Genomic DNA, 50676 nt, shown 5'->3' with positions numbered 1-50676 from the left:
GCAAGTTAATTAAATTGGCCGTCGTAAACCAGTAAATCGGTGCAAGTTGTAAACAAGTATATTGGCCATTTAAAAGCAAATTGGACGGTTCCACACACCCAATTGGACTCCCGTAGGGTAGTAAGGATCATGGTAAACATTTTGGCAATTTTTATTTCCGGATAAAAAAAAGTCAAAAAATTCCAAAATTGAAGGCAACGCTTTTTGAGAAATTTTGGAGGTTTCGGGGCCTGGTGTCGAAAATCCTGGAGATTTTATGGAATACATCTCGGGGTCATATAATGACGTTTGGAATGCACCCACCCAATTAGACTCCCGAAATGTATTACGGACCATGGTAAACATTTCGGCAATTTCTAATTCTAGACAAAAAAAAAGTCAAAAAATTCCAAAATTAAGGCTAATATCACGTTTTTTGAAAATTTTTGGAGGTTTCGAGGACAGGAAAAAGTGTTGATATTTTAGGGGATACATCTTGGGGTCATATAATGTCGTTTGAAACATATCATATATGATCATTAAATGTTGTCATAAATGTTTGTAGTATGCTTGAATTAATGAAATCAGTGCAAGTTGTAATCCGGTAAATTGGTCGTTTAAAGGGAAATTGGATAGTTTCACCATCCCAATTGGACTCCCGAAGGATATTAGGGATCATGGTAAATATTTCGGCAATTTTTATTTCCAAGCGAAAAAAAATCATAAAATTCCAAAATTGAAGACTAATATCCACATTTTTTAAGAAATTTAGGAGATTTCGGGGCCCGGTGTCGAAAAGTCTTGAAATTTTAGGGGATACTTCTCAGGGTCATATAATGTCGTTTGGAGCCATTTATGATCATCATATGTTGTCATAAATGTTCGTGGTAGGCTTGATTTAATGAAATCGGTGCAAGTTGTAAATCGGTAAATTGGTCATTTAAAGGCAAATTGGATTGTTCAACCCACCCAATTGGACTCCCGGAGGGTATTAGGGACCATGGTAAAAAATTTGGCAATTTTTATTTTGCGGGCGAAAACACGTCAAAAAAATTCCGAAATTGAAGGCTTATATCTACGTTTTTTGAGAAAATTTGGAGGTTTCGGGGCACAGTATCAAAAAGCCTTGAGATTTTAGGGAATATATCTCAGGGTCATATGAGGCACGCAATATTTTATAAATGGAGGACGTATAAACTAAAGCTATTTAGCATACCACATTACCACGTAATAGACAAATATATGGGACAAGTAGAAGTTACGCCAAAATTTTCAAAATGGGTCCATTGAAGTCCAGCCTTGACAAATCTCCGTACCATTATATTCTAGTCGTATGATATGACTCATATGATGGCTGAATTGGAAATTAATGCAATACTCGTACTATGATTCTTTGAAGACTCTAGTCCACCTCTACCCCAGTAGTAGTCAATTACGATAGAGATAGTTTAGCAAGAATCAAAATCACACACACCACTTTCATTGAAATAGTAATAACACGCTTAAGACTTGACTAACCTGCTCATCACATTCATTGTTTCATACAAGCTATCTAAACTACTCGTATCGTAGGTGGTTTTATTTTTCTACTTAACGATTGGAAAATTATTAGACCATCGACATGGGCTATAAGAATTTGTATCTTGATATAAATATATGATGATAAGGTATAAGTGTATAACATATATTCTAGGTACAATGATTTTAGGCTACAAGTTTTACCAAGAGTAGGTTGCATGGACCCCCACTATTTTTATTTTTCAACATAGTTTAACCACCTAATTAAGCTAGCAACAAATTAATTTTTCATAAATATATTTTAGAGCAGGAAATACGCTTGCTCATCTTGTTGCGAGATGGGACACACGTAATTGTTCGGAACTTGTATGCCTTAACTCTAGTTTTGCCGCAAGGTCTACTAAACTTAGCGGAACTTGATATAAAATAATAATCCTACTAACGTTTCCCCTCAAAAAAAAAAGGTACACCTGTTTGCAAGCAGGTTAAGATATTTCCTCATCAACGATTGAGCTACAGCTATAAAATTAATAGAAATTACAAGTAGATCCTTGAAACTAACCGGAGAATGTAGATACCTCCTAAAATAATAAGGTAGCCCTAATAACATAGACCGAATAACTCTGTTATATTTACCAAATAATTTTTATAATATTGACAAAGTAACCCATGTAACGCTAACGAGGTAAACACTCACCTACTCGTATAAGAATTTGTGGAATCTAGTGTTAGATCAACTTAATTTGCAACATATTAAAAAAAAGTACAGATAGTGAGTAACAATTATTGGTATTAGTGCTTCAAAGGGCATCCTTATGTTTTTCGTTCTGCACCGCTATTTTGAAGATCCAATTTTGGCCAGTAAAGTTGCTGTTTTTGCCAATTCTGATGTACGGAAGTTAATTTGTTCATGCATAGCAGCAGCAGGTCAGGAATTCTAATTTACCCCTTTTATTAATTCGGTTAATTCTCAAAACAAAACAATTTGATTGAATTACAGTGATCAATTTCAAATTTATTTTTTTTTGGCATTTTTCTATCCATTCTTGTTATCAAGATAACTTGATTATACTTGGTGTTTGGGCTAAGTCCATTGTCCTAAGCCCATTGACCTGGAATTACGAAAATACCCCTCCATTATCCAGCCCATCATTAGTCAGCACCAAGTACGGATTTACCCCTAATCAATCCAACTAAGTACAACTTCTGCCACCAGAAAGTACATCTATAAATAGCTCTCCAATCATTAGCAATGGTAACTTTTTCCTAATTCTCTAATTCTCTCTCTACTTTCTCTCTCTACTTTCTCTCTCTAAAGTACGATCGCTGACTTAAGCATCGGAGGGGCTTTCCCGGGTCACACCCCCGGGGCAGTTAACCTTCTCTCTTTTGCAGGCCTAGCTCTCGGACAGCAAGGCATAGCGGAGGGAAATTCGGACATTATTAGGACTTTGCCTTAAGACATCTTGACATTATTACCGTAACCCCGAGGAATACTTTAAGACTCCCAGGAGCAACTCTGTTTTCCAGAAACACTTGGTATAAAATAAAATCAATGGGAATTGGTCGGAAATTTCCAATTACATTTCTGGATTATATATGATGGTTATATATGATGGTTAAATTTGGAAAGTTATGCAAGTTGATGATGAATTATGACCGTGTTAGTTGGTTCAAAGTCTTCTAACTTCCCAGGGTCGTGTTCCCAAATAAATGAATAATATGTCACACTTCTATTTTGAACTTTGTACTGTATTAAGTTTAAATTAATAGTTACAATATTTTAACTCAATTAAGAAATAGAAATGTAATTTAGAGATGGTGTAGTACTCTAATTTATTTTAGTAGTCCATTATGGTACGGAGGGAGTAGTATGAAAAGTGCGATTTGGTAAATGAAAGATAATTTGCGTATTCGTACATAACACGAATATTCCTCAATGTTGTGTTCTCCAAAACTTAAATTTGGTTTGGTGAGATTCTTGTTCTCTGACTTTTTCAATCTCCACAACAAAGTAACCTAGTGAATGATGATGCAGTTTAGAGTTGGACCAGATTTACTAAATTACTAGTGCATTAGTGCTGACACAATGATGGTTTTTATTACAGCATAACCATATTGACTTATTGACAGTGTTTACACAGTTTTTCTGTTTCTATATATATCCAACACAATAGTATAACTGGTTTTCATTTACAAATTGAACCCTTTTGATTTTCATCCTTTATCTGTTGTCATCCATAAACAGAAATGCCTTACCATCGATTTTTGTGTGTTCTTTCTTGGCTTTTGCTACCGTGTTTTGTATTCCCTGCTGCTGCAGGGTTTATTAAGAATGGCAATACTGCTGTCCAATGTTTAGAAAAGGAGAGGAGAGCCCTGCTCCAATTTAAACGCGGTATTCAAGTTGATCGTTGTGGGTTGCTGTCTTCTTGGGGAGACCATGAAGAACTCCACCAAGATTGCTGTCTGTGGAAAGGTGTTCGCTGCAGCAACCAGACAGGCCATGTCGTAGAGCTCAATCTTCGTGGGGTGCATACAAATGCCCTTAGTGATCGTTGTCTGAAAGGTACGGTTGGTGCTTCCTTACTTGACCTTAAGTATCTGAGGTACTTGGACCTTAGTTTCAATAACTTTGTCCGCCAATCCATACCCGGCTTTATTGGTTCCCTTACCAATTTAAAGCATCTTAATCTCTCCAATGCTAATTTTAAGGGAGAGGTTCCTCATCAGCTTGGGAATCTCTCCGGATTAAGATCTCTTGATCTTAATTGTCGTTCTGAACTGAGTCCCCATGATCGACCTTATGTGAAAAGCTTGTCGTGGCTTTCTCATTTAACATTGTTGAATGACATCAATTTGAGTGGTATTGATCTTAGTAATGTCACTGATTGGTTCCATATTGTTAACAACCTTCCTTATCTAAGTGTCCTTAGAATGAGTGAGTGTCAGCTTTCTGTCACATATCCTCCATCACTTTCGTATGTTAATTCCTCTACCACACTTAGCGTTATCAGCCTTTCTAGCAATGATTTTGGTGGTGCTAATATATTCACGTGGTTGTTTAGTTTGAGTGAAATTAATACAACCTTGGTACACCTTGACCTCTCTTATTGCTTAATTTTGGCTGAAATTCCAACTAATTTTGGTGGAATGAGCTCTCTTTCATATCTTGATTTGAGATTAAATATGCTAGTAGGTCAAATTCCAAGCTCGATTTGGGATATGCCTAATCTTTCATATCTCTCGTTAAGTTGGAATGCACTCGATGGCTCTATTTCATTACCTGATAAAATTTCAAGTCATAACCTCACTCATCTTGATCTCTCTGGGAATTATTTTCAAGTCAGCCCTACTCTTTTGAAATCTCTTGGTCACTTATGCAGCATACGAGAACTTGCCTTAAGTAGCCAAAACCTCCCCTTTGAGTTCTCTGCCATCATGCAATCCTTATCTGTATGTGCACTCCACACACTCGAGTCTTTAGATTTGAGTAACAACATGGTTTGGGGTTCCATTCCTGATACGATCAGTTCATTCTCTTCGCTAAGGGAGTTACTTCTGTATGGTAATCAACTTAATGGCACCATTAGTCCAGCTATTGGAAGATTGTCTAAGCTTGAGCAGTTAGATCTTTCTTCGAATACCTTGTCAGACACTCTTTCTCAACACCACTTGTCGAATCTGTCAAGATTACGGACATTGTATCTGTCAGAAAATGCTGAACTTGTGGTGAATGTCAGTGATAACTGGATCCCTCCATTTCAACTCGACTCCCTAACCCTGGGTTCCTGCAAGTTGGGACCTCATTTCCCAAAGTGGCTTCAGACTCAAACCAAATTCTCCTGGCTTGACATATCCAATGCTGGGATTTCAGGCACTATTCCTGCTTCCTTTTGGGAGTCATTGCCATCCAATCTACAACTTTTGGATATGTCACGCAATAGTCTTTATGGGACACTTCCAGAAGTATCGATTACCTTTGATTTCCTCCCTCGAATAAACTTGAGTACAAACCACTTCAGTGGTGCAGTACCATCCTTTCTGGTAAATGCTTCAATGTTGTACCTAGACAACAATATGTTTTCTAAGCTGATACCTTTCTTGTGTCCTAAAGCCAAAACTAATATAACCTTTTTAGACCTTTCAAACAACATGATTTCAGAGAAGCTTCCAGATTGTTGGACATATTTTGACCAATTAACATCTCTTTACTTGGATAACAATAGTCTATCAGGAAACTTGCCTGCATCCATCGGTGAACTGAAAAACCTGCAGGCGTTGCACTTGCGCAACAATAAGCTTTCTGGAGAAATATCTATGCCTTTAGAGAATTGTTCATCTTTGGTTATTCTGGATTTAGCTGTAAATTCATTGAGAGGATACATACCCCGTGGGATTGGGAATAGTTTAAGAAATCTCGGTGTTCTGATCCTAAGAAGCAATAAATTTGTTGGGGGTCTACCTTCTAGTCTTTGTAAACTTTCTCATCTCCAAATCTTGGATCTTTCTAGTAATCGTATTTCTGGAACCATTACAACATGCATACACAACCTTACAGCAATGAGCAACACAACAGATCTCTTGCCAGTTATTGGTAAGGCGGGCATATATGGTTCATCGGATTCTGCAAAGCTTATGTGGAAAAGAGCAGAACAAAGCTTTAGCAACTCTCTGGGTCTTGTCAAATCCATAGATATTTCGAACAATAAGCTGGAAGGCCAAATCCCCTCTGGAATTTCACTTCTAACAGGTCTGTTTTCTTTGGACTTCTCAAGAAACAATTTGAGTGGAATCATTCCTCCCAAAATCGGAGAGTTAACATCTTTAGAGATGCTTGATTTATCAAACAACCGACTGTCTGGCAAAATTCCTGCAAGCCTTGCCCAAGTAAGTTCTTTGGCAATCTTGGATTTGTCAAACAATAAACTAGGCGGAAGAATTCCAATTGGCACTCAGTTACAATCGTTTAATGCTTCAGCATACATGGGGAACCCCGGACTTTGTGGTGATCCACTCCCCAAATGCCCTGGCGATGTTCCACCTAATAGTGCAATGGATGAAGATATCACTCAACATGAGGAGAGCAGTGATATTTTTCCTGGACTGTACATCAGTGTGGTGCTTGGCTTTATCGTAGGGTTTTGGGGAGTTTGTGGGAGCTTGGTGATCAAGACATCGTGGAGGCATGCCTATTTCCGGTTCTTTGATAACATGAAAGATAGGCTCTATGTAGCTGTTGCTCTGATCAAAATCAAAGTTTTGAGGAACTTTAGAAGTTAATTGGTAAGTCTAATCTTTTACAAGTTCAATTTTATATAATCACTAACAAATATTTGGAGCTCATTACTTCATAAGCTCTGTCCTCAGCTTAGCAGGAACTGTTCTATTAATATTGTGTAGCTTACTTTTGTTATAGATAAATCTTTAGTATAAATTTACTTATTTCCACTTACAATCTAATTATATGCTATCTTATATTTGTTTGATCATATCTAATATCGGAGGCATTAACTTATCTTTTGCGATTTCCTTTTCTTTTGCAGCTTATACCGTTATACGGTGTGTGTATATTGCACAAATGACCCGGTACATGAGTAGAGCAGATATTGGCCTTAGCAACCTGGACTGTTGCCTAAATCTGCAAATCAGCATTGTGTAATATTTGATAAAGAGTAGTTAATTTTAGCTTTACTAGCTTCTTAGAAGTATATTACTGCAAGGATAATACTTTATCAAAATTATACATGTCTTCTTCATAAAGGAGGCACACGGAGTAGTGATGTAGATGGTATTCGATATCAAATTTTTGGTGCCATTGTAAAACTTTGATAGTTAAGGTGTCGATCAATCGTACTTGCAGTTGCATACTACTAGTATCTTACTGTTATAAACTTATAATTCTATACACTTTGCCAAATTGATTGTTCTTGAGAGCAGTTAGAATGTTAGATTTGTCAAAAGCAGGAAATTTCAGTAGAATTTTTTTGAAGATTTTCCATCATCAAAGGTGGAAATCTTCTGGCCTTCGGCCCATCTAAGAGGCAGCTTTGAGCTGGGCTGACTGCAGTGTGTGCTGGTATATGTGGGTGTAGGCTGAGTGGCTTGACTCTTGAATCTTGATTTACATTAATCAAATACTCTATAATTTAATTGGATTATTGTAATGGTTAATAAATACGAAGTACATTACAAATAAATTAAGAGAGCATGAGTTTAATGATTAACTAGCATTTTGCTTTGCGTCAATAAAATTAGTGTTTAGCCTGGGTGATATCCCGGGTCATACATTATATATTATTGTATTATACTTTTCATGTATTATATTGATGGAAACGGAATGTCATTAGATTAATGAGGATGACACATGACAGACCAATGTTTAACATTACAAAAATAATTGTTAAAAGTTGACGGAGTATTATAAATTACAAAATGTTGAAAACTATACACTAATACATTTCTATGACTATATTTTTTTCTTATCTGTAAATTATTTATATTGGTTAAATAAATGTTTAAAAAATTACCAAAAAAAAAAAGTCAAAATAAAACGAATAATTTGAAACAAAGCTAGTAGATTCATACAATCAGCTAACTAATAAAATATGGTTGCTAATAAACATCGTTTCAATTGAATTATGATCTTTGCAGTTAACTTAACAATTTAAACACTTTTTACATAGTATTGTCAAACATAGTCTCAATTCAGACAACCAAGGTATTCAACTCTATTAAAATTAAGAAAGTGTACTAATAAAACCTAAGTACTATATGTAATGTTTATTATAATCGTCAGACATCTCTTGATCCAATATACCCCTCTTTTAGTTTGTAGTAGCCATACCATTACACTATTGCGTTGTTTTCGAAACTGAATTATACCTCGAGTAGGAAGTCAGCTTAATTAATTAATCATCTTTTCATCGATCCATTGGACTCGGACATATAAACTTATCCTAAGTTACTATGATCAGTAATCACTAATCCAAGTATTAACAAGATTATCATCATCTTTACTTCGTTAATGTCAAAAGTTGGTTAGGCTACATTTAATGTCAAATTCAATTATAGTAATGTTGTTATCTAGTTAAACAATATATTAAGTGGTAAATGTAGACACAAAATCATCAAAGAAACAGAGCAAATCTATTGATTTATGTTAAAAAATAATGGTTTGTTCACTTGTTGGGTCTTTGATTAATGTGTTGTCTAAATGCATAGCATTATACACTAGAAATTTATTATCAATTGTTTATTTTATGATGAGGTTGTCTACCAAGTTTCTTCAATGTTTGGCTATTTCCTTATAGTTTGGATTAATAATCTAATTAGAATTCTTTTTCTTTCCTCTTTAAGTGAGACACTTGGTTTAATTATCATGTTACTTGCTCAAGCTCTCAATTTTGTGTTCATAATTTTTAATTAGTAACTATGTTTAAGCTTAAGAATGCAAAAGTGATCTCATTATCACTGACACAAAATAGGTGTGTAAACTCCTTGTACTTTTAATATGGAGTAATCCCTATATTTTTATTGGAGCGTTCTACTTTGACTGGATATCTATATTGATAAATAGACCATTCATTGAGACAATTCTAACAACTTAACAAGTATCTACAAATTGTCAAAATCTCATGTACTCTATATTCCGTATTTGTCTAATATTAGTCAAAGGACGTACGGTGAATAGTGCAAAAATCTCAATGGGTGGATCACTTTAAAAATGAGGGAGTGTATGGAGTACATTATTTTGACTTTTGTATTATGCATATACTAACTTTGACTGCATAATACAAAATTACAAAGTATTCGAGGTGACAAAAACTGACTCGAAAACCTAACCCGATCTGACTTGGATAAAACCCAATTCAGAATTCTATGTAATTTTGATTTATATAGATGCAATATTGATTATGTAAAATATTATAGCATTAGTCTTAGGGTCTGTTCTCTTCAGCTTTATTTCAGTTCAGTTAAGTTCAAAACCTAATATTCTTTTCTCATAATCAGTTCAGCTCATCTCAATTTAGTAAATCAGAACAGGCCCTTAACTCATATATTTATAATATCAACTTTTTATATTCTTTTACTATGGAGTAATAGACAACACAAGCTTTTGATATTGAAAGTCGTTTGACATGTCTGCAGAGTGTGCGTGCCAGTGGAGGCAGTGATGCAATTATTGAAAAACAAAAGGAATAATACAAAGTATATTGATTAAGATTTAATGGACACTTAAACAAAAATTAAAGCTTCTACCATTAAATTTTCATAAGATTTTATTTTATCATTGACTTCCTTTAAATCTATAAGTGTGGCTAGGTATGAAAATGTATGATGCAAAGTACTACGACCATTATAAATTTGAGATCCACTATACAACTTCCCCGTTTTGTAATCTTTGACAATTTTGACACACAACTTCTCTCTTTTGGTCATGTTAGATTACTCGTAAATCCTTTTTATTTATTTATTTATTTAAATCTATCTAATGATCCAATTGCTTCCTCTACCCTCACATGCTCCAATTTCTCAATATATAAAATGAATTCACTAACTTTCATGGTCCTTGTATAAATATTCATGCCACTTATTATGATGAAGCCTTAGGAGACAAAGCTAATTTGGCATTAATATTCATGTTCATCAACAATTTAACGTACTCGTAGTAGTTAACAAGTTTGTGTTTCATCGTAATCTTGGAAACAAAGGAAGTATTAATTAAGGTCCTGTTCTCTTTAATTTATTTTCAGTTTAGTTCAGTTTATTTCTTAATTCTCTTCTCTTATAAATTTTTTGGTTCAATCCAGCACAATTCAGCTCTAATAAATTCGCTTAAATTCAGCTCAATTCAATTAATCAGAACAGATCGTAAGTATACAATGAATCTAACCCCTAATAGGGTAACATAAAATGAAACCAAAGTAATTTTAAAAAAAAAATACTAGTAATTGTAAAATGATTGTTATGTTAAAATTAAAAGTTGAAGGATAAAGGGAGAGGTAGTAACCTGGGTTGATTGTGATAAAATTGGAATCAAGGAAGTGATGAAGTTAGCTAAGTAGGCATGCAGGTAGTACGTATAGTAGGCGCAGGAAATTACACAGAGAGATCAAAGGCTATTACGTGCTTTACACGCCATCAGCAATCAGCATGACTCTGTCCTTCAGAACTTCTGACATACTATACAATACACCTTTGACCGCCACTGCTCACCTTCTTTTTACCGTATATGTACCCCTTTTTTTTTTTTTTTTTACCATGCTACTCGTACTCCGTATTAAATAATGTTACCGTTAACAGTTAACTCTTTTTAATCTACAGCTACATACACTACTTTACAAGTAAATTTGTCTTGCCCAATAAAATTCACCAACTTTTTTTTTTTATTCTTTTTTTGTAAATAATATGAATATCTTTTTAATGACATATTTCTCTAGTATAAGTTTTTGTTAATGCACAAATTTTCCGAATAATTACCTACCATAAATATAATGGAGTATAAAAATTACTCTTTTTTTTTTTTTTGTTGCAAATGAGGGGCTAGGCTCCGGAAAACAAAACTTAACAGAAATTAAACGTGATAACGCCACTCCTACAATATCATCATGCAAGATACATAAAAATTACTCTAACTCCGTAGAGTACATAAAAATTACTCCGTAATATTAATAAAATTTACGTTAGACGATAACATGAGTACAAAAACGGTATTAATTGAAATTTGCATAAGTGAGTTGATTCAATTACATCAGAAAGTTCAAGGCTAGCTATGTAGGCAATGTAGCCTATGCATATGAGTGATATGACCATGAAGCATGAACAGGCTACAGGAGTACAGGGTCGTCTTATATGACTTTCAACAAATTCAATTTATTCTTTCTCTTCTTTATGTTTTCTTTTTCGTTGTTTTACCCCAGCTTGACGTTAAAAATAAAATCAATTAAAATATAAGTATGGTGGAGGAAAAGAAAAGGTAAAAGAAAGAGAAAAAGAATAAGAATTTTATCATTTTTTTATAAAAGAAAAAAAAAATATATTACGGGAAAAATTAAGGATTTGATGTTGGTTGGAACGAGTGAGTTTTGAGCTTTAGAAAGTGGGTTTCCAAAAGATTGACCAAGTTTCTTTGTTTTTTTTTCTTTTTCTTTTTCTTTTACCCTTTCTCTTCTTTTGTTTTTCATGCCAAAAAATTTAGAATTTGCTTTTTCCTTAAAGTTATTTTAGGCATATATGCTCAATAAAGAAATTAGGAGTAATATAATTGATACAAGAAGAATTATTTGTTCTATTTTAACAATTGAATGTATTTCAGCAATAGAACTTGGGGAATTTCCTCTTTTTACTTAATCAATACATATATTATTGTACAAAATAAAAGAAAGAAAACCATTATTTAGTACAGAGTACAAACTATTTCAAGAAGAAAATTACACTATGAGTCATAATACTATTCATAAATTGCAGATTGACCTTGATTTACTGATTTATATCAATCAAGTTGTATAATCATATTAAATCTTCTTAGTATAGTACGCAATAAGAAGAATGGAAAAAATTAATATAACTTATACCATATTATGTTAGCGACTTAATGTTATATTTTTCGGAGTACTTAAGAGTATACACATGTACTATATCCTAAAAGGAGTAACTGCACTATTTTTATACGAATTATTCCTTATTAAATAACCTTCGTATATTAAGGGTCTGTTCTCTTACGTTGAAATTCAATTCAATTCAGTTCAGCTCAGCTCAATTCAGTTCAGTTCAGTTCAGTTCAGCTCCTAATTTCCTTCTCTTATAAAATATTCATTTCATTTCAGTTCAGCTCAGTTCAATTTAGCTCAGCTCGATTCAGTTCAGTTCAGCTGAGTTCAATCAATGAGAACAGGCCCTAAAAATACATATTACAAAATCTGTATTCCATAGTATATTTGAAAGTAAAGTTAAAATTCATAAATTGAAGCATCAAATGCATAAAAACAATCATAAGGGAAAGCTTTTGAACGAACTTAGCTTGCCATTCCCAATTCCCATACATAACTTTGCATTCACCCAAAATAAGGCTCATGGAGAAAGGAATATATCACGGAGGACCACGTATTACTATTATACGTTTATAACAAATGCCTTGTTTGCGGTAATTTATTTTTTGCTCCCACTTTTCATCACTTGTGGTCATCAACTCATAACTAATTTATCTATACTTTCTTCAGTTGCTCTTAATTCTTCCTTATTAATTTACTAGAATACATATATCAATTTTTGTAATACATTTTGACTTTAATAGTATTAAAGTTCTGCTTTGATCACATATTACCTCCGTTACATGTTATGTACAACGATTTGACATAGAGTAGAGAGGAAAAATATATAATCGTTGCACATAACTTGTAACAGAGGTAGTATAGTAACTTGTACTCGTGGATTTTGTTTAATGTATCTCGTGATATAATTTCAAAATATTTACACTACATGTATGATGAATATAAAGTACTCCGCAGTGTGAGTTTGTGACTCAAGTCATGTCTCATTAAAATGCAATGCTGTATCACGGACTTGAAAGAATAGTTGACGCTCCATTTCCAAAACAAAAAAAGAGAGAAGTGGTATATACAAAAGCTCATTATGATCATCATTAACAAAACAGAGTTAAAAGCTTTACAAGACGACTCAAGTGACCTAAGCTCACTCGTCACTCATCCACTGGTCATCATCATCATCACTCCTAACAAACTACTCTTCTAATCTCTAATTTCAATTCACCAAACAAAACCTTGTAAATTTCTCCCTCAAATACAGAGATAATTCACCAAACTGTATTTCCTAATTATCATTTTAATTAAACCCTAATTAATTAATTAATTATGTTTTGGGAGAAAAGATTTTCCCGCCTCTTTCTCACTCTCAAACCAAACAAACAAACAAACAAACAAAAGTTTACAGGCATCACCACTAATCTAATCATTTCATCAGCTTTTTTTTTTTTTTTTTGTTCTTCAGATTTTTTCTGACACTTGAATTGACTTCTCATGTGATGGATCACTGCTACATCTCGATAACGACGAATGTCCTGCAATATTAATAACAAATTCCATTAGTTTCAAATTCAAATTACTCACTCTAATTACATTTAATTAATCTTAATATTATCAACAATTGTATTTTCAAAATTACATAAAAACTATCCTACCTTTCGAAGTGGTGAGAGATCGTTTGCAGTGTTGAATAGCGCCTTCAATGCCGTCGCAAGGATGGTCGTTTTTCGCCGGGAAACTCGCCGGCGACGGAACTCCGATCATCGCTGAAGATGATTTACTCTTTCCTAGATGCTTACTCTTTGCTTTGAATCGACTGGTTTGCTTTTCTTCCTTTTTAATCAAAGGAATTGGCGTCGTTGTCGACGGTCTAGTCGGAGAAGCGACGAATTTCTCGGCGTCGCCAACCTTTTTCGAGGTTTTCGGCTTGATGAGATTTAGGTATTTTTGAACGACGTCTTTTGAGAAACGTTTCGACGTTTCTACGAAAGCGTCGGAGCTCTGTTTCTCGATCTTCGGACTGCTGGAAACGCTTGAGTTGTTGCTTCCACTCCGAGTGAACTTCGGAACGATTGAACCGTCTTCAATTCGGAATTTCACAGTTAATAAGCTTGAATTGCTGCGTTTTGGAGACGAAATCGACGAAACACTCTCCGTTTCGAATACATCCTCAACACGTTTCGATTTCTTATTGAATTTTCCGAACATAAACACTCGAAGCTTCGGAGAAGCTGAGCGAAGAATCGAAATCGGAGATTGAGGTTTGGACTTAATTTTCTTCTCAGATTCCTTCTGTTCTTCACAATTATAGAAGTTTTCTGATGAATCTTTGGAGCAAGGAGTGGAGAGAGAAAATTTGGAGTCGGAAGAAGGTAGTGTGAGCTCTAACTCGAAGAAAGAGTCGTCGTCATCGTCGTCGCTTAGCTCGGTGAGATGGTCGGAAATGGTGGAATCGGCGATTGTTTCAGCGCTATCGCCGTCGCTAGCGGTGGTTCCGGCGGCGACTTTAGAAGTGTTTGATTTCCAGAATTTAAGCATTGTTAAAACCTCCATTTTAGGTTTTTGTTGTTGTTGTAGTTGAGTCAAATGGTGTTTGTTTGAAGAAGGAAGGAGACAGGAGAGAGAGTTTTTTTGAATTGCTTTTTGATGGCCGTGTAGGGAAGGGGAGTGTGGAGGGGAGTCTTTATATAGGGGAGAAACAAGGAGTATCTCTACATTTTTTTTTATTTTTTTTTTTTTTTTTTTGGGATACTTTTCCTCGTTCTTTTTCTTTGGTTTGACCCTTTTTTTTAAAAAAAAATAAATATATGTGAGGTTAATTAGACATAACTAAATAATAAATAATACTAGATAAACTCCGTGCGATGCACGGTTTGTTTGAATTTTTTAAAATATATTTTTTATATATATATATTTATGTGCTAAAATTTGTTATATATTTAGATAAAATTTCTAATATCAAAAGATAATATTTTATATTTAATTAATTTAAACTGGAAAATCTCATTCGTCAATTTTGCTTATGTGTCATTTGAATTATTTAATTCTAAAAGAAATTAAAATCTCGTATTTAATTGGCTACCACTAAAATTTATTATCCTACGTAGCGCGCTGAAAAAATTAAATCCTACATGGCTCTCTAAAAACTCGGGAAAAAACTCCCCTTTATATATATATATATATATATATATATAGATTACTATGAAGGATCTTGTTAATGAATGTCCTGGAATGTAAGATAAACATTTAAAATACTCCCTAAAGTGGTAGTAATTTAAAAATGCATGAGACAATCACGTGTTAATCGATGTGATTAATACTCTTAGTTATCTTATCCAACGCCCTATAGACGTTCGCTAACTATTGTCTATGAAAAATTTGCAAATTGCAGCCATTTAAAGTTCGTATTTTGCAAATTGCAGCAATTTTAAAAAAAAATGCAAATTGCAGCCCAAAAGTTCGTATAAATTGTAAATTGCAGTCTGATTCAATTTTTTCATCGGTTTACATGTCGAAAAATTTTCGGTTAAGGTTTTAGGGGTCATTTTAGCTCTTAGGGGCCGAATTGAGCTCGGAATTAGCACAAAAATAACATAACACTAGTGGAAAAAATCTCATTCGTAACAAGCTATTTGTTGTATTTGTAACGGACACTATTTTGCCCGTTACGAATACTATATTACACGTAACAGGCGTATTGTGTCCGATACAAATGCCCAAACTTGGCCCAACTGATGAGAGAGCCCAATACTTGGCTTTTTAGGGTTTAACCTAATAGCCGTCATTCACCTCTTTCTCTCTCATCAGTCCCTCACTCCCTCTCTCTCCTCTCCTCTCCTCTCCTCTCCTCCCCGTCATTCACCTCTTTCTTTCATTTCAAACTCAGGCCCTCTCTCCTCTCCTCCATCAATCTTTCCCTTCCATTGGAGAAAAACAGCGAGATGGAACGACAAGAGGAAAAAATGGTTAAATGTTGTTTGATACAGTATACCACCGTCCACTGGCTCAATTTCTAACAGTTTTTCTTCATTGAAGTCTCATTCTCTCTTTCTTCATCATTTTCATCAATTCACTTCATTTCCTAAGAATTAATTTTGAAAAAATTTCTTCTGAATTTTGTAATTAATTCGAATTTGTTTTATACATATTTGTAGAAATCATCAATGGCGGTTCCTAAACTCGACAAGAAGACAGTGGAGAAGCGGGTGAAGCAATTTAAGAGGCCGCAAAGTGATCGTAAGAATTGCGTCAAGGTATAATTTCAGTATGAATTTTGCAAAATATTATGCGAATTTATTTACTAGATTCTCCATATTTTGCTTGATGTTTAATTATTTACAAAATGTGATAGTAAGCGAAGATTTTGCTTGAATTTGATGTTGTTAGTGGTCAATTTTTATATGAATAGTGTAGTTTTCATGTATAAAGGGCAATTTTTTCGATAAATTTTCATATGAACTGGAAATTCAAGGGTTTATTGATGGAAGTTGCGCCGGATCTCCTTCTATCCGCCCTTCCACCGCCTTCCGCCGCCCTCCTTCGCTGCTTCTCCCTAATCTCGCCGGGTTTGTTTGATCTAATTTGTGTGACTTGATTTGGATGATTGATGGGTTTGTGTTAATTTTGCTGGATATTTTGTTGTATAAATTAATTGAATCGAAATTATGTGTTTTTTTTTTTTTTTTTTTTTGGTGGAATGTGTCAAAGATTAATTCATTTTTTGGTTTAGTATAATTTTTGTGGGGTTATTTGATTAGGATTTTTATTTCATACATTAATTCAATTAAAAAAAGTAATCAAATGTAGGAGCTCTATTTATCTGTAATTCTAGATTTTGAGTTTAACTTTTTTTTTTTTTCTTATTTGTATAGTGATTTAAATGCTTAGAAATAAAAATGGTACTTTTCTCCTTATGTGTGCGGTACCCCTTTTGCTTGATTAAATTGAAGATCTTTACATTTGACATTGTTTCCAATTTATTCATAAATTTCTTATATGTATTGATTGTATATATCTGATTTTGACTTTCATTTTGTTATTTTATGACAATTCTATGATATTAAGTGAAGTTTGATATTAAGTCGAATACAAATTAAGTTTATTTTTTTATGATTCAATGATCTTGTGGATTTTGATATTATTTTTTTTTCAATTATGTTAATTTTGGTTTGTTGAAATTATTGAATGTAGGTGGAGCATATAATATCTACACAAGGGAGCTTAAGACTCAACGTCTCATACCACAAATGTCGGGATAAAACTTGTTTTTATTATAATTATGATTTGTTTTTGCTCTTTTATTAGTCTTAGTCTTATTATATGAGCAAGTTGATGTATTTTGCAGTGATAATGAATATATTTTTGCTTATAGTATATTAAATGTGTATTATACTTGTGTAATAAAAAAATTATTTGTGTTTTATACTTGTGTAATAAATAAATAATCTGTGTATTATACTTGTGTAAAAAAAAAAGAAATTATCTCATTATTTGATAAAATGATCCAGCATGTGCTAGCACGTGCTGGATTTTTTTTAAGTTGCATCAAACACTATTCGTAACGGGCAGATGTAATGCCCGTTACGAATAACCCGTTATTCGTAACGGCAAAATAAAAGCCCGTTACGAATAACGGGTTAATCGTAACGGGCACCTGAAACGCCTGTTACGAATAACCCATTATTCGTAACGGGCACTTTAAACGCCCGTTACGAATAAGTAGTTATTCGTAACGGACGGTGCCCGTTACGAATAATAATGGCCATCCGTAACGGCCGCATACGTAACGGACGGGCCCTTTTTGCCCGTTACGGATGGCCTTTTTTCCACTAGTGTAAGTGTCTCATTTTTACAGTTTTCCACATATCGATACATTTTTGTTACCCTTAAGAACTAAAATGGCCCCTAAAACCTTAAGCGAAGATTTTTCGACTTGTAAACCGATGAAAAAGTTGAATTGGGCTGCACTTTACAATTTATACGAACTTTTGGGCTGCAATTTGCAATTTTGTTTTTAAATGACTGCAATTTGCAAAATACGAACTTTAAATGGCTGCAATTTGCAAATTTTCCATTATTAAAGGACAACAAGCTAAAATTTGTCGTGGTGAAAAGGAGTTATGCCTTGTTATTGTTGTAACTTGAGGATGTTATACCAAGTAAAGGTCTATTTAACCATGTCTTCTCTAAGCATACATACCATAAAAGATGAATCTATGTAAACTGAAATGGTCTACAGCAGTCGCTTTGCTCCAAACCGAAAACCTTTAAGGCGTGCATTCATTCTTGCACGTGAGATCAACTAAGCCAAACCAAGGGTTGCTCCCCCAATATCGCCTTGACTAGGGGTGGCAATTTGGGTCAATAGGTCGGGTTCGAGTCAAATTTCGGATTATACTTAAAAACTATCAAAAATAGTGTAAAACTTAATATTATTATGAAATATGAAATTTGGATCAAATCGAGTCGAATTCGGGTTGGGTTGTCGGGTCGGGTCAAGAATTATCAGCCCTAGCATTGACCTCCAAATTCCGATACTTGTGAAAACCATCCACTTTCAGTTGCTGATTTGGTATAACATTAAGGCTTCGTTGTTCATATGATCGATTTTGTTGGAAATTATATTTGCAAGAACAATTTTTGTTTTTTGCGTTTATTAATGTATAAATGTAGTTGTTAAAGTGTTAATATTTTTGATTATCTACATGTGAAAATTATACAAGTATGTTGATAAAATACACATGTAGGCGAATCTAACAATATTTCTTATGACCATTGCTTTATATAAATCTTTTTTTTTTTTTTTTTTTTGACAGGTGCTTTATATAAATTCTGTGTCATTAACTTTAATTTTATAAAATATGAGAAAATTGATCTAGGTTTCGATTTTTATTTATAATGTAATTGTTTAAATTAACTAAAAAAAATAGATTTAATTATGTTGTTTTGAATTATTTACAATCTAAAGTCCTTTCACATAATGTGTGGATAAAATAGATAGACTACTCTCTTCGTATCTGAAAGAGAATAGAAAAATAATAATAAATTAATAATAATAATACCCGTAAGATTTTTGTATTGTAGGAGGGTAGATGACTCATCTATACAATAATCTAAAAACATTTTTTGAACATTTTGATAATTATTTTTGCTAAAGAGGGGTTAGAGCCCGACAAGCTAAGGTAAAAAATAAAATAATAATCAACAATGAACAATATGTGGTAAGGCCACACTTATTATATCATCCATTTTATTCTTGTGGAGGTATAAGCTTGTAAATTGTTTAACATAAAACTTGTTCCCTTTTACAGGTAGATTATACCTCGTAAGACATTGGGAAAGGAAAATGATTACTGTAATACACATGTGTAGTTTCTTCGTTTAATTAAGGATGTGTTCTATTTATCTAATCTCACCTTATTTATGAATTTTTTAATGTATTATATTCACTAGATTTTACGTAGCACTTATTTGAACATATATGAAATTAACTTATCAAAAACTTATTTTAATTGTAATTATAATATGGGTAACCCTTATTAGAACTTTTTTTGCATGATCTTGTCGTATTTAATCTGAACTTATTAGATTTTAAATAAATGAAAGTAATAAGGTTAGAGAAACAGCCATTAGTTGAAGCACGTAAGCACTTCCATTTCAATCATTGATATATTTAATTAATTATTAGTAGAAATACTGTATTTTGAAAATATAAGTGGAAGCAAATCTAATAACATTGCACTTGATTATGTTTGTATGGCAAAAATATTACTGTACTACGTATATTTATGTTATATTCTTTTAGTTATTTCTTTTTTATTGAACACAAGATTATATGTACGGTTTAGATTGTTATCATCCTTATATGTCAATTATAAAATTTTCGTATTGAAAACATGGGCTAACACAAATCTAGCAAGATCTAGGCATTGACATAACTAAGCACAGAATCAATAACACTTTGTATCTTATATTCGTAACAACAATTGGCAATTATAGATTGCATCATAAATCTCCAACTCAACCTATGCTACTACTATAAGTAATATTAATCTTTAATAGGAGTATTATTAAATAAAATATGATGTAATGAATGATGACATAAGAATTAATATTACAAAACTGAAAAATAAACATATTAAAATAATAAAAAAATGTGAAGTAAGTAGTGAATAAGGAAAATGTTGGTTGCAGGTAAATCTCGAAGGGAGTGTGTCTAAGAGGAAGACAAAGAAAAGGGTGTAAAATGGGAGTTAGATACAAAGTACGTAATGAAAAGGGAACAAGATATTACGAATTTGAGTGAAGACAAAGTTAGGGATACCCGGCTACGTTACTCTCGGACTTTTTGTTCCTTTCTCATTTTACGGCCCATTTTCCTATTCTAATTCCACCTCTTCCATTTTCTTAACCATACAATTACATAAGAGTTGCGGACCTTCCATAATTTTATTTATGTGAGGCCTAGGTTTCAATTGAATATATAACCCTACTTCTTGATCTAAGTTAAAGTTTTCCAATCATTATTATAGCTAAACTTGTTTATGCCTCAAATAAAGACGTTATATATTTAACTGTATAGTAATTCACAGATTGACAGCTTTGTTTATGACACGTCTCTAGCCTACGTATGTGTAAGCTCCGCCCTTACTACAATTGCACAATTATGCTAACTATCGATAGAGTTTTGTCTTAACAATATGTAAAGGTAATTATAAAATTATTAGCTTGATTTCATTTTTGATCGAGTGAAAGGAAAATATGCATTATTGATTTATTGTCGATTGTGCCTTTAATAATTTACAAAGTCTTAAAAATAGAGGTAATACAATTGAAGTGTATATTACTAATGGAATTCTTTACAATAATGTTTCCTAACTAGAACGTGTACAAGTGGGGTGAGGGAGAATTTATAAACTCGTACTACAATTCTACCATCACAAGAGATAATTCAGAATAGGCTATTTTATCACGATTTACTTCACAAGCCAATCATATATGATAAATAAAGTGCAAATTAAATTATTCGATTAAAAAATTACAGCAACCTATTGTATCACTCAGCCAATATATAAATGTGAGTGTTTCTTTTATTAGCTTTAAAAAAAAAAAAAAAATACTAAGTCTAATCTTTTGCCATTGGTTCAAGTAAGAGAAAAATAATAGTGTATCAATCCTAATTAGTGAGTTATGATGTTATATAAGTTAAATTGAGTGACAAGTTACCTCAAATTTTATTATTTATGTGGCCAATTCATCATTATTTACGTAGTAACATGTCAATACAAAACATTCAAGTACTCACAATTGTATTTTAAAGAAGACAACATAATGGAGAGCATAGATGAGCTAGAGGAAGAGTAGAGTGGAGATAAATGAAGATCAACATTTCTTGCGAATCAAATGTGCAATCTGAAAATCCGTTTTGGTCATTAATACGTGAAATGGCATATACGAGTAGCAATAAATGAGTAATTGGACAACATAAGTGATGGGCAAATGGTTGGTCCATTGGAACTTGGTTGTCCCTTCACTTATTGGAAATGAGTCGCAAATGAAGCTGTTACTTGGCCATGCGATTAAGCCTTCTACGTGGATATTTTCATTGCCATGGCAAAAATGGAGTCGAATATCGCATGTCAATTACGTACACATCTAATGATCGAATGGTACTTTGTCTAGAAGATTCAATCTCCCATCGTGCTACAGATCGTATGTGCGTGTTGTGCTGGTCTTAATCTCAATGTGCGTATCGTGTTAGTCTCAATCTCAATATAACTTTTTAAATATATAATTTTTATTCCGACTAGTTATATTAATATGCAATTAAAGATATGTGGACTTTTAGAGTATAGTAATACGTAAACATATATATATTTTTTTAAGTTATGGTCTAATATATATATATATATATATATATATATATATATATATATAATGCACATGGGAAAGTTATGGTCTAATAAGATATGAATAATATTATTTCTAGAATTATTTTCATCAAGAAAAAGTAGTAACATATATGAAATAAGTGGAAAAGACAAATTCAAAGTTAGTATTAACACAACACTAAAAAGCTCATATGTTTATGATAAGTTAAATGAAGCACATTAAGTAAAATCGGTACAATAATAATAACAATTTCCTTATTCAAAGAATCAAAGCATTCCTTAATATGGACTTTGTATAGCGAAATGAAAACCTTATCATTACTAATCCAACAACAAAAAATCAGCATAATGATTCAAAATTAAAGAATTAGATTCCTAATTAACCGTACCAAGTACCAATCCCCTCTATATACAACATCATTTAGAATGGTTTCTTCTTCGAAAAAATAGAAATGCATGTATCAACATTATCAAAGTCCCTTTCTCAATTTTTCTGATGGTATGGTAACCCTGTATGCAAAATTATGAAACAACCAATTAATTGCTCATAAATGCGGTATTTTTTCTATTTGATTAATGACATATATTTCATAAACCTCCAAGAGTCCAAGGCAAATGTACTTGTTAGGATGCCTTTAATTAGGTACATCAAGTGACCTAGTACAAGCAAGTTAAAACCTAGTTGCATGTCATTAAGTACAAAATATGTTTTAGAACTTCTAAAAACCTAATTTAAAGTATATATCCCTATTCTTTTGTTTTCTCTATTGACTTGACAACTTTGCTATTCGCTAGATCATCTTGTTGTTTTATCAGTATTACATTAGTTTTAAGACCTTTGTCATATCGATTCAAAACTTCTCAGTTTCTCACAAAGTCACAAGTCAACCTGTTTTCTCATGTACGAGTATTGGTAAAACAAAAAAACTTTCATCTTTATTTCTTTTTGTACACTTTTTCTTCTTCTACTTAACTTTTCATTACTCCATCCATGTACTAATTTAGCTAGGCCAATTGGTTGATCGTGGTACCCCAACATCAGCACAACATGGGTAAAAGCCATAAATTTATGAAAAATTAAACCCCTTAATTTTCTAGATTAATGGAGAATGATCCTTTGATATCGCCAACATTAACTCGAATTATTTTACCGCAATCTACAAAACAGAATTTGGCACAAGGATATCATCAACATTTGATTTCCACCGTATAAGAACAGTACTACATAACAAACACACCACTCTTGTTATACTAACTGTTCACTAGGTATATTTTAAATTTAAATTATATACCAAACAAGTCTCGGATGTATATCGTAGTTTAAAAACAAATATGATTTACGCTAAAAATGTATGAATGACGTTAAAAAAAACTTAAATTAGGCACATTTGTATGAACTATATGTAAAGAAATTCCGTATAGACACAAAGAATAAATGATGTACATATAAGCAATTTTGGATAGATTGAACATAAATAAAGTACGGATGCATGTTAGAATAACAATGTTTGACGTTTGTAAACAATTTTAAAAAGTAAGGGAAAGTGATTCGATAATTTTATACGAAGTACTCGTAATTAGGTGGATTATTTTATTTCTTCGTTCTCTCTGTATGAACTTCGGTTAGTTCGGTATACCATCAACCTTTTTTCAATATATGGTCACCAAGCGACCAAGCCACTCAGAGTGAAGTGGAATACAAGTTCAATCAATACATTCAAGAATTGAATATAGTGTAGTACATTAATTGGTATACCTAATAGATTTTGACTATAGTACACTAATTTGAAAGTTTGAAACTTGAGTCAATACTGAATATGGGACATTACTTCATGGTGAAACCTAAAGCTCAAGAATAGTCTAGTTGTAAGTACAAACAACCAAGTGAGTAAAAATTAAAAAGGTTAAGAAGAAGAGAAGAGCAGAGCAGAGAATACCCAAAAGAAACCAGGGAAAGTGAGTAACTATGCGTGTGTGTCGAAAGAAAAGGCCAAAAAGAAAGAAAAAGATAGAGCTCCTCAAAATACACCAATTACCTAATGAAGTGTCTCTCCTTTGCTTTTAGACTTTAGAGAGCACCCTTCATATTTATTTGCAGAATAATTTTGTACACTTTCACAAGCCAATTACTTTTACCATCAAAAGAAGTTCCATCATTTTCTTATTTACTCCATCTACCGGTTCATATTATTTGCGACATATATATATATATATACTCCGTCCATAGTTACAATTTATCTTTTTATGAGTACTATACTTCGTAAATTGTATGTGGTACTCCGTGTGTATATATATATACATATATATATATGATGGAGTATTTTTTATTGTTTACCAATACATAAAAGTAAAATGTAATAGTGCGGTGTAATACGTTGTACATTGTTTTATACTTTTACTAGATAAAGTCCATGCGATGCACGATTTGTTTGAATTTTTAAAATATATTTTTTTTTGTATTTATGTGCTAAAATTTCTTACATATTTAGATAAAATTTCTAATATCAAAAGATAATATTTTATATTTAATTAATTTAAACTTAAAAATATCATTCGCCAATTTTACTTGCGTGGCATTTGAATTAATTAATTCTAAAAGAAATTAATAATCTCTTATTTGATTGGCTACAACTAAAATTTATAATATTACATGGCGCGCTAAGAAAATTAAATCCTATGTGGCTCTCTAAAACATTGGGAAAAAACTCCCCTTTGTATATATATACTAGTTTTGTGCCCGTACGATGCCCGGGTTGTTTATTAAATTTTAAGATAATCTATATATCAAATTATAAAATGTATCATTGATACAAAATTAGTTATTAGGAATTGATGTGATTTTGTGACAATTTGCTATCTAGTAGACATGTAATGACTAATAATAATGTTGGTGGAAATGTTCAAAACCCGTTAGATTGACCCGAACCCAAAACTTTGGGCAAGGGTTGAACATTTCTTGACTTGTAACCTAAAGTGACCCAATCCGAGATGACTTATGACCCGACCCTAATTGACAGGTCTACATAGTAATAAAATTTTATTAGGTTGTGAAATATATCATTTTAACCGATTAGCATATACTATAATATAAATGGATGTTTTACGCTTTGAACTACTTCCTTCGCTCCAAACAAAGTATATTATTATATAAAAAATAAATGTATATGATAATTTTTTAAAATTATAATCTAATAATTTTTTTTTGAATAAAATTATGATACATCTAAAATATTGGTATTTTATCGAAAATAAAACTCTAAACTAACAATTTTATCTAAAATTCTATCCAAAAAGAATTCTAAACTAACTTTTTTTATCTTATGAAGTATATTTAAATCTATCCAACGTGACGCGACACTTGGCGAAAAGTTAGAACGCCAGGTGTCGTTGCCTCATGAGCTGGCTAAAAGTTTAGCTTTATATATTAGTTATATGATATTAGATTGGTCTTAATTACGTTTATTAAATATCAATTTTTTTTATAATTTTTATTTATAATTGTACTTCTTAGACATTTGTGATCAAATTTGTATTTTAATAATTATGTTAGCAAATATTCTGAAAAAAGACTTCAAGAGGAGCATCCTATTAAGTTATTGCCCACCCAAAAAAAGGTTTGACCTAATTTAGGCTATTTAGACCCAAAATTAAAACCTCAAAACTTTAAAATTTTGTTCTAAAAATAAAAATAAAAAGAGCTTTACAGTTATTTGTAGTCCTACTAACCTATACTTTGAAATTCCTTTATTCAGCCTTTTTATCCTTTCGAGTTATTTAAAGGTAATTTATCCATTTTGACTCAAAGAAAAGAGGAGGTATCCGAAGTTGTAAAGTCCACCAAGCTATTCTATACAACATGCATTCGTAAATTGCACTTTAATTTTAGTCTCCTAGCTTTAGTACTAAAGATAAAGAAATAAAGAGCATTTGTAAAATGTATATAATTTTTCATACTTGTTAAAAGATAAATTTAAAGGCTCAAAGGAGCCTTAGCAAAGAAAGAGTACTCGTATGTAGTAAAGGTGATGTGACCAATTTCTTTTACTCCTTTATGGTTGGAAATTTATTTTTTTAATTGTATTTATAATTATCAGAAGGTAAATTGAAATGTTTAACTAAAAGAAATCTGTATTTATTTTATAAAAGCTTATGAAAAGTAATTTTCATTCATGTGTAATGCTGTTGAGAGTTTAAACTATTATATTGCCTTAATAGGTGTATACAACACACTATGAATAAAGTGTATTGGCACAAGTGATCTTTATATAGCTTTGTTAGTTAAGACTCTTAAGAGCCTTGAATTGATCATGCTTCAAAATTGCTAAATAATAGCATTGGTAAGAAGCAAATGATTAATAAACTATGCGTTTTGGCATTTCATACGTGTTATTATACTAAGATACTATCTCGTCTATAGTTCACCTTATTTTCATTGATTTCAAATTTAAAGCTACTATTTTAGAATAGTTTATGAAAAAAAAGGTCCATCCATAAAGACTATTCAAAGTACAATTAGCTAAAGTAATTTCTATTAAGTTTATCTACAAGTTCGACCATGTAAAAATTAGATGACTAAAATACAACTTTTGTTAAATAATGTTATAGTTTATTAGTCTATTGGATAAAAGACATACTTCATTTGAAAAGTGTTCTACCTATTCAATTTGTCAATAATACATTGTAATAATCTCACTAATACTTTGTAATTATCTAAATGCAATGATAAGAAAGAATAATTTATCAAAAGAAAACAAGTGAGAAAGAAAAAGCTAAGAATGAAAAAAGAACAAAAAGCCCAACATTATCTCGTGAACAATCGAAGACTTTGCTATGGGTCGGCTAGAGTTGTCTCCTAGCTATCATTTTTTACTCTCACTAATTTTAATACAAATTAATAAACAAAATAAAAAAAAAAAAATTAAATTAAATTAATTAAAAAATAATAAAAATTTAAATTGGTCAATTAGATTCATGGGAAAAATCTATCAATCAAACAACGATTTCACGGACTCATATATACTATGGACATAATAATCATTGCAATCAAAGATTCTATGCCCTCAAATTCATGATGATGAACAAAGCCAAAGCTACAATTTGGATTTAATGGCCCCCACAATTTTAATGGTTAGTAGGAGTAACAAGTTTCTTTACCTTGGATAATTCTCTCTATTTGTTTAATTGTAGGTGAGTTAAGGAACATCAACAAGATAATCGATAGTGGTAGTTGGTAGTTGAATTCATGTTGTTGGATTAAGATTGATGATGCTTATTAACCATACTATTATGATCTAATTATATCACTAGCAAGCAATTTCGTTGATTTCGGGTATGTGTATCGCGTAATAATAGTAGTTACAATGAGCAATGATTTCAAATTAAATTAATTATTAAGGAGTATATGTATACTAAAATTTAATTGATTTTTGGAACTCATTTATTTATCATTTTAATGTATCATCACATAAAGGATTTAATTTAAACTTGTACTATGTACATGTTCGTCTTTTTGAGAGTGATGATGAAATGATGTAGTATTTGAATTAGTACTAGATTTATATAAGCATACATTGTAGCCATTATTAGCATTTTCAACTCCAATCGATTCAGTTCGGTTTAGTTTAGTTCAATTTCGTTCCCAATTTTCTTTTTTCATAAAATATTCATTTTAGTTCAGTTCAATTCAATTTGGTTCATTTCATCTCCAATCAGTTCAATTCAGTAAATCAAAATAGGCTCTTACTACTTATTTCTATGAAGAATAGGCAAATTGGAATGAATTAACTTATTATATTAGTTGTCAACTATTGATTGTTCATTTGTTCTATTAATCTATTAATTAGTTCAGTTCAGTTCAGTAAAACAAAATAGGCTCTTACTACTTATTTCTGTATGAAGAATAGGCAAATTGGAATGAATTAACTTATTATAGTAGTTGTCAACTATTGATTGTTCATTTGTTCTATTAATCTATTAGTAGTTGGTAACTTACTAGTACAAACTTGATTAATTAAGACATTTTCTTAATAAGTCTTGTGTAAAGCAGAACAAACTTACGTTAATTTTATTGCAAGACGGTCAATATAAGGGGAGCTTTAACAATTTTTATCTTAACTTTAACCTTATTAACGGTAACTTTTAATTTGTATAAGTTTGATTGTATTTTAATGTGTAATTTCTGAAAATACATTCTTTAAAGGCTAATATGATTAATTTAATATATTATAGATATTTTTTTAAGGTTAAGTTTTTTGTTATAAAAATGAAAACTTTAAATATTTTCAGGGTAACCTTAACCCATCTTACAATAACTTGATGAAAGTCCGCCTTAATCAGGAATTTGTGTAATAAAATATATCACAAAAACGAATACTAAACCGTACCGACTATTAAGTAAACTAGTGAATGTCTTGAACAATCCTTTAAGTGTAACATTATTTTATTTAGTGACTAGGAAAAGCATGCGTGATAAATAATTAAATGGATATCAATTATTGAAGAAATATGTTCCTAAAAGTGGAAAAGGAAAAAAAGAAAATAATTAAATGGATTTTGTAACATGAATTAAGAAAAGACAACTAAAACAATTTTTCATTACTACCATAAATGCCCCATTTGTTTGATGTAAAATGTTTTTATGGAAAAAAATTATTAAGTACATTTTAACTAAACCGTTGACATAAAAATGAAATATTTGCATTACAAGAGAGTTAGTAGTAAAATTTCTCATGACACTTTTCCATGTATTGGTATGAATACTAGCTAATTATATAATATATATACCTCATAAGCTAAACATTGGTATTCAAATTACTTTGTTGTTGAACATCATTGTATGAATTTTTGACACTAAAAGTTATTCCAAAGGCAATTATTAAAAACCCTTGAAAATTTATAACCTAATTAGTAATTACGCATAGTGTTAGAAAATCTATAGCATTTCTATGACTATCACTTTTCATTGAAATGTAAGCTTTGCTTTCTATTTTCATGAATATGGCATGGTAAAAGTATGTTAGAAAAATGTAACTATGTGAGAGTTTTACTTTTTCTTTTGGTAATTTCTTCACTTGATGACCTATGACTTACACAAGCATGATTGTATTTATAGTCAAATCTATTATCATTAGACAGCAATTTTGACCCTTTTTATTTTAATTTTTAATTGTATTTGAAATGTTTTTATTTATTTATTAAAACACAGTATACCTAAATAAAAGATGCCCAAGAAAAATATGAGTATGAAACTATGAATCATTGCAATGCTTAATTTTTACTCTCTCCGTCCCATAATATTATTTCTGTTGTATTTTTACATAGTATGTAAAGATCATTATACCCTCATTTTTTTAATTTTATTTATTGTAAATCAATTTACCCTTAAATTTTGCACATGTCTTGTACTTTTTTCCATTTTCTCTCTCTAACTTTTGTCTATGATTGTAATTTTTACTTTTATTAATGAACATCATCCACTTTCTCCTCTTATTTCTTAAATAACGTGAAAAAACACAAACAAAAACTATATTATAGGACGGAGGGAATAAATTTTTACTATTCATGTGTTATGGAGTGGGGTTATAAATGAAAAAACCATTAAATGATAAAAGACAAGTTTTGAGTCCATGTAATAAATGTTGGGCCAACTGTATAATTGGGAGGCCAATTTGCTCATTTATTGGGCTAGACACTCTCCGAAACATGGGCCATACATTATCATAGTAGTTACAACTAACAACATTAAAGGCCCAATCTATCCAAGAAGGCATATTCTATTTCAGCATTTCCTACTTCTTCGCAAAATATGAGCATATGCCAATATTCCATCTTTTCTTTAGAAAAATCTGATGTCTATTTCTTGATGATAATATGAAAACTTACTACAACTATCATCTTCAAAACACCTTCATTTTCCATCAAAATGAGAAAAAGAGAAGAAACTCGTTTCGAGTTTCACGACTTTGGAGTTATTCCATAATCATGTTACTGGTAAGTCCTAGTTACAAGCTTGTTACACCTTTAATTTATGATTTATGTATCATTTTCGGTAGAAAATTATAGGATGCTCTTTTTTAAACCTTTTAATCTACGACTTACAGAGTTGCATCATCTTTAGTCACGTATGTTTACGTTCGTCGTTGTGTTATTGTTGAGAATTTGATAGACTGATGAATTGATGAGTTTGGTTTAAGTCTTTTATATTGAATTTTTAGCTTTTAGAAGTTTAGAGTTATTTTTGGAACATTCTTTCAGAACATATATATCGGTGTTCTACCGACCATTCTTTCAGATGATGAGCCTGATGACTTAGATTTAACTTCAATAACTCATGTACACCAGCCAAATACGGAGTACAAGTTATACTAGTATACAACTATACAAGTACTGTATACATATTTTGGGCTAGCTACCTGACCTATTGGGTTTAAGGTCTAATTTGGTGGGCTAACAGCCCAAACCCATTTAAGGCGATGGAACTCATAGAAGGGTATATTTTGTTTGTAAGGTTGTGCAATATTTAAAAAGTTTAAGATAACTACTATAGATAATGTTTGGATAATTACCTTTTAAAATATTTATTTATTTATTTATTCTTATTAATGTTATAAAAAAAAAAGACTTGGAGCCTGTTATCTTCAGTTCAATTCAATTCAGCTCCAATCAATTTATTTCCTAATTTCCTTCTCTCATAGACAATTTATTTCAGCTCTAATCAGTTTAGTTCAGTTCTAATCAGTTTAGTTCAGTTTAACTCTGTTCAGAAAGTTAGAGCCTGTTCTGATTTAGTGAAATAAGTTAAACTGAATTGTTTATGAGAAAAGAAAATTGAAAACTGAACTAATTGGAGCTGAAGTGAAATTAACCTGAAGAAATAGGCCCTCAGAACAGACACTTAAACAAATTTTAATTTATTCAAAAAAAAAAAAAAAAAAACCCCTTAGAAAAGACAACCCAAATGGCAAGCAATGAGTGCACCACATGTAGATCCCACGACCCCACAAAATATACTGGTTCAATTCCATATGCCACTCCTTAAAATTCCACCCTCCCACGTGTCACACTCTCCCTCAAAAATCTCCCCCTTTAACGCCGTCACTCCCATCCTTCCTCCCCACCTCCCCTTTCTCCGTGAAATCTAACTCCGTCAATTCACCCATTCCTCGTTTCTTTCACCCTCCAACATCCCACCCTCCCTCCATACACCCTCACATTCTCCCATTCATCCTCCATTTTCTCTCTCCTCCTTTTTCTTCCGCCATTGAAGCAGCCATGTCCGACCTTCCCCAAGAACACCACGAATCCTTGATGGATAAGATCTCTGATAAGATTCACGCTCACCATGATTCCTCTTCGTCTTCTTCAGATGATGATGGTCATGATAACAAGAAGAAATCCCCCGTTTCTTCTCCTTCTTCTGCTCATGTTCCTCCTCCTGATGTTCTTCCTGAGCCTGAGGTTTCCGCTGCTGTTCCTTCTTCTACTTCGTCTAAGATCTACCGCCTTTTTGGTCGCGAGAAGCCTGTTCATCAGGTTCTCGGTGGTGGCAAACGTCCGTTTCTCTCTCCTTTCTATTGTTTCATATTTTCATTTCGATTGATTCAATTTATTAGGTTAAGTTTAGTAAAGTATCGTATTTGCTAATTGCTGTTGATTATTGATTGTTGATATCTTGTTTGATGTAATAAGAGGTGCGAAATGATTTTAATTTTATAAGGAAATTAATTTAGTTGATGATGTAGGTTAAATATTTAATTTCATGAGCTTATGTAATTGATTTGGTGTGGGATTGAGGGTTTGAATTAAAAATTAATTTAGTTTTATTGTTGAATTTCTGTTATGTTTGCTATCTGTAGATTGGAATTTTATCAGATTAGTGTAATAATAGATTCTTATTACAAAATTAATCGAATTTTCTTTTGAAAATGAAGTACTGTATTTGTTTCTGTATCAGATTTTCCATTATAAAATTTGGTTTCTGTGTTAGAAAAAAAGGTGGTGCAAAAAGTATGATGTGATTTTTGGGAGAACATAAGTATATTTTTTAATGATTTTGAGGAATTACTTGTAGAGTATTGCTTAATTATATTGACTTTTTGTAAAAGGAAATTAATTTTTTTGCCTTTCTTTTTCACCTTTGTGATCGTGTTCATCTACTTGTTCTGTTGCCTTTTCGTGTACCGAATGTTGTAATCTTTTGCACAACCCGGTCTATTTCGAATACAGATTCTTTCAATACATGATCTTCAGTCATGTCTTTGTTGCAAAGATTATATTGTTCACAATATTTGAAGTTTCCAGGGAATTGGGATGGATCAACATATTGCATTATTCTTTTGGAGGGTACTTACAGTTAGACATATTGACATGGTAGACGAACAAGAATTAGAAGAGGAAGGAGGGGGGTGAAAAGGAGTATTGCCTTGTTAAAGTGAGCTATGATTAGTGTTGTACTGTTGTGGAGTCAATTCCTTGGTTCTGAAATATGTACCGTTTAATTTTCAGGACTATCGGGGTTATTTCTTGTTGGAGTACACGTAGGAGATCAGTACTTAGTAATATTTATCAGAGTCCGTATTCTTAGGTGTACATTGAGGTTATCCTTGATAATTAGGTACAATTTTGGAATTTAAATGGATTAGAGTTGCAGGTAATTTCAAGGAGTAAACCCTTAAAGGACTGAGACCACTCTCTAGGATAGGGTGGCCTTTTTTTTCCCCTTGGGAGGGTTGGGGAAGAGAGAGAGAGAGAGAGAAGAAGGGGGGGGGGGGGGGGAGGGGAATTCTCCGTGGTTGTTCGGTGTGGCTGTAACTTGATATGTGACTGTAAGGACTGGAGGGGAGGATAATGCCTTGACTAGCAAAATTGTTATAACCTGGAATGTTTAACATGATTTTTACACATTGTTTGGATTTAGAGAAATGGAGGGAAAGGAAGAGCTTCTTTGGATACCTTTTGTTAGGGAGGAAAGGAAGGAAAGGAAGGAAAATGGAAGGAATCATTTTCCCTCCCTCTTTAATAAACCAAATCTTTCCAATATGGAGGGAAAATGTAATGTTACCTTCTCCCTCCCCTTCCATTCCTCCCCCTTCCTTCTTCTCTCCCTTCCCTTTCTCTTCCACTTTGCTATCCAAACAAACCGTTAGACAAGCTTCTTCTAATCTATAGATGTTTATAATCTGGATTCTTTACTTTCATGTACTTCCTGTGAGTTTTTTTACTCCCACCTCTGTTTAGTTTTTGTTCATCTCTAACTTGGAATGATTTGAATGTTTGTCTGCAGCTGCTGATGTTTTCCTATGGAGGAACAAGAAGATTTCTGCCTCTGCACTTGGTGTAGCTACTGTTGTTTGGTTTGTTTTTGAGTTGCTTCAATATCACTTGCTGACCCTTCTCTGCCACATTTTGATATTTACCCTTTCGGTCCTTTTCCTCTGGTCAAAAGCTTCTGCATTTCTCAACAAGTAAGTAGTGTGTACTTTTACGCTTGTCCACCCTTGCTTTTATGATCTTCCTTCTTAATTTTGTTGTCTTGTGTTGGCTAGGGCTCCTCCAAGTATTCCCGATGTTCATATTCCCGATAATGCTCTCAGAGAATTTATCTCAGTATTAAGATTTGAGATCAACCGAGCTCTTTCATTGTTACGGGACATTGCCTCTGGGAAAGAGCTTAAAAAATTCCTCGCAGTATGTATTTTAAGCTTTTCTTAATTTTTATGGGTTATGTGCATGGGGTATGATATTAAATAATAGTTGTTCAGAGAAACCGGATATGATGGCATAAGCAACTGACAAAGTAACCTCAATTCACCTGGCAGCTTAATTGTCTTGTCCACATTGTTTTGCGAGGGAATTTCACGCTCTAATACAATATTGCAAAGTTTCCAAGATTGTTATGGAATACTTGTACATGTTTTTTGTGCTTTTGAGTATTTATGCCATATATATAGTCGTGTTTTCCATTCCTAATGGTGTCTAGCAATGCTGATTTCTTTTTCTAACAGCTTATTGTTTACATTTGAAACTGATTTGTTAACAGGTGGTAGCAGGCTTGTGGGTTCTGTCAATTGTAGGAAGTTGGTTCAACTTCCTGACTCTTGTTTACCTATGTAAGATACTTGGTTTGACAAACGTGATGTATGTATAGTGGTGAATATACATTTTACTTGTTTCTCTAACTGGAGTGCGTTTGGTATTTGAATCAGTGTTTGTTCTGTTGCACACTGTACCCGTGCTCTATGAGAAGTATGAGGACCATGTAGATTCTTTTGCTGAAAAGGCATCAAAGGAGCTCAAGAGGCAATATGCTGTAGCCGATGAGAAGTTCTTGAGTAAGATTCCAAGAGGGCCCTTGAAAGACAAGAAGGCTGCATGAGGAGATGATTTAGAGCTAGCTATGAGTCTATGACAAGGTTCACGCTGACATTTGCCCTGCTGCTGTTGTTTTTGGGTAGAAGTTTCAACTCTTTATGTGGTTTAGGACCCCTTGTTAATTGTTTTTCGACGTATATGAGTTCATATTTGAAATGAACCAGGTGCTTTGTAAGATAGTTCCTAGTCCTGGATTCTGTTTAAACACCTATAGCTTCTAGTATTATGTTCAGTACCTTGCAATATTGTAGGATGAAGTAGATGAACAATAATGTAATTTTGTACTTTCATACCTTCGATTATGCCTTGCTTTCTGTCACTCCTTCAATCCTCTTGCATGAGCTGGGTTAAAGGAGTAATGTTGGTGAATAAATATCTAGTAAATTTTTGATTTGTTAGAATAAAAACTATCAGATTTGTGAGTGACATAATTCTAGACAAGTATGTTCGTTCACTAATAATCTTCCAGGAGATTTTCCTTTGAAAGTTTGAAACAATGATGTAATCCTAAACAATTTCTGTAATTTTCTAAAAACAGCGAGTTATTCGACGTCTTTCCAATATTTTGGTCTCTGAAACTTTGATAATATTACATTCATTACAAGATATGGTGTTTGATTGACTTCCACAAATTTGACAAATTGTTTGGGTCACATTAGCATAAAACGTTATACGTCCCAAACAGTGAGGGAAGTTGCTTACTCAGCCTTCTCTAAGTAAGACTTTCCATGGAAGTTCTATCTTCCTATGGCCAATAAAACAGTTTTACTCTCTTTCTATAGCACGGTATTTGCATCTTGTTACATTAGATATCTACTTCTACTATAGTTCTATGATTTAATCTGGTTTTCCCTTTCAGAAAATTTGGTAATTCTCACAGTGCACTTTGGTATCTGCTAGTCCTTCCTCAGAGTATTAGGAAGGTGTGCAGACAAGGTTTGCATTCATAACTTGAAGCATGTCATTGAGCAGGGTGGGTGCACATTGCAGCAAGGCGATCAAGGAACTGGAGTGGGAAGTTAGTCATGTAAATAAAGCATGGATTGACTTACTAGTCTAGTAAGTAATACTAGTAGAGGCGTGGAACAGATTGATAGTGTCACTGCTCTTAACATACCCCTTACGGAGCTTTAAATTTCATTTGAGGAAGACACTTCTTCTGGAGTTGCATGGCCACATTAGTTCGGCCTTGAAGGTAGTTTTCTTACTTTCCTGCTCAAGAGAGCGAACTTTTAAGACACTTGATTTGAGGACTTTAGACGTCCAGCCCAGGGTTCAGCACAGTGAAGCCTTCTTCTGAGCAAAATTTTTCCCACTAACAAACAGGGGTGCAAAAATATATTCCAGTGTAGAAAACTAGAAACCACTCTCCAACAGGGAATTCGTAAAAAATCAGAATAGTTCTCGTATTTATTTCAGATTCATTTGTTATGCAACCAATATACCCTACCTATTTCTATACAGCATATATTGGAGACATAACAAAGAAGCTGGTCTCAGAGAGATTGTCATAATTTTTCAGCATCCTCGGCTCTTTTAATCAAGCATCCTCGATGAACTAATGTCTGATATATACCCAGAACTTGTTACCAGGATCTTCATCTTCATCTGATTCGCTATCACTATCGTGTATCAACAACCAAATCTTCATATCATCAAAAATGTATCTAACAATCTGCAGTGAGGGGACAAAAAAAAAAAAAAAAAAAAAAAAGTCAAGACCATGTACTTGTGTCAAATTGAGGCAATTAGCAGCCATTGGAGGGCAGCAAAGGCTATGGAGTTTTATATTGAGATGGCAGGAGATACGGTATATATACAGCTGACCTAAATGCAACGGTGCAACTAAGTATATAAGACAACTACTAAGTCGATAACTAGATCTTTTAGAAAGGGTGAGAAAGTGACCTGGCTAGGAGACATGGGCCTCAGCTGCTGTTGACTGAAGTGTTTCTTTGGGCATTTCAAGTTGCTAAGCCAAACAATTGAACTGCAGTGACAACAGTATCCTCTGTTATACTTGTATCTCCATGATGGAAGGCCTGGCAGTAGATAAAAAACACATCAATGAAAGGCAGATAGACGACTTGGAAAAGGTGTCTACTATCACCTCCACATTGCATGTTGATGGCAATGTAGGAGCAAACTGGCTTGACAAGTCTATTGAAAAGGCATACCAAATTGACAGTACAAAAAATTGCGGTCTGCGACCAGACTACCCCTCTCTTTGATTTCTCTGTGTTGCGTCAAAAGTGTCATCATCTTAGTTTTAAAAATAGTATGCTTTTTGAATGGACAATGAAACTTGACTTCAAGCAAATGTCTTTTAGAGGAAAAATATATGTAGGAACCTTTGGACTACTAAAATTCAGAGGACATCTCATTAAGAAGGTGGGCAATTTCTATGGGACGTAAGAAATACTAGAAAGGAAATGTCAAAGCTAAATTACAACAATGCCAACAGGATATTTCTAAGCAATATTATCTCCCTTCGTCTCTAAAAGTTTGTCCTGTTTGGAAGAACGGTGATTGTCTCCCAATAAAGTCCAAAAATAAGACGAATTTTTAGAGGGGGGAGAATTAAATACGAAAGCATATTAATTCACAAATACAAAGTATTATATACGCACCCAAGTATGCTCTTCTAAAAGCATCTTTCCAGTCATAGTTTGCATCTTTAAAAACACCATTTGAAGCTGTATGTTGCCGGTCTTCAGCAGTAACACCACCTTGAATCTCCTCGACTTTCAAAATACTCTGGGAGTCACCAAAATGGCAGTTATAATGGAACTGCCAAAGATAGTTGTCAGTTGCTGCTGCATTCCATGACCTTCAGAAACAACAATGAGCAAGTGCTATTATAGTATTCAAGAGTTGTACAACATTTTGAAGACTGAAGATACATGAAGCAAACAATATGAATATATGATATAACTCAAACACAAATAAATATTCCATCATTGACTTTCCAAAACTCAATGGAAACTGCAAAGCAATTAAAAATGCAGAGCATGGCAAGGCATATTACCGGCACACCATACCAGCAGATACTAAAGATGGCAGGTCCAGGAAATTGAAGAGATGTACAAGAACATCTTGAGGCAATTGGACAGGATCTGAAAGAAGGTCATTTTTGCCATCAATGTAACTATTCAAAATAAAATACATAAACAATGACAAGAGACCAAAGATATAAAGGGACATCTTGTTTCCTTGCTTCATACTCGTAGTTTATATGACTTACACATTGTTTGGATTGAGAGAATTGGAGGGAAAGGAAGAGAAGAGAAAAGAATTCTTTGGATACCTTTTGATATGAGGGAAGAGAAGGGAAATGGAAGGATTCATTTTCCCTCCCTCTTTAAAAAAACAAATCCTTCCGATGTTAGAATGATTTGGAGGAAAAATGAAACCTTACCTTCTCCCTCTTCCTTCCCTTTCTCTTCCACTTTGCTATCCAAACAAACCGTTACACTAAGAAATAGGTCACAATACAAATCTTGTGTCCTTGAGTGCTAGGATCACAATACTCCCATGATATTAGAAAAGAGTGCCTAGGATATGAACTGAATTTCTAACAGCTTGATTCCTTCCTAATTTCCTATAACTTGGTGGTTGTGTTAGCATACTATCAGCAAAACAAATTTACAATTATTGAGATAGCATTTGGATGCATCACAGCAATTGCCTAATTTTTTCCTCTTCTTGATAAAGGATGAGAAAGCTCAAGCATTGTCATCAATCATCAATCTTGCCACTGCAGGCTAAGTTATGTGCTCACTGAAACTTAACTGCAATTTAAGGATACATTGACCAACTGACAGGAATCCTAGATCCTTTCATAGCAGAATTCTAAATGCTTTGATGTTTAATTTAGACATTTGATCTCAGCAAATGCTACCTTTTTCTTCCAGTTGAGTTTTGGCACGTCTCTTGTAAGCAACCTTTGCTTGCTTAAATTCCGCAGCTGCAAGACTTCGTTTCTGCTTTGGCAAAGCAGCCTCCGCACTCTGGTTGAGAAGGTTAGCTGCTGAAACAGCACTTTGTGTCTGCATTCTAGTACACAACTTAAAGTTATTGAAGGACTTCAGCTCATCAGGATGCACAAAACAATGCCAGGCTTAATACAAATTCATATCATCAAGAAACCATAATGTTCGGTGTGTAATCTCACCTTCTATTCAATGAACAATCAATACACTAAAAAAAAAAAAAAATCACTTTATAATTCCATAAAAAAAAGACTAATTAGGTTAAGGAAAATGCAATAATGAATAAAACCCACAACATCAAGCAAATCACGTAGTACAACAAAATTAATCAAACCCAGTGCATAAAAAGAGCAGCCAATCAATCACATACAAAACCATAGATTACAGGATTAAGTCAAATAAACCCAATTCAATTCACTAACAACGCAGTTTATATACAGAAAGCAGGAAATCAATCAAAATTCAAAATTTAGATTATAAATCAAAATCAATGACAATAACAATAAAATCAACATAATAGAAATTAAATTTAAAAAAAGGAGAAGGAAATTACTGAGGAAGGAGGCGAAAAGCGGCGATTGTATCTTCAAGAAGAAGAGATTGAAGGGGTTTAGGGGATTTGGAGTAAGCTAATCGAAGAATAACACCAAGTTCTGTGCAAGCCATTGGGTAGCGGTATGAAAGAGCAAGTGATTTTCGCAATTCCAAATTTTGGTATCTTTGTAATGCTCCCGACATTTTTGGTGTATGTAATTTGATGGGTAAAGATCAAAATCAAAACTTTCAAAGAAAGCAGAGATTAGGGTTCATGTTAGTCTTTGAAATTAATAGATTTTCCATTGAAACGAATTTGTGGGAGGAGAGAGAGATTGGAGAGTAATGGAGGGGAATTTCCAATGTTTTTGGCGGTGTTGGTTGAGGTGGGTGTTTGGTTCTCCCTTGCCACTTTCCACCCAAAGGAAGGAGAAGAAAAAAAAAAAAAAAAAAAAGTGCCAACAAACTGATAATAGTCGGTCTTTTTTGCGGTTGACCATATCAAGTAAAAGAACAAGATAATTTTACAATAGTGATTCATTAACCCCTGTAACTAGTGCTGTCAATTCAAGTAAACGGGTCGGGTTTGGGTTGGGTAAGAGTGGGTCAGGTCAATTCGGGTTGGGTCAATTCGGCTTAATGTCGTAACCTATGTGGGTCGGGTTCGGGTTGGGTCATGCTTGAGTCGGGTCACGTCGGATCATACATCTTATCGGGTTTGGGTCGGGTTTAGGTCTGGTTAATAACAGGTCGGGTCACATTTGGGTTGGGTGAACAATAGGTCAGGTTTAATTCGGGTTAAAATGGGTTAGGATAATTCTCAGGTTCGAGTCGGTTCGGTTCAAGTCAGTAATTTGCGGGTTAGAATCAGGTCGGGTCATTCTCGGGTTTGAGTCGGGTTCGATTCAAGCCAATAATTTATGGGTTATAATCAGGTCGGGTCATTTTTAAGTCGGGTCATTCTTGGGTTCAAGTCAGGTTCGGTTCAAGTCAATAATTTGCGGGTTATAATCAGGTTGGGTCATCTCCAAGTCGAGTCATTCTCGAGTTCAAGTCGGGTTATGTTCAAGTCAATAATTTGCGAGTTACAATCAGGTCGGGTCATTTCCAAATCGGGTCATATTCGGGTTCAACTAACTATAAATATATAATTATCATTTTTATCAAGCTAATTATTTCCTATATATAATATATATGGCAACATACTAGGGAACTATAGTCTATAATTTAGGATGATCAGATAAATATCTCCTTTGACCATACAACAAATATATACTATATTTAACTCTTAAATTTGGGGATGATGCTCCTTTCTTTTGTTGGCCTGGACCGACTTGGTCTCCCTAGACAAAATGTTTTGATCAACAATAATAAGGTGGTCTAAATTGCATTTAAGGTGATTTGAAATCGGGTCAGGAACAATTTGGGTTGAATTTAGGACGGGTCAATAACAAGTCGTGTTGATTTCAAGTCGGGTTAATAACAAATCGGGTTGAATTTTTGGGTCGGGTTAGTAATAGGTCGGGTAAAATTCGGGTCGGGTTAATAACAAGTCGGGTTGAATTTGGGTCGGGTCAATAACAAGTCGGGTTGATTTCGGGTCGGGTTAGGAATGGGTCGGGTTGAATTCAGGCCTGGTTAGTAACAAGTCGGGTTAAATTCGGGCTTTGATGGGTTAGGGTAATTTCGGTTCAAGTCGAGTTTGGTTCAGATCAATAATTTACGGGTTACATTCGGGTTGGGTCATCTCTAGGTCGGTTCATGTTCGGATTCGGGTCTCACATACTCGGGTCAACTCGGGTATAGGGTTGGTTTCAGGTCGGGTTTGGGTCACCATTTTTTCGGGTTCAGATAGGTCGGTTAATAATCGGGTTCGGGTCAAGTCAGTTTTTGACAGCACTACCTGTAACACAATAACTTCAATACGCTAACAAAGAACTCATAATGCCTATGATGGTCAGCCATATATAAAGATATGTGAATCGGAAATATCTAGAGTAGTTTTTTTTTTTTTTTTTTTTTTTTTTTTTTTTTATAATTTTTTACAACCATCATATTTTATACAGAGTATAAAAAATTTTTAAAAATAAATGAGTGAATTTGTATTAAAATTTTTGAATAGTAAAAAAACGCAAAAATTAACAAAAATAATCTCAACTATTGCCTTCCTTCTCATTTTAATGTTAACTACAATTTAACTTAAAATAATCCCAACTATTACCTGTGGTTGGGCATAATGTAATGGTGGGTTTCGGTATAAAATTCTCTGTGGCTGGGCATAGTGTAATGGTGGTTTTGGAGGCTGGATTGGCCAGAATGGTGGTTTCAGTGGCTGGGTTTGGCTCGAATGGTGGTTTCGGTGGTTGCGGGTGGCTGGATTTGGCTAGAATAATGGTGGTTTCTGTGGCTGGGTTTGGTTGGAAAGTAGTTTCGATGGCGGGGAATGTCCGAATGAAGTTGTTGAGAGGGTGGTCAATGATGGGCAGTGAGCTCTGATTAGAGAAGAAAAAAGAGGGGGGTGTTTTATTTTTATCTTTTATTATTTAAATAGCACTAACCAACATCAACTTCACACATCACTCTTTTTATCTAAACAACAGGTTAAAAAATGAGTAAGACTATTTTGAGAAAGATCAACCAATAGTTGGGATTATTCTAGGTTAAATTATAGTTGGGATTAAAATGAGAAGAAAGGTGGGATTATTTTTTTTTAATTTTTCCAAAAAAAAAGGCTCAATTTGCTTAATTTTCTAGCTTTGCATAAATTAGCAAATACGAGTATGATGAACGAAACCAATTAGCTCATTTGCAGCAAAGTTTAATTTTGGAAAAACACCACCATTATGGAAATATCCGTGCGGTAGAAAAATTACGTCAATCATTTGTACAAATAAGCATAACGTTTGTGTTCATTCGCAAAAACGGGCAAATAATTGTACTTTTGATTGTGTCTGATGAGGGCGTTGAAATTTTGTGTATCATTTCCTCAGTTTTGAAAAAATACAGCACCAACTTTTTCAATAGGAAAAGTCCTAGGTGAGATTATGAGAGTCATAACTCATGTGACGAGTTAAGCACAATTTTAGTAAGACAGCCCAACCTAATGCACAAACCTTTCAGTCTTAGTGTATTTTTGACAACATTGTACAATCAAAACACAGTTGCACCCCATCACCAACCCTTGCTACTATCAAACACCAGAGGTGCCCAATTCACGAATTTTAATCAAACTCTTCCCTGAATTTCATTCAAATACTCTTTCAAATTTCAATTTCATATTTCCCAAAATAGATGTCCATGATCAAACTATATAGTTTTGGCAAGACATATTTCTACAATTAAGCATTAGGCATTTAGTCTCTAAATTCAAGGAGTAAGTATAGGCCCATCCGCCCATTGCCCATACCTGGTATGTCTATACCAAGTTCTTTTTTTGTTTTTGTTTATACTGTTATTATTGATAAATATACTGTTATTGTTAATTTTATACTGTTATTTTATATTCTATACTGTTATTATTCTAGCGAGATTTTTGATGAAGAAAGAGGGAAAGAGAAAAGAGCGTACTTTTTTTTTTATTATATTGTGATTATTAATTTTATACTGTTAGTATTGATTTTTATACTGTTTTCGTCCCTTGGTAAGTTGGTATGGACCATACTTGGTAGCGGCCTATCACGCCTCAAATTCAAGTAGTAGAGACAGAACAACTACTAATTGTAAGTTAAATAGGACATATAGTACAAATGGCTACTGCCACAGTAACTGGTACATAAATTACACCCATAGTGACAGAAAAAATATAATAGTTTGTTCATTATCTAGAAATCTAATTACATACTACATTGCTTAGGCTTACAACATGAGCAAACTCATAATATTGAATATGGTAAGTAGATATGTAAGCTCACATTGCACCTATCTCTAAAACTCGCTTTTCAAACTCGCTGCCAACAAGAAATACAGATTACATGGAATGCCTCCTTCTGTCCTGTAATGTCATTGCCAAAGAGGACTCCGGCAATGGAGCTATCAAGTAAATTCCTTTGCTATAAAATGTCCTTGGACTTCACTTAGAGCTTCATAGAAAAGCCTGAAATTATGTTACTGATTTTGTGATGGACAGCCTTTCTATAAGAAGTAAGTAAGCTGCTCCTTCTTTCTTGAACCGCCTTCTCCATACAGCTCGTTCCACTGCTTCAGTTCATTCATTACTGCACCCTCTGAAGCAAAACTAGCAGAAACCTGCAGAGCAAAAACATTACAGTAGATTAAAAGTCTGAAATAATTTTGAATTTCATATGCTAAGAGTAAATAATTAAATATCATATCTATGAGTGTCAATACTCTTGAATTTGACAATTCATTACCTGATTCTTTGCTTGCCTCAAATCCTCCATATTTATAGGCCTCAAAATAATTGGTTCAGGGGTCTCAGCTTCCTTTTCATCTTCTTTTTTCTCAGATGAAGCATCAGTAGAATCATCATTATTTTCTTGGGCTTTCTTTTTCTTTGCCTGTAAGATCAGTGGTATAAATTAGGCTAAAAGGCGATACAAGCATTTCAAGAAGTTTTTCTCCCTAATTTACTCCAGGAAAAAAATAGGGAAGCATCAGAAGATATTACTGACCAAATCCTTTTGCCTCTCCCTCTGGATCAGCTCACGAACAGGACGATATGCAGCAGTGATACAAAGGTTCTGTTGGAAAGACGTAACAGAAGGTAAATTATAAGCGTTAGTATAGCATAATACAATGTATTTAAGTTATTGAGAAGATTAAATACCTTAAGATCACTTCCAGTGTATCCTTCAGTCATGGTAGCAAGCTCATGGAAGTCCAAATTTTCGGCTTTCTCCTTAGACAGAAGAGTTGTTAAGATCTTCTCTCTGTTCTCAATGCTTGGCAAACCCACCATTATCCTGTGATGAAAAAGATTTCAGAGTTTAGTTAATGGAAATCTGCAACTACAAATGACAATATCAAAGAATGCTTCAAATAAAGAGCAAGTGCATGATTAATAACAGTGAACAAACCTGCGTTCAAATCGCCTAATAATGGCTTCATCAAGGTCAAATGGCCTGTTGGTAGCAGCAAGAACAAGAATCTGCTCCCCGGGTTTGGTCATAAGTCCATCCCAATGTGACATAAACTCGTTCTTGATTTTCCTCATAGCCTCATGCTCCCCAACTCTAGTTCTTTGCCCAAGCATACTGTCAACCTCGTCTACAAAGATAATGGTGGGAGAAACTTTGGCTGCAAGTGTGAACAATGCTCGGACATTCTTTTCATCTTCACCAAACCATTTTGATGTGATGGTGGACATTGACACATTGATGAAGCTAGCACCGGCTTCATTGGCAATGGCCTTTGCCAACATAGTTTTACCAGTACCGGGAGGACCAAAGAGCAGCACACCTCTGCAAGGCTTCAAAAGGCCGCCTTTGAATAGGTCTGGCCTTCTCAGGGGAAGCATCACTAGCTCCTGAAGGGACTCTTTAATCTCATCCAGGGATCCGATGTCATTGAAAGAAACTCCTATCTCATTTGCAGGAATGACCTCTGGCCTTATTCGCTTCTCAAATTCATTGTCCGGAGCCACTTCCTGTTCAATATGATCTCATTTTCAGTAAAGACATTGGCAAATTAAGCTGATGATGGTTCTACTGTCATCAATTTTGTAAAAGCACCAGAAACAATTTACCTTCACAGGGGGCGGATTCTCAGCATTCTTTGTCAGAGTGACTGATTCACCTTTGTTTTCACCAGTAGAGGTTTCATTCTTCCCCTCTGGCTTCGCTGCAGCACTATCATCCACTGCCTGAAAATTTCATCCAAAAAAATGAACATAAGCAAGTGAAGTACACTTCAGTTATCCTAGTCCGTCCGAAAACCTGTATTTATTACAGTATCAATTTTAGAGGACAAACCTTTCCGGTTTCACCATTTGTTTCCATCTTGGCTCTGCCCATTTTTTTGCCTTCCTGGAATAAACTCAACCCATGGGACAAGCTGCCAGAAGATATGACCAGCTTCCCATTTCGGTACTCTGGCTCCTTGTTATTCATCAAATGGAAGGATATTGCAGACATTACAATTTCATCGATATGATCGCTAAGGGTCAAAGTGTCTGCATGACAGATAGAGCCTAGATCATCACAAACAAGATCATTAGCTGCAAGAACCTCAGCAATGTGGTTCCTGTTATCCTGAAACTGGATCGTCTTCATGTCCTCTTCTAACTGGGAGTTCCAGTTAACCAAATTTGTCTCATCCACTGGAGGCCTTATGTCAATATTGTAAGGGAACAATAAGGTAAGCCTATCATCCGCTTGCTCGTACTCAGTGTTAGCATCTAACATACGAGAACCAAGCACCAAGACTGAACCACTCAACTTGCTCAACAATTTGTCAAACAAATTGTATAGCCTGTCTGATTGAAGCAGCAGTCTTTCAATGTCCCTGACATACAATATGATGGGACTCTTTTCCGATGTGGAGACCAACACCTGCAGATCAAATCAAATGTGACATTCCTAAGTTTAATTGTCCATAGTTCAAACTCTATAGCGGTTATAGAGTTCGAAAAGAGTATTATCTTAATAAGGACTGATGAGAAAGTACTGAAATTCTAATTCTCACCTTGTAAAGTGCTTGCAGAAACAGCTTCTCATCAAATGACCAAGCTGTTGGGCGCTTTACTGAAGCCAAAATTAATCAAAAGAACCACCAATCAGATTAAGAATACTAATTCAATCAATTCATATTATATTCTCTGAAATACACTATTATGTGCAAACTGAACAAAATAGGATCAAGCCAAATCATAGTTATCTAGCCAAAAAATGTTTCTAGTTTTTTCTTGTTTTGTTTAGAATTTGCTAGCTAGTAGATGATTGGTATAAAGACAAGACCTGAGTTTGCTGAAGAGGATTGAGAAGCAAGGCTACTCATATCAGTTGATGCTGAGGCATTTCTGCGATGCTTGGGAGGGAAACTAGCACCATCTCCAGACCTACACAAAAGTATAAGCTCAGAACTAACATACTAAAATAAAATAGCTGTACACTGTCTCTTTAATAATCCAACAACAACATCAAAGGTATCATACCCGGATTTGATGACGTCTGTTGTGCTAGCTTGCCTACGCAATGTGCCTGAAAGAAACAATCATGAGAACTACTGAAAAGAAAGCCAAGAAGGTAGCAAAAAATGCTGGTATGCCAAAGCATATACTTCATATTGATTGACAAATGCAAAATTACAAGTTAGCTACAATCCTTCAAACTCACAAATGATATATTTAATTTAAGAAAGGGTAACAGAAGATTTATACCTTTGGGCACATCCCTTGGAGGAAGGATAGAGAAAGACCCTAGCATGCTGGACATACGCCCCAATGTTGCTTCTGATATGGACCTTGAAATTCGCTAAAGCAAAGGAAGAAACGACAAGGTGAGCAAAGATAATCATGAAAACTTTCTTCTATTATACAGTAAACTATTTCTCTTGCATAAATATCTAGTGAATCAACAAAAAAAACAAGTCAAACAAAAGATCTGAAAGATCAATTCTGCCTCAATAATGCTAAATGAGAGAAGCGTGGCATCTTTCTAACTCTTTTAAGCAAAGCATATCGCGAGTTTAGATTAGCTGACACGATATTCAGAATCTAAAGGACTAGAATTTGTAATTGTGAAGGGAGAGCTTACATGTTCCTTTTTGTTACAGCCATACTTGTTCTGCATCTGCAAGAACCAATATCAAATGAACATTAGTGCAAATTCAACAAATTATTAACGGGTCTATTCAATCAAAGGGATAATCACCTTCATGGAGAAGTCAGCAACATCCAACAACAACAACTTAGCATCAAAGTAGTTTGCCAACGCTTTAGCGAGCAATTGCTGGTAGAGTTCTGCAATAGAAGTAAATTGAGAATCAAACATTTATCACAAGGTAACAACATAACAAAAATAACTTTGAGAAATAGAAAGATCACATACCAGCTGGCCCTGATAGCAGAATTGCTCTGCTTCCAGGTGAAAGATTTCGAGTGAACTTGGAAACTTCGGCATGCTTCAGATGTACATATGCCGCGCTTGTCAATAATGTTCGGGTTTGTTCACTGTCATCAACATCATAAACCAAAGGTTGTCAAAATCACTAAATTAACAAGATCTTAATAGCAAAAAGCCACATCCTTTATCAGTATCATAAATCATCTTTATTCTTTTCATATGGATTTAGATTTTAGTCTATGATTCTTACAAATCATTAATTGAAACTCGAGATTAAGACAGTTCGTATGAGATTATCTTATCACATCATTACTTAAGAATCAAACAAAATCAGTAAAGTAATTTACTGAGTTGAGGTTAAAAAATAAATAAATAAATAAAACTTTAAATTTCACCAAAGATCATACCTAACTTGTATCCAAAATTAAAGTTGTAACTTTACCAATTCATCAAATCTGGCACTATGAAATACTATCAATCATCATTAACTTTAACTTCAGCATCAAATTGCAAAATGACTGCCACAATAATTGAATTACAGATTTACCCAGAAAACCATACAGTAAATTAAAACCCTCAGAAGTTAGGAAAGAATATACTAATACTCAAATTTAGTTGCATCTTTTCCAATAATATTTAGCTAAATGACACAGAAACTATTCCTGGGATCATGATATTATTCCCCAAAAAAAAAAAAAAAAGATTTTCACAGAAACTCATATAAAATAGTATCTTTAAAAGCATATATTCACAAAATCTAACATGTTCTAAAAATTGCTTAAAACCCAGTTCAGCATCAAGATTTATATCATGTATGATTCAAAAAGATACAGATTCATACAACCCCATAAATAATCAAACCCATAAAAACCCAACAATAATCATAAAGGTACAACCTTTATTTATCCACAACTCTATCCAAAAAACAATATCTATCAAAAAAAAAAAAAAAAAAAAAAAAAACAGGGGAAAATAACAAAAATCATGTCTTTTTTATTTTGGAAAAAAGGGGGGAAAATATTAAATTAAATAATATAATTACCTTAAATAATAGGGAAATTCATCAAATGAAACTTTAATATCCTTGCCATCAACGAGAAGCCTGATTAACTCATTTTCAATTTGATCAGCAGAGATGCTATCCAAAGATTCATTAGAACCAATCCATTTGCCAACAGTTTGGCCAGATGCCAATCCAAGCCCAACTCCAACACCAACACCAACACTTAATGCTGATAACAAAAAACTCTTTTGCTCCATTTTTTTTCCTTTATTTTACCAAAAAAGATTCAATCTTTTTCTTGAAATGTGAGCAAAATAATCATAGAAAGATGAAATTTTTAACAAAAAAACAGAGGATTCAATATTTTTGATGAAATGGGTTGTAATTTTAGGGGAAGAAAGAGAAAAGGAAGACAAAAAAATGTGGGGAATTATTGCTTAATTGAGTGGGTTTGGTTTGGTGGGTGTGCTGGTTTTCAACAAGCAATGGTTTGTATGAAGCTTTGTAATTGTTGTGTGATGTTCTATCTCATCCTATTTATAGAGGGTTTATTATGCATTTTGCTTAAAAATAAAATTAAAGTAAAATAAAGGAAAAATAAATGCTTTCTGTAAAATTATTACAGTAGTATTGTATTGATTGATCAATTGATTAATTAATTGATTAATAAAAATTAAAAAAAAAAAAAAAAGAAGAAGAAGAAGAGAAAAAAGGCAATTGGGCACACAGTTGTGTAGTGAACTTTTTCTGACTTACAGACGAAGGAGAGTCCACTTTTTCCGACTCCAATTTTATTTTGATTGGAATTTTTTAAAAATGATTTTTAGTATACGGGTTCGTTTGGCATTGCTGTGGTTTTCTGTTTTTTGTTATATGAAAGTATATGATATATGCCACATAATGAATCAAAAATTATATAAACTTATTAAAATCATAATATTTTTGAAAACTGGCAACAAAAAAGTGGAAACTCTTTTTTCTTGTTTCCTATTTTTGGTTTTTAGTTTTGAAAAAAAACAGAAAACTGAAAACCAAAAATGATGCCAAACAAGCTCGTAATTGGTTGTTTTATTTTTCCAGGGGAGATTTTTCTGACTCACCCCCGCCTTTTTTGTTCTTTCCCATATAATTTGGTTTGTTTTGACAAGGCATTGTCCCTATTTTTTAATTAAAGTACAAATATATATATATATATATATATATATTTTCGACTTTGTATATGAGCAATATAATTCATTGTTTTTAGATGTCAACTAATTTATGGTAATTTGAAATGTCATGTTATACGAAGAAATTGCGAGTTTGTGACAACTTTTTTCATTGATTCTAGGTAATTATCATAACAAAGTTTGTTTTAATGTATGAATAGATGGTTGTAAGTACTTTCTCTTTCTCATTACATACTTGCTGATACGTCATTTTATTTGTTAATATCTTTTATTACTAATATGTAAAATTAATACAAAATTTTGATATCAAAAAGTATAGAGCTAGATAAATCTAATAAAATGGCACATGACTAAGTTTTGTTAATATAAACAAATATATTAAAGTTGGAGTGCTGCTTTACAAGAAAAGGAGGAATTATTGTAATTGAATAAGCTTGTTTATATTCGTTTATTTAGTAAATGAACAACGTTTTTAATAAACATGCTTGAACATATCCAATCATCACCATGCACAATGCCAATTGACTAGCTACAATTAGATTCCTCTAATAACATGGCCATAAGACCATGCTAGTACTCGATTCAACACGATTAACTTGTAAATCTGGCTTACTTAAACTTATAAGAAAGTATTTAATCAATTAACTCGAGAAATTATTGTATTCGCAATAACGATACACTAGTACAATGTTATATTGTATAGATCAAATCATTGAATGGTGATAATTATGTTTGTAGAATGTTTGTGATAATGTGTAAAATCAAAATAGGTAAACGTTAAGAGTGTAACATATCATGTTGTTGACAATCAACGTCAAAGAATGGATTCTTAAGGTCAAAGTACGTCTTCGCCATGCACAATGCCAATTGGCTACAGATATATAATTAGATTCCTCCAACATGGGAGATACACATAAATATAGCAATTATTATTGTAAGTTGCACCAAATTGCACTAACTTGTAGTAAAATCTTAACAAATTAAATGATCCCACTGCTATTGGCATGGTCCTCTAAACTATTTCACAAATCTCGAGGCCTATTCAACGGTTGATATTTGTACAACTAATTTTTATTTTATACAATTTGTAATTTTTCAGCTGTTTGTTTATGGGAAGAGGGCCATTCTAATTAATTTATATGATTAATTATGTGATACAATTCTATATATATACGAAGTATATAGCTAGCTAGTTTATGAATGTTTCAAATTATATAAAATGTGTAACGTCCAATTATAGTGTATATTACGTGCTCTCTTAATCACGTTACTATGTAAATCGTGGAATTATGTAAATTGTGTCAGGAGTTTTGCGTTATGTTTTTTATTAAGCCTATCATAAGTGAGGAATGTGGGGTTTAATCCCACTTAATAATTTGCTTAGGTTGTTATATGATTAAGACAATTTTATTTTTGAAAATTATTGTAGAGCTCAAAGTTTACCTAATTTTATTCTTATTAATTAAATAGTAATGCTTATAAGATAATTTAGCCCATTTACACTCGGTCACATATTGACCAAGATAGGGAACAAAGTCGACTTTATACCATTTTCTTGATAGATTGATTCCAAGACACTGTTTGTTCTTACAATCTTTTTCCGAGTAAGATTGATTTAGAAGGCAATTTTTTTTTTTTTAATTTCAAAAAGAGATAA

The 50676-nt window shown here is 33.2% G+C and overlaps 5 protein-coding genes and 1 long non-coding RNA gene across 6 annotated transcripts; 3 read left to right on the top strand and 3 right to left on the bottom strand.

The window, feature by feature from the left end:
* Positions 1-3566: 3566 nt before the first annotated feature.
* On the top strand, positions 3567-7525 carry LOC145564385 (receptor-like protein EIX1). The gene is made up of 2 exons (XM_081624700.1): positions 3567-6783; positions 7044-7525. Exon 1 carries the CDS (start codon positions 3748-3750, stop codon positions 6778-6780), a length of 3033 nt encoding a protein of 1010 aa, XP_081480826.1. The 5' UTR covers positions 3567-3747; the 3' UTR covers positions 6781-6783; positions 7044-7525.
* A 5590-nt stretch (positions 7526-13115) lies between these two features.
* Positions 13116-14683, bottom strand: LOC145564383 (membrane-associated kinase regulator 5-like). Its single transcript, XM_081624699.1, has 2 exons — positions 13697-14683; positions 13116-13576 (listed from the first exon to the last, which is right to left on the bottom strand). The coding sequence occupies exons 1-2, from the start codon at positions 14592-14594 to the stop codon at positions 13503-13505; spliced, it is 972 nt and encodes a 323-aa protein (XP_081480825.1). The 5' UTR covers positions 14595-14683; the 3' UTR covers positions 13116-13502.
* A 1124-nt stretch (positions 14684-15807) lies between these two features.
* Positions 15808-17496, top strand: LOC145564382 (uncharacterized). The gene is made up of 3 exons (XR_014094815.1): positions 15808-16075; positions 16196-16294; positions 17232-17496. It is a non-coding gene; the product is annotated as an uncharacterized LOC145564382 (long non-coding RNA).
* A 13627-nt stretch (positions 17497-31123) lies between these two features.
* On the top strand, positions 31124-34619 carry LOC145562735 (reticulon-like protein B5). Its single transcript, XM_081623109.1, has 5 exons — positions 31124-31481; positions 33213-33393; positions 33475-33616; positions 33969-34038; positions 34135-34619. The coding sequence occupies exons 1-5, from the start codon at positions 31202-31204 to the stop codon at positions 34302-34304; spliced, it is 843 nt and encodes a 280-aa protein (XP_081479235.1). The 5' UTR covers positions 31124-31201; the 3' UTR covers positions 34305-34619.
* Positions 34620-35373: 754 nt separating this feature from the next.
* LOC145562734 (F-box protein At5g52880-like) lies at positions 35374-39239 on the bottom strand. The gene is made up of 6 exons (XM_081623108.1): positions 38846-39239; positions 38202-38356; positions 37329-37416; positions 36931-37130; positions 36209-36342; positions 35374-35975 (listed from the first exon to the last, which is right to left on the bottom strand). Exons 1-6 carry the CDS (start codon positions 39028-39030, stop codon positions 35859-35861), a joined length of 879 nt encoding a protein of 292 aa, XP_081479234.1. The 5' UTR covers positions 39031-39239; the 3' UTR covers positions 35374-35858.
* A 3328-nt stretch (positions 39240-42567) lies between these two features.
* Positions 42568-48546, bottom strand: LOC145562733 (uncharacterized). The gene is made up of 15 exons (XM_081623107.1): positions 47890-48546; positions 46833-46954; positions 46656-46744; positions 46539-46574; positions 46163-46256; positions 45938-45983; positions 45741-45841; positions 45469-45527; positions 44757-45335; positions 44531-44647; positions 43863-44431; positions 43613-43748; positions 43458-43526; positions 43197-43343; positions 42568-43071 (listed from the first exon to the last, which is right to left on the bottom strand). Exons 1-15 carry the CDS (start codon positions 48105-48107, stop codon positions 42958-42960), a joined length of 2496 nt encoding a protein of 831 aa, XP_081479233.1. The 5' UTR covers positions 48108-48546; the 3' UTR covers positions 42568-42957.
* Positions 48547-50676: the final 2130 nt, after the last annotated feature.

Source organism: Chenopodium album, chromosome 10 (genome assembly GCF_948465745.1).
Source record: "Chenopodium album chromosome 10, dcCheAlbu1.1, whole genome shotgun sequence".
Classification (NCBI taxonomy): domain Eukaryota; kingdom Viridiplantae; phylum Streptophyta; class Magnoliopsida; order Caryophyllales; family Amaranthaceae; genus Chenopodium; species Chenopodium album.
This window is presented reverse-complemented; position numbering and strand designations above follow the sequence as displayed.

What these genes read in the sequence shown, in the direction of transcription:
- LOC145562734 (XM_081623108.1), bottom strand. Translation starts at nt 39,030, where the DNA reads ATGTCGGGAGCATTACAAAGATACCAAAATTTGGAATTGCGAAAATCA. An exon ending in TCTGCTGGTATGGTGTGCCG is followed by an intron (nt 37,131 to 37,328) that starts GTAATATGCCTT and finishes TTGTTTCTGAAG; the next exon opens with GTCATGGAATGCAGCAGCAA. An exon ending in TTTTAGAAGAGCATACTTGG is followed by an intron (nt 36,343 to 36,930) that starts GTGCGTATATAA and finishes ATCTACTGCCAG; the next exon opens with GCCTTCCATCATGGAGATAC.
- LOC145564383 (XM_081624699.1), bottom strand. Translation starts at nt 14,594, where the DNA reads ATGGAGGTTTTAACAATGCTTAAATTCTGGAAATCAAACACTTCTAAA. An exon ending in ATCTCTCACCACTTCGAAAG is followed by an intron (nt 13,577 to 13,696) that starts GTAGGATAGTTT and finishes TTAATATTGCAG; the next exon opens with GACATTCGTCGTTATCGAGA.
- LOC145562733 (XM_081623107.1), bottom strand. Translation starts at nt 48,107, where the DNA reads ATGGAGCAAAAGAGTTTTTTGTTATCAGCATTAAGTGTTGGTGTTGGT. An exon ending in GCTGTAACAAAAAGGAACAT is followed by an intron (nt 46,257 to 46,538) that starts GTAAGCTCTCCC and finishes CCTTTGCTTTAG; the next exon opens with CGAATTTCAAGGTCCATATC. An exon ending in TGAGGCAAGCAAAGAATCAG is followed by an intron (nt 43,072 to 43,196) that starts GTAATGAATTGT and finishes TTTGCTCTGCAG; the next exon opens with GTTTCTGCTAGTTTTGCTTC.
- LOC145562735 (XM_081623109.1), top strand. Translation starts at nt 31,202, where the DNA reads ATGTCCGACCTTCCCCAAGAACACCACGAATCCTTGATGGATAAGATC. An exon ending in GGTTCTCGGTGGTGGCAAAC is followed by an intron (nt 31,482 to 33,212) that starts GTCCGTTTCTCT and finishes GTTTGTCTGCAG; the next exon opens with CTGCTGATGTTTTCCTATGG. An exon ending in CCTGACTCTTGTTTACCTAT is followed by an intron (nt 34,039 to 34,134) that starts GTAAGATACTTG and finishes TATTTGAATCAG; the next exon opens with TGTTTGTTCTGTTGCACACT.
- LOC145564385 (XM_081624700.1), top strand. Translation starts at nt 3,748, where the DNA reads ATGCCTTACCATCGATTTTTGTGTGTTCTTTCTTGGCTTTTGCTACCG.